Source organism: Haliotis rubra, unplaced genomic scaffold (assembly GCF_003918875.1).
Source record: "Haliotis rubra isolate DU_JTF1 unplaced genomic scaffold, ASM391887v1 Scf96, whole genome shotgun sequence".
Lineage (NCBI taxonomy): Eukaryota > Metazoa > Mollusca > Gastropoda > Lepetellida > Haliotidae > Haliotis > Haliotis rubra.
In genome coordinates, this window is record NW_025767701.1 from 634,082 (window position 1) to 706,170 (window position 72,089).

General features: G+C 43.8%; 1 protein-coding gene across 7 annotated transcripts; it reads right to left on the reverse strand.

Annotated features, from left to right (window-relative positions):
- Nucleotides 1-1,603: 1,603 nt before the first annotated feature.
- LOC124265050 (uncharacterized threonine-rich GPI-anchored glycoprotein PJ4664.02-like) lies at nt 1,604-58,536 on the reverse strand. Of its 7 annotated transcripts, none has more exons than XM_046699843.1 (12): nt 58,073-58,536; nt 19,365-19,480; nt 17,374-17,432; nt 16,312-16,439; nt 13,993-15,758; nt 12,391-13,953; nt 11,501-11,568; nt 11,093-11,244; nt 10,424-10,569; nt 9,197-9,388; nt 2,486-4,116; nt 1,604-2,357 (listed from the first exon to the last, which is right to left on the reverse strand). In XM_046699843.1, the coding sequence occupies exons 1-11, from the start codon at nt 58,173-58,175 to the stop codon at nt 3,994-3,996; spliced, it is 4,416 nt and encodes a 1,471-aa protein (XP_046555799.1). In that variant the 5' UTR covers nt 58,176-58,536; the 3' UTR covers nt 1,604-2,357; nt 2,486-3,993. The 7 variants fall into 7 exon arrangements, with proteins under 7 accessions (XP_046555799.1, XP_046555800.1, XP_046555801.1 ...); XM_046699844.1 differs by having other exon boundaries at nt 12,391-13,167; nt 13,210-15,758; XM_046699845.1 differs by having other exon boundaries at nt 12,391-13,061; nt 13,104-15,758.
- Nucleotides 58,537-72,089: the final 13,553 nt, after the last annotated feature.

The window sequence follows — 72,089 nt, forward strand, 5'->3', positions numbered from 1 at the left end:
ATGTTTGATGTGGTGCCCATGTGATGCCTGATTGCATAGAACCTGAGGTGTGTTGATGCTGAGAGGAAGCCGAATAAAGGTTTTGAGGAAGACATGTGACATCATGTTGTCAGTCGTACATGATATCAAGAATTGACAAACAATAGTTTTTCTCGCTGATGAATAAAATGACCTGTTATGACCATTATATCCTACTCCTGTAACCCATGCTTCTAAGAGGCGACTAACGGGATCGGGTGTTCAGGCTCGCTGAAAAATAGTACCACCAAAAACACCCTCAAAAACAACAAACAAAGCCCTGAAAGATTTGCAGATGCGACCTAAAAATCAGTGATGACACCCGGTGTTCGTGCATTTCCTGCTCCACCCACGACGTGCATCTATATAGAACAAATACGACACAGTGGCACTTAGTGGTTAAAACTCCATGCGACCCGTGGCGGTCCGGGTTAGAATTGATCTTTAGTATCCCATGCTTGTCGTAAGAGGCGACTAACGGGATTGGGTGGTCAGGCTCGCTGGCTTGATTGAAACATGTCATCGGTTCCAAATTGCACAGATCGATGCTCATGCTGTTGATCACTGGATTGTCTGATCCAGACTCGATTATTTACAGACCGCCGCCATATAGGTGGAGTGCGGCTTAAAACTAAACTCACTCACTGTAAAAGATCAACCTTTATTACGATTATTGTACACAAGTCCAGGTAACACGCTGAATATGGATATTCAGCTGTTTCTTTGCTCATCATTTTACAAATCCGAATACGAAGTACCTGAACAAGCAATGATGTTCATAATACAGGATGGTAACAAGTCGATGGAACTTTGTTTGAATCAATGACATTTGATAAAATATTAATGAGATACAGTTCTGGTAACTGAATACAATTGAAACATTTTATGGTATTAGAAAGATATTATCTTTCATAATGTTTGCAGAATGATATGTTTTAAAACATGTTAAATTTTCCTTTCAATATCGGATGCTATTCCATGTTAGTGACGTTTTAGTTGATATGGGATGTTTTATGTCTCTTCGATTAATATATTATTGACGGAAATGTCACATTTCAGTGAGTATTTGAGTGAGTGAGTGAGTGAGTTCAGTTTTACGCCGCACTAAGGAATATTTAAACTATATGGCGGCGGTCTGTAAATAATCGAGTCTGGACCAGACAATCCAGTGATCAACAGCATGAGCATCGATCTGTGCAATTGGGAACCGATGACCTGTGTCAACCAAGTCAGCGACCCTGACCACTCGATCCCGTTAGTCGCCTCTTACGACAAGCATGGGTTGCTGAAGGTACATTCTAACCCGAACCTTCACGGGTTACTCATTTGGGATACGATGACCTGTGTCAACCAAGTCAGCGACCCTGACCACTCGATCCCGTTAGTCACCTCTTACGACAAGCATGGGTTGCTGAAGGTACATTCTAACCCGAACCTTCACGGGTAACAGACATTCCACGCGTCTTGCCATGTACAACTTATGTGAAACACTTGTCCTTGTTGTCAATCAACCCTAGAAATAACTCACCTTTTGCTGTTGAAGTGGTAAGTTATCACCAATGTCAATCATGAAGAAGTGAACGAATTCATCTATATTGGCATTTATTAAATGTATTTTTACATTAAACATATATGTATATATGCAAATATGAAAATGGAAATATGAGCAGAAAATACTGTTTAAAAACTTCATTTATATATACATGGTTATTTACACTTAAATCAACTGTTGTATATATACATATTGAATGGCGTCATCGTCAAAGGCAACAGTGCTAATGGGTTATCTCCCTTCCGGAAGAAGGCACATCTGGACCTTGGTACTTCCAGCAAATAAGGACACCTATCAATCGGCGATGATTGATGTGGGGATATTTGATTTGAAATAACGATCAACCAAAGACTGTACATTTAAAAAGATTGACATATTTCAACAATAATGCTAAACAGTGTTCATCTTTGGAAACTTGAGGAGTGGAGTGAGCAATGTTGTTTTACCAATAATCTACCTCAGATAGAATGACTGAGACTGCATTTGCTCCAGTTGCATTGAATAACAGGTACACTGATCCCGGCGACATTTGCCTGGCCTGGATGTACCCCGGATGTGTTCCGAGTGTACCACGGGTCACCCCGGATACAATTGACCTTGACTGGTTGACCTTGAGTGCATGAATTGATACATTGACCTCCGAGGCATTGGTCAGGAGAACATCTAATCTAAGATTCATTGACCGAGGGTGTATTGATGTCGGATTCATTGACCGAGGGTGTATTGATGTCGGTTTCATTAACCAGAGTGTATTGGCCTCGGATGCATTGGACACAGACGCATTGACCTTGGGGATGCATTGGACACAGATGCATTAACCTTGGGGATGCATTGGACACAGATGCATTAACCTTGGGGATGCATTGGACACAGACGCATTGACCTTGGGGATGCATTGGACACAGATGCATTGACCTTGGGGATGCATTGGACACAGATGCATTAACCTTGGGGATGCATTGGACACAGATGCATTAACCTTGAGAACAATGAAATCAGATGCATTGACCACGGAAAAATTGAAAGCAAAATGCATTGATCGAGGGTGTTATGACCATGGGTGCATAGACATACATTACATTAACTCCGGATGTTAGTACACGCCAGAACAACGCAAATATATAAACATATTCAAGAGGACCTTCAGAGTTTAATTAATGTGCAATAAATACGATATCGTAATATCAAGTCTTGTCAATTTACACACTATATGCTTCAGAGAGGTCAGTGAGTATTAGTGGTATGGGGGAAGGGTGATTGCTGTAGAGGTCCAATCATTGCATAGATTTACTGTGATCACAGGGAAACACATGACGTCAGCAGGATATAATGATCATGCGCTGGATATACAGGAAGCTACAGGGTTTTAGCGCATCTTGACGTAAGGATCTTGCCAAATGTTCAAATAGAACAGTAACCTACGAAGTTGCGATTCCCTACTCCAGGGTCCAACGTTGACGTAATTTTGTCAGCGTCGGTTAAAAGTAAAAGAGGTAGTGTAGTTTGTTAATAGTTTGTGGTTAATGATAATAGGCACTACATGTTTGTATCATATATTTGTTACACCAATATCACTCATTTGAGACATTATTATAATACCAAGTTATCTCCCCTTGAAAGGCTTTAATACTCCGTTAATGAGACACGAGACATATATATATATTGTGCTATACAGTTCAATGCACAATTAAATATTACCGGACATTAGGGTCGGTGACAAAGGTCATGTATATGAGCATATATCACAGAATGTGAAAATTAGAGACAATTACGAAATCAGGAGGGGATTGAACGACTGGAGGAATGGGGTGAAGGGAAAGGGGGTTGGTTGGGTGGACCCCAGACCTAATAGCCTGGGTCTGCGTATAGGCGGCGTATCCAAGCCATCAGATCTCTTCGTCCTATATCTACTCTATCTCGTCATTTCTGATTACATTACTCTAATCAATGTCTCTACAATGTACAAAACAGTCACCTACATCTCATCCACACACATATTGCATAGCGGCATCACTCGAGATCTTCCAACAGAGTTATCTCCCCGTAGTGCCAGGAATGTTCATGACGTAAATATCTGTGACCTTGAACTTCTTATCACCTGTATGATTATTCCTTCATTAATGGAAGCATCAAAACTCTTTCATCTCGTCATGACTATTGTAACCATCTTGAAGCAGCTCACGACCACACAACTGTTAGTCCCAGAAAATCAGGAAGTTACTTTGGTATTCTTTTGACGTCAGGATCCAGGGACGTCATTTCTTTATCTGCAGGAAAGTATCTAATGACGTTAAAACCTGGATACGCCTGACTTTGTCATGGAATGGCAGTATACGGTAAAAGATGTGACGTCATCACATTTTGTTCGTAACGTAATTATGACGTCATTTAATTGTTCCTACACATCACCAAGTATGACGTCATTAAAGTCTCGTCTCCCACGCTTCCTGGTCCTCGTTGTAGAGTGTCATGATGTTGTCATGGTAGAATACCACTGCATTGTTGGTGAACCCAGCACGTTCACTTCCGGGACGACCATTTCGCAACTGTAACATATACCACGTACAATGAAAAGCGAAATTACAATCATCTCACCTACAGCAATGACCGTGTTTTCCACAGCTTCTAGAAATGAAAATGAACATCAATGTTTCGTTCAACACGACTATTTTACCCAGGAAACCAGTTGAGATAAAAATATAAACTAATGGTTAAACGAGTTTAATGACTATAGTCTGTTTGCGGTGTAAACGTACCGATGAATTCCACTTTAAACAAAATGTAAATCAAATAAAGTGAAATTAAGATTGCGAATCCTCATAATTTTACCATGCCATTTCAATATTTAAATCTCAGATATTTATTTAACTTAGGATAAAAGTTGTTTAACAGACGATCATAATTTCAAATCGGTATTATTGGTTTGTATTACAAGGGGTATGCACATTAAATGAAACACCGAGAACAAGGAGGGTTGGTCTAAGTTAACACTCATCACGTACCGCACGTGCATTTGTTTCACTGTTCCAACTACTGCGCTTACCCCCTTGTAATATACAAACCAATATAAGCGATTTGAAACAATGATCGTTTGTTAAACAACTTTTTTCCTAAGTTGAATAAAAATCTAATATTTAATTTTTAAATTGGCAAGGTAGAAATATGAGGATTCGCAATCTGAATTTCACTGTATTCGATTTACATTTTTGTTTAAAGTGAAATTCAACGGTACGTTTTCACTGCAAACAGACTATAAGGTCTCATAACGTTTTTATACATGCCATATACATGAGAATAGAACAGGCTGTAGGTAATTATAACAGCTGTACACAATACAACAACGCATTTAATTAAATATAAATATAACAGAGATATGTATAATGGAAGTGGAGAATCCATTTTATTTAGATATAAAGAGATACCTCATCTCCAGATAGGAGCTCGAGATAAAAGTCTCTGTTTTCTCTGATACAGATTTCACTGGGTACGGAATGCTCACTGCAAGGTATAATAGCGGTCTACTTGTACAAACGGTCTATCACCCTTTATGTTTAACACTTCTGTTTAGGTACCCCCCACGGTATATGTAGAACTATGTAGCTATACTATAGCAAGTACAACCATACTACGAGTATTGCTGGGTACTACTGTTGGCCATGCATCTCTCGTAATGGAGCACTGAAGAATAAGCCGTTGGTATGAAGAATAACTGTACGATACAACACTACTCCACTGAGGAAAGGACGAGGTAGGATAGCAAGACAATGAACAGTGTACAGACAATATATAAATGGTTGAGTGAGTGAGTGAGTTTGGTTTTACGCCGCACTCAGCAATATTCCATCTATATGGCGGCGGTCGGTAATTTATAGAGTCTGGACCAGACAATCCAGTGAGCAACAGCATGGACATCCATCTACGTAATGTGGGATACTATGATAGGTAAAATAAGTGAGTGAGTTTAGTTTTACGCTGCACTAAGCAATATTCCAGCTATAAGGCGGCGGTTTGTAAATAATCGAATCTGGACCAGACAATCCAGTCAGCAACAAAACAAAATGAGCATCGATCTACGCAATTGGGATACGATGACATTACACTGTCATGTGTGAACCAAGGCAACGAGCCTGACTGACTGACTGACTGAGTTTGGTTTTAAGCCGCTTTTAGCAATATTCCAGCAACATCACGGCGGGCAACGAGCCTGCCCACCAAATACCGTTATTCGCCTCTTACGACAAGCATGGGTTACTGAGGATCAGTTCTCAACAGGATCTTCACTGGTATAAAATGGTTGATACCATACTGACGTTTTACATTACATTGTAAGGACAGACGGAAGAGAAGAATCCCTCCACATTTACTCATTGACATCGCATAAAATCCCGAGAGGCTTACTGCGATTACCTGATTTTTAAAATGATATTATGTTATATTAATTACGTGTCATTCCAGGGATGACGGTTGTCATTAAAGTGGTTAATCAACAAGTTAGGTTTGGTAGTATTGAACTCATTAGAAAACGACGGTCGCTGCCTGTCTGTTACGTCATTATTTTGATTTCTTCAGAAACCATTTTAGAGGCGAGTTAAGCGGGTTAGATGTCAAAGTGTGATATCACCTGAAAAACAACCAGAGTTTGTCAACAACACCTAGCCAGGTTCCGTCTATCGTTACCGCTGTCTGCACCGACTGTTGGCTTTGCATTTTAAACTGTGATTGGTCGACTGGTGCGAGGTGATACTGTTTTACGTCTTTTCTAAACAAATCCCCGAAAACGCCCAGTCACGTGACAGAACGGGGCGCCATAACGTGGTCGAAATATTTTATCCACAAGGGGATTCGAACCTCGGTTTGCAGGCTGGCGATCTAACCCTTTGACCTCAAATATATCACCTGACATCTCGCAGACGGATCCCAGCTAAATACGTGCGGACAACTGACACAGCTTAACTGTTGATAGACTGGAAGGTATGATCCCCCATGTATTGAATATGTATCACATTTACTGCTATCATCACAGTCGGAGCATATTGCCTTGCGGAACGGACATCAGGAACCAGTTTAATGCAAAATTCATAACTTGTGCATCTAACTACCAATACAAATCACGTGATTACAACGACGGGTTAGTGAAGGGTGTTTGTTCTTCGTCTGATTCAGGCAGTCTGGCATTTGACACACAGGATACTTGCTTTTAAAGTGGGATGTTAATAGAATAGGCAAAAGAAATGCTGAAAATAAGCAAGTAAAATTCAGAATAAAAGTTTAGTTCCTTTCAGTGTCATAACGCCTGACGTACGTAACGACGCCCACTTTGAGCAACGTCATGTGCGACGTGACGTATTGCGTGAATCAGCGAAGGGGAGTTAGTGCTACGACATACACCAGGTTCGACTACGATACTTACACCATCAAGTCTTGCACACCACTTACTCAAAGTGATGTGGTTCGTTGCTAAACAAATAAGGAATGTGACGTCATGCATTGTATACAATGAAAGGGAGGTAACTGTACCAGAACAGACCAGGTGGCTTTGGGAAGCGGTGAAGGCATTTGGGAGATCGAAACAGAATGTCGATTTCGAATTTCATTGAAGGATTTTTTCGTTTCTCTGCTTTCCAGAATAATGATTAATGAACATTTAGATTTCTACATATACTGAAGGTCAAAAGAAAATATGCACCCATGTCCTATCGTGGCTACCCATGGAGTAAACAACGGTTATTCGATGATGAAATATATAAACGATAGTTTTGGACCACAAGTCCAACGTTTCGACAATTATTTTCAGCCTTGAAATGCTTTGAAAATCTTTGTGAATTTTCAAGAAAGTACCTTTTACTTTTTTGCCAAATCCATTTTCAAAGAAAATACTGTCGGTTTTCCGACAGCATTGTATCAACTGTATTGTGATGTAGTGATCACCACGTGTAGGTCTCATATAATCAGTCTCACATTGTTTTGTCAAACAGTATCTATAATATCATTCCCTTCCTGCACTGCCTGGTCTGATCATATGTATGTCTCCACTAATATCCCATGCTTGAAGTCAAGCGTGAACATCCGGGAAAGATGGTTGGAATGTATGCGAGTGAGTGTTGTTTTACGCCGTATTTCAGCCATATCACCGAGGAGGACAAACCGAGTTTGTATTTCACCCTGAGAAACAAACCCGGGTCGTTGATGTGGTGAGCAAAGGCTTAACCACTTTCCCCCGGCACTCCTCCTTGAGGTTCACATTTCCAACCATCTTGTTCCACGAAATGACAAAGCATGAAGTGCCCGTCACAACTGCAAACGCACAAACAGGAAAATAACCTCGCTATCTTGTCGGATCGCCATGCATCTAGCGCTGTACTACAAGCATCTGTGCGCAGGATTGAGGGCGGGAGGGAGATGTGAAACACAGGTGGCTGACTGTGCGAGGATAATAATTCCGGCTATCACCTCGAACAGGTAAACCCGGGGATGATAGTGTGAGCACCGACCCACGTGTTACTGTTGTTTTCCACCGCAGTCAACAATATTTCAGATGTTTGATGGTGGCTTGTATCTATCCGAGTGGTTGACAACTGGTGGTTGACAAGCAACGCTTATTTGGCCGGCGCACGATGATGGTTACACTGTAACCATCCGATCCTCATTTCAGTCAAATGTCACGCTGTGTTGCTGGGCTGCTTTTCCCATCGAAACCAAGGGGAATCCCGATAACGGAATCCCATACAACAATACGCAAATCCCTCCAAATTCGAAGGATACAGCAATCAACCCGAGGAATACCCAAGGGAGTCAACCCGCCAGTATAATACAAACCCAAGTCAAACCTGAGACATCCCCATACCAGACAATTACCAATCAAAACAAAATATCAAATGATAGAGGCCATTTTGACCACCTAATACCCGGTGAACTCGGCAGGGTGGTAGGGTGGCATGGCAGCGTTGTAGAAGACATCAGACACATTTGGGTTTGAATCTAACACGCGTTAGCTACGTCAATAAACACAAGTACAGCATCCATCATGTTGATATCAATATCTACAACATTCATCACACACTCTCTACCCTTTGTTGCCGAGCAACATTCGACATTGACACGGACATCTACTGCAAGACATGTTCAGAATCGTCTACACATAATCCACGCATTCCAAAGGCGTGTAACTCTAAAGAACTAATTGGGCGCTTTAGAAGTCTGCGCCACCGATGCCATAAGGCAAACAGAACGTGCACTAATGACGGAACATCTAGACACAATCTACATCTACATCCAGTCAACCCCCATTACACCCACTACTGAGAAAAATCAGTCAAGGTTAATCAAGAAAAAAACACTCTCGCAAGTTACCCAGAAACCCATCAACTTCCCTGTTGACTTTTTGTCGTCTGGCATTGCCAAGCAATACGTTATTCTCCAAACTGACTGCGTCACACATGTGGACTTCACCTCTACCCTCATCCAAAACATTATCCATGGGTATAGATAATCATCTCCAAATAGACCCTACCATATTCCAGCTTACCATCCAATCACATTACACACATCCCTATCCATCGTGCATGCCCCCAATCCCCTCCTCATCTCATCACATCCCTCTCCCCGTGTTCAGAGTAACCAGCTCACCTGATCTCTAGGTAGTGTGTCGGTCATGTCGTATCTGACGGGCGCGTCTTTTCCGTTTTCGTTGCTCTCGGGAACCGCCATTTTGTTGTCGTAGGCGTATTCGTGAGGAGAGTCAGCCCAGGTGCGCCTGTAGCCGATGTCGTCGGGATCTTCCTCCATCCTGTACTTCTGCCGTGTGTGACGGCGGGAACACTGAAGGAAACACAATTTTGGTAACTCCAGTGTAAAACTCAAAAGGCGTACCAAGGGCGGCGGGTTAAGTATTATCGTAGTAGGAGTAGGACTGCACGGTATTACCGATGTACCTGTATATCACAATAAGCATTTCAAACGATACGCATTACAATATTCTTCTGACACCCGGTATTTTTGGTAAAGACCATATATGGAGTTTTGTGATCATCTTTGTAGTTTAAATTAAAATCTACAGACTTTCATTCAGAACAAATGTTTTCCTTCGTTATTCAATGATAGAGAGGCATATTGTATTGTGTAATACTATATACATTGTATAAAACAGAACACAGAATCCCTGACTATGCAACCTAATTTTGTGATTGCAGTTATCAGAACCACAACATGTTGCTTAAGAACTTATAATTAGTGTCACTCACTGTCAAACACTTAAGTTCCCAATATATCGCGGTATGTATCGCAATACGAATACCCAAATCGCAATATATTGCAATACAATTTATTTGGCAATAGGTATAAGTATTTTCTAAGTGTTGTATTCGTGGTTGGACGTAAAGACATATGATATTTATTGGCAGGAAAATGGCAATATTACGCTTCCATGGAAGTCATCTAAAATGGAGTGAGTGAGTGAGTTTAGTTTTATTCCTCACTCAGCAATATTCAAGCTATATGGCGGCGGTCTGTAAATAATCGAGACCAGACAATCCAGTGATCAATAGCATGAGCATCGATCTGCGCAATTGGGAACCGATGACATGTGTCAACCAAGTCAGCGAGCCTGACCACCCGATCCCGTTAGTCGTCTCTTACGACAAGCATGGGTTACTTAAGGAACATTTTAACCCGGACCTTCAACGGGTTTAAATCTTCTGATAACATCGTGCAGGATACATCACAGTGATATGTGTTGAAAGTAGTTCGACCTTGGGAACCTTATTTGGTATTATGCAATACGGTGTAAAGTTTTTTTTATATCAGTAACAGTGTTCAGTCTGAAAAAGAAAGAGATGGCAGGTGTCCCCAACTGACCAGGACGCAGATCATGAAGATGAGGAAGATGAGGAGGATGGAGCCGCACACGATGACGGCGATAGCCCAGTTGGGGAATTCGTCTTGGGGGACAGGTGTTGGAGCAGGTGTCGTTGTCGTTGGTGGCGCCGTTGTCCTCGGTACCACTGCAAGGATTGACGTTAGAGAATGAACGAAGGCAAGACAAACCATGCCATGACTGACATGAGGTGAGGTGAGGGAGTGAGTTTAGTTATACGCCGCACTCAGCGGTAGTCTGTAAATAATCGAGTCTGGACCAGACAATCCAATTCCAACAGCATGAGCATCGATCTACGCATTTGGGAAACGATGACATGTGTCAACCAAGTCAGCGAGCCTGACTACCCGATCCCGTTAGTCGCCTCTTACGACAAGCATAGTCGCCTTTTGTGGCAAGCATGGGTTGCTGAAGACCTATTCTACCCCGGATCTTCAAGGGTCGACTGACAAAAGAGAATTAAGAGAAGATAGTGACGAATCGGGTATTGCAAGTATGATAACACAGACAATATTAAACATTTGACCATCCAGGATGAAGATCCAGGATCATGATACATGATTCAAACATGTCTCCCTTCAGATATTTGTAAAATGACTGTCGAATCTGGTCATTTGTTGTGATGGAGGCGTACATCCAACGTTCCTCACCTTCATGGCTAACGGTAGCGTTGTTGATGGTGTAGTTGCCCAATTTGTTGCCGTCACTGAGTCCGTCTAAGAAAGCTTTTGTTACACTGTCGCCGGTCACGTTGTTGCTGCTGTTGAACTCCGCCGTGTAACTGACGACGATGCTGCCTTGGCTAGAGACATACAAGGTTAAATAACATTGAGAGATTATAGGCATTGAATATGGTTTTACGTCGCTTTCAGCACTTATCTCAGACATTCACCACTTCGGCAAAATCATATATGATGCTTACAAACACGAAATCAAAGGTTTCTTGCGTGTCCAAGGGACGTAACTCTTCACGGCCAATTGCAGCGCTTCATACTATTTGGCACAGTGGTTCGAATCATTTTGTGGACAATATTTTTAGAAATACAAATCTAGATCACCTGAATGTCATGACGGAGATCCCCTGGTACAGTCCCTTCAGACTACTGGTCATGTACAGGCCATCCAGCTGGAACAACAAGGGAAACATGTCTACACACAGAACATGAGAAGCAGGACGTGCTGGAGACTTTCTTCAGGTAACTATTTCTCTTTGTGTTTTTTGTTCCTTTACAACATATTTTTCAAAGGTAATATTGCTGTAGTATATCGAACGTACAATCTAGGAGTGAGTGAGTGAGTCTACAAAGCTTTCAGCAATATTCCAGCTATATGACGGCGGGGGACACCAGAAATGGGCTGTACATGTTTAGATACTTTACGATTTAATCATATTACATATATTTTCACAGCTTCATATCCCATAAATTAACCTGTTTCTAAAGATAAAGACATTTCATAATTTTTAAATGTTATATAAATCCATTGTTTCTGGTACAAAATAGGTTATTATATACAGTGTAATTATAATTACAATATTTCCAAGCTTCCCAGAAGATTTGGTGGCAATGTTTGAAACCCATTTCTACTGTCCCCCGCAGAGATATTGCTGGACTGACTGACTGAGTATGGTTTTACGCCGTTTTCAGCAATATTCCAGCAATATCACGGCGGTGTACACCAGAAATGGGCTTCACAAATTGTACCCATGTGGGGAATCGAACCCGGGCCTTCGGCGTGACGAGCGAACGCTTTAACCACTAGGCTACCCCACCACCCCAGATATTGCTGGAATATTAAAAAGCGGCATCAAGATAAACTCACTCACTCATTTCGTGGTCAATACCTTATGCCAAAGAGAGCAGTCACAGATTCGACAGCATAAGTGTGCGCGTCTCCTGTCATATCATGGTGGGTTTAAAGCGCTTTGCTATTGTGCTGTTTGACTTACCTTTTGTTGGAGATCCTGCTTCAGGTTCAGGTACTGAGGGGAGGACATGTTCAGAAGTTCCTCGGTGAAGTTGCGACCCTCAACGATGGAGAACGTGCCTTCCACATCCATTACCGGTGCTGCTGTGGTTGTTGGAGCAGTCGTGGTAGTAGGTGTCACCATTGTAGAGGATGTCATCACCTCTGTTGTTGATGGAGAAATGGACGAAGTGGAGCTGGTTGGTGCCAACACAGGACTTGAAGAGGACATTGATGAGGAGGACATTGATGATGGAAGCGGTTCAGCTGAAGATGTCATACTGGCGGTTGTAGTCATAGCAACAGGCAAGCTTGAAATCTCCACTGAAGGCAAGGGTAATAGCGTCGATGAAGATGGTGGAGTAGAGGACATCGAATCAACCATTGAACTCGTCATCATGGGTGGTGCGCTACTGGATTCAACCATTGAACTTGTAACGACACCTATTACACTGCTTGATTCAGCCATTGAACTTGTAACGGCAACAGGTGCGCTGCTTGATTCAACCATCGAACTTGTAACGGCAACAGGTGCGCTGCTGGATTCAACCATTGATTTTGTAACGACAACAGGTGCACTGCTTGATTCAACCATCGAACTTGTAACGGCAACAGGTGCACTGCTTGATTCAATCATTGAACTGGTAGCGACACCTAGTACACTGCTTGATTCAACCATTGAACTTGTAACAACACCTAGTACACTACTTGATTCAACCATTGATTTTGTAATGACAATAGGTGCGCTGCTTGATTCAACCATTGAACTTGTGACAGCAACTGGTGTACTGCTTGATTCAACCATTGAACTTGTAACAGCAACTGGTGCACTGCTGGATTCAACCATCGAACTTGTAACGACAACAGTTGGACCGCCTGACTCCATCACGGGACTGGTCGATTCGATTGCGTAGGATGCAATATACGTTGTTACACTCAGTGAGTCCACTGAAGACGATGCTTCCAAAGGTGTCTTGGCTAAGGATGGGTGCATGCTGGACATTTCACTAGACATTCCTGACGCTGCAGGCACACTCGTGGAGGAGAACTCGGGAACAAACACCCCAGACGTAGGCGTTGATGAGGACGTTGCTGCGACGGTGCTGGTGGCAGGCGGGACGACCACGACAGAGGATGACGAGTCCGTGGGTGGGATGCTGGGTACAGCGCTGAAGGATGAGGAATCCGTGGGCAACAGAACTGACTCAGATGACGACGACATCATTGTCTGCGACTGCATTACTTTTGTGGAGACTGGCAGGGCTGACGTTGGAGGCTGTATTTCCATAGATGTCGTTTCTATAGCAACAGGAGTCGACGAGGACATTGGGAGTGAAGACGCCTGGGCAACCTGACCTGTTGTGATGGGAGGGGTAATGATGACAGGAACGGATGACGTCACAGAAGACATGATGCTTGAGTGTGTAGGCATCGTAGGCATGGCTGTTGCTGAGCTGACCATGTCTGTCGCCATTTGTGTGTAACCGATGTTCTCCGACATAGATTGCGTAGACACTTGAACTAATTCTGATGCTGATGATGAAGGATATGTTAATGAAGACGGAAGGAAATCCAAGACCGGTGTAGACACAAACGTGGAGGTAGTCACGTGGGGCTGTACATAGTCGCCGGAACTTGAGGTCGCTGAGGCACTGTAGGACGATTCAGTTGCCATGACGTAGGACGATTGTTCCATAGTTTGAGATGTTGCCATATGGTCTGCAGATGACGGTTGGACAACAATAATTCCACCGTCCGTTGACATACCAGAAGATGTTTCCATAAGCCCGGCTGACGTACTAGCAGATGACGTTGCCATGACTTGACTTGTGGCCATCACAGACCCAGATAACTGTTGCGTGGCTGCAAGGGTGGAATCGGACATCATGACAGCTGACGATGATTCCATGGAGGAATATGCCTCGCTGGGATATCCAGCCACAGCAGATGTTGTGACCATCTGCGACATGTCCTTACTACTTGCTACCGGCTTCAACTCTTCACTCGATGACACTGACGACAAAACGGAGCTGGACACAGAAGATGACATTTGTGCCACAACTGACACACTGCTGGTCGACACAACAGACATTTTCTCTGAACCTCCTGGCGTCACGGCTAAACGTGATGAAGACATGGGTGTCTCCGTCGTAGATGTTTCTAATGGCCGTGTTGCGTCAACTTGCGGTAGTGCTGGTGTTGCTGAAAACTGACTAGATTCAACAGACATTGTTGCTACTGCCTTTACTGTAGACGATTCCATGGTTGGCGATGTGGAAGGAGCCTGTGCTGAGGACTGGGGAGATGAGGTCACTGCTGAAGGAACGACCACAACAACGGGTGTACTTGAGTCAGGTAGAGGTGTTGAGGGTGGTGTGATTTCACTGGACGATGTTGCAATGGCAGCAGGTGACGAGGACGAAAGTGAAGCTGAGCTTGTAGGTACAACTTGACTAGAAGACTCCTGCAATGCTGATGCTGATATTGCGTGACTAGACGTTTCAACACCGGGCGCTGGTCTGGACACTGGTGTTGCAGACTGTGCAGAACTGGACTCCAAAAGAGAAGACGAAGATGAAGACACTATCATGGACGAAGACATGGACGTGGTCTGCATGTCCACAACACTGGATTGACTTGTTGAAAGCATAATATCACTCGATGTCACTTGTTGGTTTGAACCTTGCACTGATGAAGACTGGACATCGACAAACCCAGCTTCTAAAGATGTTACCACCACTGCTTGGGATGATGATGGTGCGAGTGCTTGTTCAGATGTTGACTCCAGCTGCATCACAGATGATGACGCTTCTGCCATGGAACTTGATTGATCAGCCTGACTAGAGGTTCCGAGGGCACCTGCATCTGAGACACGTGATGATGCGGCTGCATCAGGTACAACACTTGAGGAGGGGAGCACTGGGGAAGCAGAGCTGGAGGCTGCTGCTGCTGCTGTTGCTGCTGCAGACAAGGTTGAGGTGGACATCAGGTACTCGGACGAGGACACTTTATCTCCAGTCATCGATGAGGAGACTGGTCCTTGGGCCTGCAAAGATGAAGTTGATGTTGACTCAGTTGACGATGAAGAAATAGCTTGGTATGAGCTTGATGAGCTTGCTGAGCTCGATGTTGTCATCTCAGACTGTTGCATTGAGGACGAGACTTGAGTGAGAGTTACATTAGTCACTTCGCTGATCATTGTAGTCGTTATCTGCGATGTAGACGTTGACTCCACGACGACTTCCTGAGACGAAGAGGGCATAATGGAGGAAGACGACATTGCTGACGTTGATTCTAACAGTACAGTCATGGTCGCTGACGTCGTCGAAATCTGGCTTGACGTGAGTGCAACTGAAGGAAATGGACAAAATACATTCATATGAAACTGCTATTGATAGGTTTCGAGTGCAAATATCAGTAGGAGTCTGCGATGTGGAAATATAGTGTTGTTAGCTCTAAATGTGACCAATCGAATACATACTTCACAAATTTAGAAAAATACCACAATCTTTGGCAGTTTATGTTGGATAGTCCACAGTCACACATGCCGAAATGGGTATTCTTCGAACATCCAAAGGTTTATATCCAACCCTTATATCGAGATAATGGAATTTGAGTTAACCAAATCTCACTCAGTACCAAAAGAATCAACACAGAGAGACCGAGGTAAGGCTCCGTGCAATTAGTATTCGTGGTGGGTTGGGTTGGGATTTTTAATTTGAATAATTTCTGCAACACAATACTTGAAAAATATTATCATATGCTTCTCCTGCCGTGATATTATTGGAATATTGCTAAAAGCGGCATAAAACCATACTCATTCACTCACTATTGCCATATGCCATAGTTATATATAAATACTTCTTATAATTTGGCAGCAGTTGAATACGTTTAAACTACTTACTTCTGATAGTGGCTGTCATGTTACACATGGAATGGCTACCAGGGTTCAAGGCCGTCTGAAGGTCGCCAAGGCTAGTTCCTGGCAGATGTATGGTTACATCGACGTCAATGCCATTCGGTAGTCCTTGGCTGAAACAAAATGTGACATTTTAAATTTATAGAAACGACAAACAGTGTGTCGGTTTTACCTACTTCTTAGATCCACTGCTCAACACCTCCACTGGTACTCACTAACATCATCATCATCAAACCCATTTCAGGAACTGGTACGGTGTTAAATGAACACTAGCTGTTCATCATCATCATCATCATCTCAGGCCTAAGAATACTTAGAAATTGCTGGTGTGCCCCCGCGTACACGATCGCTGTACCTAATTGTGCTAGGGCTACTAAAAAGGCTCTTCGACAACCATACAACTTCAAAACAAAAATCTTTGACATGAAATGGAATACGATGCACATTCTGAAAACATATTTATTCCTGGAACTGGTAACTTCCAGGGTGCGGTTGTACAAAGCGATCTTAGCACAAAGGTGATCGTAGCTTCCATACCTTAACATAGACTTACGATAGCCTTAGCACTAAGGTTGTTTTGTACAACGGCACCCAGGTTTGTAAGTTTGGTGTTTGGCTTAACTACATAGCACTGTATTATCTACGCTGGTAGAGCCAACTATTGGCGAACTTTGACTTCCTGACTCGGGGATAACGACGTCTCTCCTTCTTCACGGTTTGGGGCGGTGGTGTAGCCTGGTGGTTATGGCGTTCGCTCGTCACGCCGAAGACCCGGTTCGATTCCCCACATGGGTACAATGTATTAAGCCCATTTCTGGTGCCCCCGCCGTGATATTGCTGGAATGCTGCTAAAAGAGGCGTAAAATCCAACTCACTCACTCACTACTATTGCTGAATGAAGATGGAGATGGTAGACATGTAAGACATACGTTTGGTTGATTCCGCATGATGGGAACATAATGTAGAAATAGGAAAAGTGAATGAGTGTATCTTTGTTAAGTGACTCACTCACTCACTCACTCACTCTTCACGGTTTCCCCCACCTACCTGATCTGTGTCACAGCAACCCTCTCCACCTGCAGCGTCTCGTTCAGGTAACATGATAGCTGAAACAAAACAGACGTATTTCAAGTGAAACCAAACAGACAACAAGGATAGGATCCATTATGGATCTATTGTAATATATGTTCAGTCAAATATATGTATGAGTGAGCTTAGTTTTATGCCGCTTTTCGCAATATTCCAGCATTTTCACCGCTGGTGACACCAGAAATGGGCTTCACACATTATCTTACCTCACACATAAATGTCGCTTTCTGATTGGCTGAGCGCTCTTCTATTATTTTCATTGTACCCCGCTTACAAGAGAGTAACATTTCAATGTACCCCGCTGTCAATGGCAACTCATTTGGTACTTCGTGGTAGTAATTCTTTATCTCGAATTACATTGAATCACGTATGATGTACGGAAATTACCGATGTTTTGCGAATGCAAATCGAAGGAAGGGAGACCTTAATCTGTTTTTCTTAGATAAAATAAAAGCTAAATACGTTGTTCACTGGTCCCTCGGGGCCCATGGGTTGATGTACCCTCGATGTTTGTTTATATTCCTTGAGCCCCTATCGTGACCAGTCGAGAACTTATATTGTACCCATGCGGAAAATCGAACCCTGGTCGTTGGCGTGACGAGCAAGCGCTTTAACCACGAGGCTACCCCACCGCTCCAGTCAGACATGAACCATGTTTAGAGCGTCTGAATGTCACAGAATTGATGTAGGTGTCGGGAATGTACATTTAACAATATTCAGGTGGAAATTCTAAAGATAAGAATGGGATAATTGGAAAATGCCATTCACGATGATCAGACTTGCTGTGTTGTGGGTTTTTTTTGACAACACCATGACAATACCATGAGTTTTAGTTGAAACAAGCGGCGTTAAAACTGTGACATTTGTTCATATATGCGATAGTCTGAATTGCTTCCATAAATGTGGCTTAAACATCGGGTTTGTTCTGACAAGACTAAGTATTGATCGAAATAAATATTTCATTCAACTGGAATCCATCGAGTTTGCAGAAGGATGCGTTTTGTTTCGAATTTGGAATCAGCAAATATTACGAAGAACTTGTGAAAAAAAGCACCGGGAAGCAGTGACTATACCAGGAACGTTTAATTACAGCTCAAGTAGAGTCCTTTTATCACTCTCGTGTAACCACACTCTTTTATAACACGTGTTTTGCCTCATATGTTTAACAAAACTGTTTTTATCACACACGTCTCATACACTCGATTAAATTCTTTGTTTGACTATTCATGAATCATGAATTAATGAATTAATGTCTGGAAATTTAACAATTTCCTCATCGGTAAACAATGGTGTAACATGCTCAGTTATTTCTGTTCAACAGGAAGTATCACCTGACATTGCTTGCTTATTCCGTGAGTTGGGCAGGAAAACATTTTGTCTTCTCACGACTTTAAAGGAGGACCAAGCCCCAGAATGACAAAAAGACGCAACCGTTTAAATGTAGAAAAACATAAAACAAATCCATTCAAAATCTCAATCCTAACCAAACATTCCGACATTCACTAACTTGTGTTTTGTTTAGTTTCGACTTTCTTGCCGCATCGCGTTGGCAAAGTTGAAGTATGACAGCTCTTAGTCTTGCATCTAACTTGCCAGTCAGTGTGAGTGAGTTGGGTTCAATGCTGATTTGAAAAATATTTTGGTTATCTCACGATGAGGTGAAATGCGTTATGACGCATGGCGTTTCACAGACAATCCAGTGATCAACAGCATGAGCATCGATCTGCGCAATTGGGAACCGATGACATGCCTCAACAAGTCAGCGAGCCTGACCACCCGTTAGTAGCCTCTTACGACAAGCATGGGTTACTGAAGATCAATTCTAACCCAGATCTCACGGATATCTTGTGTAATAAGCATGTGAAGAAAGAGCAACAAGATGGAAGTTGAAGATAAAACACATTTTTGTGAAAATCTGGGTATTAATCAACAGTCAACCATAATCTTACTTGTTTTGTTATGTCTGTGGCTGCTATAGAGAACGCCTGGTTTGTGATATCTGCATACTCTGGATTCCACGGGTAGTCCTCCACGTTTATCACCACCCGCGCCTCATAACGGCTCTCTGAAACACACAGAACATCAACCGTCAATATGGGTGGGTGAGGAAAGATTTACTCTGTGGGGTAGCCTAGTGGTTAAAGCGTTCGCTCATCACATCGAAGACCTGGGTTCGAATCCCCACATGGATACAATGTCTTAAGCCTGTTTCTTAAGGCAGCGTAAAACTAAACTCACTCACTACTCTGATGTCAGCAATATCCGAGCAATCTAACGGCATAGGCATTGGAAATGAGGTTCACACATTGTACCCAAGTGGGGAATCAAACCCAAGTTTTCGGCGTGACGAGAGAAGGCTTTAATATCTTGTCTACCCCACCGCTCAAAAGTGTGTTTGTATATGAATTAATATGGATTTACGTCCAGTCTGAGCTGCTTTTCGCAGTGATGCGATGTGCTTTAAAAAACAAAATTCAAAATGGTATTAAATTGCGGGACGAATTCCAGCACGCCCCGACTGATGTTAAATCAGAATCAGAGAATATATATTTTACTGAGAAAGTGTTATTCCAAATATAACGTGTTATAGAGAAATAAAACTATTTTTACACAGACACACACACTCACTGACATGCTCACGCATGCTCGCATACACGCACGCACGTACACACGTATGTACGTACGTATAGATGTGTGCGTGCATGTACCTGAAACAAAAACAAGACTTAAGTTTGTCTCCTACGGTTAATTTTCAAGCGGCCGAGAGACACCCCACTACGTGTCATCAAGGAAGGTTTACTGATATTCTCCGTGCCATATACATCAATATACGACATGGGGCTTGTTGTTTATTGCTATCTGAGAACACAATTTATGTCTGTAACGGTACAAGTCAAGCTGACCCGAATGAGTCTTTATGTGGTATTGACGTGTCCATGTTATCAGTGCGGGGCGTGCACGAGTGTGTGTTGGCGAGACTTATCTAGAGGAATGTCTGCTGAGGAGGGACGAGGACGTCATTACCTCGTATGTTATCTCAACAGTCACGAACCCTCCACAAAAGTCGATATTGTTACGCACGGCAATAAATAATTTTCACAGCTGACTGTTTATCTAATATGGTCTCCATGTTGTTATATCGAGTGTAGTTTTGGGGTGATTGCAATGTTTGTTTAGAGTTAATGGTGTTTGCCTGTTCTGGTATGATGGTAGGACGATATAATAATAATAATAATAATGTCACTTATAAAGCGCAAATGTCCACACACTTATGAATGCTCAATGCGCTGAAAAGAATTGAGTAAAAGAGTCAGACATAGGCACTTTGAAACAGGTGAGTTTTAACTTTTGACTTGAAGGTTGAGAGACTGCAGCGCCGAGAAGACGCATTGTGGGGATCGGGTGGTCTTGTGGTCGGGTGATCGGGTGGCCTGTTTATTTTTAACATTCAACAACATTCTCTCACTCATTTATTCACATGTTATTTAAAAAGTTATTTTTTATTTCTAACCGCTAACAAAACTCGACTGAGTGGTATTTTATGCCGCGTTCAGTTGCACGCCATGATCTTAGGCTGTGAATGAGTGAGTTCAGTTCGGCGTGACGTTTCAACCACTAGGCTACCCCGCCGCCCCTTTTTTATGGCAGGGACATGGGCAAGTATATTGTTTATTATAGTTTACCATTTTAGGGTAGAGAACCGGGACCTATTGCTACGTGGGCGAACCCCTGAACCACTTTAGAAGAACTTCGAATTTCCTTAGAATATTTTACCATTTATCTGGCAATTTCGCGTCACTCAACAGTATTTCAGGACATTTTACACAGCCATCCCCGTTTCACGCCTGTTCGTGTAGACAATGGAGTATTAATAGTTGTCAGGTAATTCTTACCGGAAGTGATAGAAATGTTAACGCCAGAAGCGTTTCACTTGTATTGACTTCGAGTGTGGACAAAACGATAAATAGGAGATTTATTATCAATCCCAGAAGCTTGCTTAATCGATGTTGTCATGGAAACTGATAAACAACATGGAGACAATAGGGGTTCGGGTTGGGGGGCCTCTTAAATGACGAGGTAGGTGGTGTTGGGGAGCGGAGAAATCGCTGTCCTGTTATTTCAGCTCCTACGACAGTCCACGCACAGACGTTGTTGTCGTTGAAATCAAAGAGCTAGCTGCTGTGCAGGTGACCGTGGTATTCAAGTAAAATACGATCGATACTTCGCCATGTCAGAGGAGCCCTGATTCGTGATCCTTTGATTTTGTCATTTACTCATCCAGGGACTACACTGGGTCACGTACATACGTGTACGGTAATTGACTTGATTCATTGAATTCAATACTAGATTGTGATACGGGCAACAAACACTAGAATGTAACTGATGGGTAGGAGATGTCAGATCGTGATGAGGTGAGGTGAAATTGGGTTTACCGTCGTGCTTGAGAATATTTCGCTCATATGACAACGTGCATGCGTGTGTATGTGTATGTGCAGACTGAAGCTGGTTTTATAGTGCTAGCCCACTGTGATACCATGCCGCAGTGAAGCATGAATACCCCACTCAGACACATCATACTGACTCCGAGCCGACCAGTCCTTGTTATACCCATTAATGCCGAGCGCCAGGCAGGGACCAACAAGTACCGTATTTTACCGTGTTTTGGTATGACGCGGTCGGGGATCGAACCAGCGACCTTCCGCCCTCCGGGCGGACGCTCTAACCACTACACCACGGAGGCGGTTCAGATCGTGATGAAATATTAACGAGTGTCTATCCATAAAGTGTTCCCCCTTCATCTCACCAGCTTCTAAATGCCACTTAATGAAGTAAACGCCACTTAGAAGAAAATAAATGTCGGGTTCAGCTCATTTGGTTAAGGGGTCGATATGTTATTGTAAATAAAAGCGACAAAACCCTTTCCACATTCATAAGAAATATCTGCCAAAAGCAGATTTTCGACTGTGGCTATATTGTGAGCAGATATTTGTTTCAGCAGTATGTATGATGTTGTTTGTAAACAAATCGGTTCTGAACCAGACAATCCAGTGATTGTCACCATGCAATACGATGACAGAGCATGTGTTAATGAATCATTATGAAATAGTGAAGATACCAGGTGTTTGCGAAAAGGTGAGCGTATCCTGCCCCACCGGTGGCACCCGTCATAAACATATGCCAAGTCTAGTCATTTTGTTCACCTGAAATAATTCGTGAACGTATGGTATAAGTCAAAATAGGGAATTGCATCGGACGTCATTTTTGTCACTGATGCATCAAATGTAGAAATATCCTCCACATGTGATGGTATTCTGTGCGTGTGTCAGCGTGCGCGCGTGCATGCATGTAGTGTGTGCGTGTGCGTATGAATGCTTGTTTTTATGGATTATTTACGGATTGGATTTGAAAATGTTTGAAATCAATATTTTTTCTTCAGATATCGTAATATCGTTGAAAGATCTGTTTTTACATATTTAGGCTCATAGCTATAAATTTGTAAGAATCCGGTTCGGCAACTACACATGAAAATAATTATCTCCACAAAATCCCAGAATATCTAACGATCGATTTCTTAACGCATTAACTACTAATGTGTACTCGCTACTGGATCAAGTGCCAAGAAAGGCGTTGAGAGAAGTACAGGTATATCACCACTGCATTAACTGATTTGCAATCTGAATGTGACCACTCGACATATCGTACACGTTCAATGTAATGGCAATACCTTGTCATTCATGCTATGTTGATGGTGTTATTGTGATCGTCAATAGGCGTGTTGTATAGTCGAATATGATCGCTATTCGGTAAGGCGACATATCTCGCCTACAGCACTGTGAAGTGAACATGTCGACAATACTGTTATCCAGATATGGTTCGATAACCGATCAGGTGATTAGCTGATGGAATTGTACTAATAATACATGAAACATTGTTACTTTAGCGCATTGTGAACAATAAAACCCACGGATCGATTAAGTCTCTGAAATATGTTCAGCCAATTCTCAAAGCCTACGGCATTTAGATTTCCAGTATCATTAAGTCACTGTGCAATAGCACGCAGATCACTCTGGTAATGGAGAAGGACATGGACATGTTTCGTCGTACTCGCTTTGTTGAATCCGAAGTGGAAACTAAATCTATGAATCGTAAGTGTTCATCAAATAATCATGAATCTAGCTCTGGGGTAAATCATTGCTTAATTGTCACATGCATCAAACAAAAAAAACTGTTTATGTAAACTGTGTTGGTGGCGGACACGCCATGTTTAACCTTTCCCCGAACACCTGGTGCCATCACTAATTTTCAATGATTCATTCATATCTCCATTTTGTCTTTTGTGCACTATGGAATCTGTGTCGGATAATTGACACTGGTTCTTTGGCGTTAGCTTTTACATTTCATCAAACACCAGGTTTTAGAGTGAATTATTTCAACTTTAGCCGTTTTCGTTGTATTTGTTTGGATTGAGGTAAAGTTAAAAAAGACTATGTTACTCTAGCCATGAAAGTGTACTTTTTTAATAGAGCCGAGCCACACTATATAAGGTATTGTTCTCTGGGGCAACGGGTTTGTCACGCATCAAGACCGGGTTCGATCCCCTGTTAGGATAGTGTCTTTCTCGGTGTTGCCATAAGAAGATTACTAGAAGCGAAAAAACCCGAATTCACTCACGAGCTCATGGGACCCTGCTTTCATATGACCCATGTTCCCGTCACCTTACTAAGTTGCTATGGTCGATTTTACATTTTAAAACACACACACGTACACGCACACAAACACAGAGAGAGAGAGAGAGAGAGAGAGAGAGAGAGAGAGAGAGAGAGAGAGAGAGAGAGAGAGAGAGAGAGAGAGAGAGAGAGAGAGAGAGAGAGAGAGAGAGAGAGAGAGAGAGAGAGACACACAGGCAGAGAGACAGACGCACACACGCACAGAAAAAGAAGAAAATCAAATAAAAAATTCACACGAAAAATGAACAAAACGGGTGACAGCTTAGTCAGCATAATCAACGTACTAACTAAGGCATCCCTGCCGTGTCACAGACAGGCACGAGGAAGGATATGGGTGCGTCACATCCCGGACAACAAAGGAACATTGATAGCGTTCATCAAAGTGAAATATGTCCAACTACGGGCATCCATACTTTGATGAACGTCGACCGCCACCAAGGGTATCTTTGAACCATGACAGTAAGAATTCCCTTTCTCTTACTTGACATTTTTGATAGACAATTTGCATGAAGTTGTCAGATGAGATGGAACCTAAGAGTTTGATTTTTACTAAGAGACGGAAACGAAATTGTGATGCATTTATGAGTGGCACTTGGGACAATAAATCACATATCTTGTATGGCATATTGGTCTTTGATGACTCATGACGGTTTCGGAGAGACACACAAGGAACTAGTGGGAAAGTACAGGGAGAGTGATGAATATGGTTTTACGCCGTTTTAACAATATTCCAGAAACATCAGGCTGGGGACACCAGAAATGGGCTTCACACATTGTACCCATGTGGAGAATCGCGAACCCGGGCCTACGGCGTGACGAGCGAACGCTTCAACCACTAGACTACCCCACCGCCCCTCCCCCAAGTAGGAAGTGATGTAGCTGTCTCACCTTTTACCGAAAAGATAAAAATGTTCCGGTAAAACCGAGGAAAAGGAGCATTGGTGCAGACAGATCATAACATAATCTTGGATCCGAACCCACGACCAGCGTATCCGTCATATAGACAGATGTTTTAGTGTCGCCTCCTACAAGTATGACATGTATAAGGTATTTGTATATGGAACTCGTAACACGATTTTGGCAATTTACCTCAGATTTTGTCCCGAGATTCCCTTTCTTTCACGTATTACCCTAAGTTCTGAAATCAAATTTGTATTTCCTGATGTCAAATTAAAGTAAATTCTATCCATTAAAATATGATTTCTCTGAATTAATTTCATGTAAAATAAAAGAATGCATATTCATGAGTTGAACCCATGCCACTGAGATCTGAGACACACGAGTGTGGGTTCGTTACGGCTTTCCGTGTATTTCCGGCATTTGATTAATCAGCCTCCCCCCCCCAGGGCTGTACCCCCGGGCTCTGTACCTGTGTTCAGCCAGGTGTGAAAGACGTGTGTCTGAGTCACGGTTGACTGAGGACGTCTCACTTAAGTACAGTGGTAGGGGTCGTTCAAGTGTATCGCAAGTCCCAGACGCTCTTACAAACCGGAGATACAAGATTCCCACGAAACCATGTGAGGATTCGATCCAGCCATGCATGAATGTCTGCATTCCCACCAATATCATTATCCAACATCAAGCTGACACTCCTTGGTATGACTACTGTCCAAAGAGTGAGTGAGTGACTTTAGTATTACGCCGCAGTCAGCAATATTCCAGCTATATGGCGTCGGTCAGTCTGTAAATAATCTGATCTGGACCAGACAATCCGGTGATCAACAGCATGAGCATCGATCTGCGCAATTGGGAACCGGTGACATGTGTCAACCAAGTCAGCCAGCCTGACCACCCGATCCCGTTAGTCGTGTCTTACGACAAGCATGGGTTACTGAAGATCAATATTCTAACCCGGATCTTCACGGGTCACTGTCCAAAGAGACCTTATTAATATATCCATCGCTCCGTGAAAATATGTCCAACTTATTGCTACTCCACTTATAAACACACCTTCACACACATGAATTGACAGTTGACATGTTTTTTTCTCCGTTTCATAATTGGTTTCAAATGAGGTGTTCGTCTTCAGCTTCAGCGTCGGCATGGCCACGACACCACGGCTACTGTGATGAGTTAGTGAGTCAGTGAACAGTATTCCAGATATATGACGTTGTGTCTGTTTAATATGGGAGGAAATACCGTTATGATTCGGGTCTCAGCCGTTTACAATATGACTGTTACATAAAACCAACAGGCAGGGTATGGTGCTTACAAATCCAGAAACACAATCATGACAATTATGATTCGAACCTAGAATCGCAGGTTCCTGGCGTGTCCAAGGGACGCAACTCTGTAAGCAAATGGCGCCGCCTCAAACGATTTGACCACCGAAAATTAATGATTGATTTGTATTTATACATTTAAGTTTTTTTCTTCTTTCTTCAATTATCTTGCTTATGTTTTGTTTTGCTTTCAGTCACTTTTGGATAAAGTAGATGGAAAACCAGTCTACGAAGATGGCTGAAATACGTCATCGTCCTGCCAGGCAGGGCATGCTGGGTAATATAATTATATCAGAAGATTTCAGTAAGTCAGAGCACGGAGTCAGGCCAGGAATTAGGTCACAGATGAAAGTAGCATCTCGTAAAACACATAAAAAGACATGCGGCGAGCCCAACTGAGATACATGGGATTATCTGCCCTGTCACAGGCCTTTGATCCGAGTCACGTGATCGGATATAGGTGGGGACACATTTCCATTACCAGGTACATATAACACGCTGACTTCCAATAGTGGAGGGCGGTTCCTCTGGGACACATGTAGAAGCTCGTTGGGGTAATGACATAGACCCTCATTTGTGTAATGTCATTGTAGCAGGTAGAACATTCTAAGGGGTAGACAGAAAGAACATTCTCAGTGGTAGGCAGAAAGTTCATTCCTGGAGAGTCAAACAGAACATTCTCAGGGGTAGACAGAAAGATCAGACTCAAATGTAGACAGGTAGAACATTCTCACTGGTGGTAGGCAGAAGAGATCATTCTCTGGAGAGTCAACTGGTAGCCATGTAGAACATTCTCAGGGGTAGACAGAGAGATCAGACTCAAATGTAGACAGGTAGGACATTCTTACTGGTAGCCATGTAGAACATTCTCAGGGGTAGACAGGTAGAACTTACCTGAGAAGCCAGAGTCTCATCAGTTACAAGAAGGCGCGTCAGTTCCGTGTGTGCGTGTGCGTGTGCGTGTGCGTGTGTGTGTGTGTGTGTGTGTGTCCCACAGCTAACATGAATACGAGCTTTTGTTGTTAGACGCCGAACTCAGAAATATTTCTGCTCCATGCATATAATCGCATCTTCAAAACAAAGTCTAGTGACTGATATTATGAGCTTGCATCATGACGTCAGATTACCCGGAGCGTTATCACCAAAATCACCACGATGACCACACGACCCAATACGTCTGCTCTTGCGAATATCCCAAGTTAACCACATCAAGACAATTACATCCGATCTGGAAGAATGTTCAGTGAGTGGTATGGGCGTGCATCCATTCCGTCAACGCGTTTAACGCTATCGGCCAAATCACTTGACTGACTACTCGATTCATTGGCCGCCTTCCACGACAACCAAGGATTGCCTTAGACCAGACATTCCAACGGACCAAAACAAACCCAATAAGGCTAAAATATAAATTGTTAGGCCACCAGACCCATAGTGTCACCTATTACGACCCGTACAGGTCAGGTGATCAGTTTGAATCCAGTATCCCTACACGGAGATAACTCTGTAAACAGGGCCCTAATTTTCGAAACGTTCGTAGCCCTACGAACTTCTTAAGCCTATTCTTAACACATTGGCTACGATCAAAGTTAAGAATTCTTAGGGCTATGAACGTTTCGAAAATACGGACCCCGCATTATTTCATTAGCTCGTAAGAGCACTACCTCAATGGCCTCCAGTCTCTGTGCCACATATATATCGTTCCGTTCCAATTCCCGGCATATCTAAAGTCGACATCTTCACACAGCCTGACGGCCCGGGGCCACACAGTGTTGTTAGCAGATAACGGGGTACATAATGACATTGATATCGGGTACGACCTCCACCCTGAATACATGTGTCAGCCATAGAGCGCCGAGCGGCGGATTGAGATAATCACTTGTGTCCTGACAATGTCACAGACCAGAAACATGTACAATTGCCCTTCTATGTCGGCCAAGACTCGCTGAGTTGAATGAAGTGGACCGTGATTGAACACTCTGTAGTGGTAGAAGTCAAGTTAATAATACTGAGTGAGTTTAGTTTTACGCCGCCTTTAGAAATACTCCTGCAATATCACGGCGGGGGACACCAGAAATGAGCTTCACACATTGTACCCACGTGGGGAATCGAACCCGGGCATTCGGCTTTACGAGCGAATGCTTTAAACACTAGGCTACCCATTGCCCCAAAATAATAAAAACAGATAATCAAATGAGAGAGTTTGGCTTGGTTCTGGGCCAAGGACTACAGCCGGGAAGGGAGGTGCACTGGATATTGATTTCACGTTTTCTACCCCTGGAACTAAACTCGGAAACTTAGTGTCAAGAGTTAACACTTGATCCACTTGTCTTCCTCCAGGGAAGCATCTTGAATAGATGCAGTTTAATATTTCGCACATTTCTCGAGGGAATCAATCTATATAACTGTAATGGGTGAGCGCCTTTCAATAATATTCAAGCAATATCACGGCTGGCACACCAGCCATCAATGGGCTTCACACATTGTGCCCATGTGGGGAATCGAACCTCGACTTCGGCGTGACCAGGCAACGCTCTAACCACCGGGCTACCCCACCGCCCTTTATTTGTAGAGCAAATACGTAGGTTCAAAGTGTCAGTCTGCGTATAAAAAGGTTATCTGATTGGATTGATTATGAATGTGACAAGAACATCATAACAAATACCAAACATCAAAACGAGTTTATCTAATTCCACATTTCGAGGTAATAAACAGAATAATATCATAATTTATTTCTCGTTGGCATGTGTGTAGTATATATAATGATATACATTGCAACACTGTATCTAGTCATGTGACCTATCCTGTAATAAATATCGTTATTATATTCATGCGATATTTGCCGGCTGTTAACACGGAGATAACAACCTGTAAGGCGCCTGCCATTGTCATGACAACTAGAGCGTAGTGGGAGTATCATTATTGCACTTGTGTGAGTACAAGGGTATAATTTCTACTGACGACAGACAACACAACAATAGGCGGCTGTAAACCAGGGTCCAGGTATAGCCTGGGTGGGTCCAAGGGAACAAAGGGCACTGCTGCATCAGCAAGAACCTGGCTAGCTATTCTCGAAACGTTCGTAACCCTACGAACTTCTTAAACCCATTCTTAACACATTGGCTACGATCAAAGTTAAGAATTCTTAGGGCTACGAACGTTTCGAGAATAAGGGCCCTGGGCCCCAAGATGTTCATAATGCAGACATGTAATAAAATTCGCTAACATGAAACATCAGGCTAGCTATTCTCGAAACGTCCGTAGCCCTAAGAATTCTTAACTTTGATCGTAGCCAATGTGTTAAGAATGGGCTTAAGAAGTTCGTAGGGCTACAAACGCTTCGAGAATAGCTAGCCTGATGTTTTATGTTAGCGAATGTTATGACATCTTACTATGATCACAAGCTGACGATTGAGTATTGATATATGGCGCTCTAAGCAAAATTCCAGCAATATCACGGAAGGGGCACCATCAATGGGATTCACACATTGTTCCCATGTGGGGAATCGAACCCGGGTCTTCGGCGTGGCGAGCGAACGCTTTAACCACTATGCTACCCCACCACCCCCACAAGATGACAGCGTGTCATTCTGCGTCTGACCCTTTCTACGCCTCTCAATTAGCCGCCAGAATTCGATTATTCATACTGAAAATTTCGTTAGCGTGACACCGTCAAATCCGTGCTTCAACGTAAACTGTCTACGAAAGGTGGACTTTATTCAAATAGCGTGTCACTTACTCACTCACTCCACAACAAGTTTGATATAGTGTCTTTAATACACCTGGTCCACATCACGTGTAAGTCTCTTCACAGCGTGACATGGGTAAGCATGACTACCGAACTGAAAATCCTATTAATTCCACGAAAACTGTCTACGTAAGGTGGACTTTATTCAAATAGCGTTCATGCAGTCACTCACTCGACAAAAATAGTTTGATATAATGTCTTTAATACACCACATCATGTGTACGTCTCTTCACAGCGTGACATGGGTGACCATGGCAACTGAACTGAAATTCCTATTATTTTTTCTCCCATCTCGTTATTCCCATAACTACCATGGCCGACCAGGTATCCAGGCACTCCGCCTACATCATTACAGTTTAATACCACTGCTATTATCCCGGGAGCACTCCCAACTTTCTCATGCTCTGTCCAGTCCCATTACTACAGACACAGCCTGGGGGGACGTACCTGCATTGTCCCCTTCCCTAATCCGCACCTGTTTGGCTGATTTCACACACCTGAGGGATTAGGACATGCAAATGTAGAAATACCTTTGTCATGACCACGTGGGCCATTGTTTCTGAGTCAAGGTACACCGAAATGTAGTAAAATAAATATTCCAAGCTGATGTCCAGCTTGGATTACAGGTGTGAGTTTGATGATCCGTCAGCAATAGTCAACCCAGGCTTAACTTGTCGTGGTGTCGATGCGAAAAAACATTCGATCCCATCTTTGACTAAGCCGTATTTTTATACAGAAAACTATATGTAGTCTTTATTTAAATAACAGTGCAACGAACATGAACAAGATTCTTGACCTTAGGTGACAGTGACATTTGTGGAGTGAATCCCCTATAGACACGTGTAGTACATGGTATCAATGATGTATGGACTATGAATGGAGTATGAATGGAGTATACACTACGGAGATCCCATCCCTACCCGCCTACAAGCATACAAAGCATCTCTAGCGTTGCTGTAGTCGAGACAAGACAATAGCGGAATATTCACAGAAGGTCCAGAGGTCATACATATTCATTAGCGTGTACCAGCCGCCGATTGGTTGTCATGGGTCACGTGGTTTATCAAGGGAGTTCACTGATACATTTTAGATGATCCATTTACGTGGGGGGTCAGTGTTCCAATCAAAGCAAATAATGCCCATTTCTACTTCTGCTACCACCACTACTACTACTACCACTACTACTACGACGACTACTACGATTATTACTATTACTACCACCACCACAACTATTACTACTACAACTTAAGGTGCTGCTGTTACTACTACTACTACAATTTATGCTGTTGCTACTAATACTACTACCACTACTACTTCTACTACGTCTACGTCTACGTCTAATGTCAATAATAATAATAATGATAACAGTACTAGTTGACTGGCTGATTTGTTGTTTAGCACCGCACTCAGCAATATTACCGTTATATGGCGGTCTGTAAATAGTCGAGTCTGGACCAGACAATCAAGTGATCAACAGCATGAGCGTTGATCTAAGCAATTGGGTGAGTGAGTTTAGTTTTATGCCGCACTCAGCAATATCCCAGCTATATGGCGGCGGTCTGTAAATAATCGAGTCTGGACCGGACAATCCAGTGATCAACAGCATGAGCATCGATCTGCGCAATTGGGAACCGGTGACATGTGTCAACCAAGTCAGCGAAACTGACCACCCGATCCCGTTAGTCACCTCTTACGACAAGCATAGTCGCCTTTTATGGCAAGCACATGGGCTGCTGAAGACCTATTCTAATCAATTTGCATACGATGACATGTGTCAACCAAGTCAGCGATCCCCTTAGTCGCCTCTTAAAACAGGCATGGGTTGCTGAAGACCAATCCTAACCCGGCTCTTCACGGTTCTAACAAAACTATGATGATGATGACGATGGCGACGACGACGACGACGACGACGATGATGATGATAGATGATGATGATGATGATGATGAGATTGATGACTTAACAAATTCCTTAACAGCAGATTAAAAAAAAAGAAAAAAAGACATCTGTCCATAAATCATTTCTCGAACGACAGCAGGAGAAATGCTGTCATCATCAAAGGTATTACTGATCGGTTTTCCTTCCTACCATGATGCAGTAGCGTAGATTGTAAATACCTGCCACATATCCAACATACCTGTCGCCGACTACCATTCAGACAGTCAGTCAGTCAGTCTTTCAGTTGAGTTCCTACACATAACACCTCCCAGGGTTAATGTATATACACTGGCGGAGTAGAGGGTATTACTTACCGGCCCGATAGCCCGAGCCCTAGATTCCCATCATTATAAAGACATGTGTTTCATCGACATTATAAGGGACACAATAGATGTCTATAAAAGGGTGTTTTAAAGAAATAAAAATATCATTGCCCCATTGAGTCCTGTAGTTCTATTATACATTGTTACCAAGCGTGAGTTATACAGGGTAATAACTGTCCGGTATTGTATTGTCGTGAGGGGAGAATCTCATACTCAGCCCGGCGTTGATATTAAGCAGGTTGATATTGTCGTATATCGCACGGTTAAATCTGACAGCGAGACAGCGCACCCGATGACCACGCCTGGCTAAACTGGTCTCCGTCTGACACAGTGACCTTGTCACGCCAAGGTCGAGTGGCAGGAAAAAGGTCAGGTGAACACGCTGTTGAGAGTGTCAATGGTTATGATGGCGATGATTCAGGTTGAGCTGTCTTGTCACAGGTAACCTGTCATGTTCTGCTCTGTGATACAGAGGACGGTGATTGACAAGAGCTCGAGGCAAGCTTTAAAAGGCACACCGGTTCCAGGTGATTGACAGACAACAAGCATACTTGACTTAATAAGGGGATTTATGAGTATGTCTCAGATTTAGGTGAATGAGTTTAGGTTAAGTGGGCGATGCTATTACCCCGTATTTGCAATATATGAACAATATTCATCGGAAATCGGACATTATTACGTCCAGCAATACGTCAATTGTGACATCACCCGCGCGAGTATGACGTGGCGTTTATATGACATCACAATGACAGAAATTGTATACGAAATACTGAGTGGTCAAGAATACAATGAGCGAGTGAGTTTTAGTAATATTCCAGCAAAATCACTGCAGGGGACACCATAAATGGGCTTCACACATTGTACCCATTTGAGGAATCGAACCCGGCGTGACGAGCGAACGCTTTAACCACAGGGCTACCCCACAGCCCCTCAAGAATACAAGACGACAATGCAGTTGACCGACCTTTAGTTGAATAAGAGTAAAATACAGTGATATACAATGTCGTATATTGTCAAAAAACACCACGTTTACTGTTGAAAAAAGTGTTATTTCCATACCATTAAATATCTCACGGTAGAGAACGTTTATACTAAATGTGTGTGATTGAGTTTGGATTTTTCATCAGACATATTCGTTCATTTAATAAACGGCTGATAATATTTACAATACTATTTTGCGATATATTGTAGTGTAGTCACCGGCAGTCAGTATGGTATTAGGACAGTTCACTGCCAATTATAACAAGATTTTCTCTTGAACCAAATCACTCTCCTCCGGGATCTCAAGCCCAGGATTCAGCCGGTCGGGGCGAGTCGCGTTCCCCTACTCGTGATGAGCAAACACTTTTCCGTATAATCGGTGTACTCAGCAGTATAATCTTCAATGACTTCTCGTCGTGTACATAGACTGGTGACAGATCAGCCGCTTGATGTTTACATATAGGGGTGTACATTGTGATAGGCTACTGTTTGAGCACATATAGGGTGACAGCTCCTTGCACTGAAAACATAGTGGAACTACTACTGACGGGTGGAAGGGAGTAAGTGAGTGAGAGGGTGAGTGGTTGAGTGAGTGAGTGAGAGGGTGAGTCAGTAAATAGTGTGAGTGAGTGAGCGAGCAAGTAGTGTGAGTGAGCGAGTGAGTGAAAGCTTACGAAATATTCCGACTTAGGACACCCTAATATAGGCTTCACACATTGCAACCATGTGGGGGACAAACTGGGGCCTTCAGCGTGAAATATTGGGGATGGGGGTCCGGGCGGTATGCATTGGGAGGGAGCTACAATTTGGGGGAAAGTATTAACATTTCTTCAACATGTACGATACGTGTCGTGTTCACAAAGGACATACGAATGGCCGGGTGTCCAGGCGATGTACTGCAACGTGTTTTCCCATGACTAACAGTTATCTCGTGTCGATCGAACATCATCCACGGCGAAGAGGAAAACATCTCATCACAAAACCATATCCGCTTTCGAAAGGACTAAAATTAGCACCGTTATCGTGTATCTGACCTAAAATAAAATCATGTTTATAACATGTTAAATGTCACTACTCAGTTGTCATGACAACGTTATCGGAGAGAGCAGAACCCGTGTGCACTAAAGGGGTACACAGTGACCGCTCACGGCGTGTTGAGACGCCCACATATTTCGTTTGGTTTGATTGTTGTTTAGCGCTACACTCAGCAAGATTTCAGCTATATGTCGGGGGATTGTAAGTAATCGAGTCTGGGCCAGACAATCCAGTGAGCAACAGCATGAGCATCGATCTACGTAACTGGGATACGCTGTCAGCGAGTCTGACCACCCGATCCCTTTAGTCGCCTCTTACAACAAGTCTGGTTTGTTGAAGACCAATTCTAACCCGGATCTTCACGGGTAAAGCGCCCGCAGACAGACTAGTACATCTCTATTGCTGCTTGTTAATGATGATGGACGGTTTTAATAAAGTAGATGTTTTTGTGACATTTTAATACATGTCACGGGTTCGTTCTCTCAGTCCACACGCTCTGAGTTTTTATCTATTGAACCTAGCGAGACACGCCAAAACAAAAAAATGGAGGTTTACGTTATCAATATTTGGGCGGATTCGAAAACAATTTTAAAAACTGCAAATATATCACAACAAGTTAGACTTATCTGCAACCCTGTCATGGTGTGTAATCGACACACACAGACAGATCCCAGTCGCCCCAGGCTGTCCCAGCCAAAGAATATCGATACGTAGTGTGATAGATATGCCGTGTCAACCCCTGGTTATTCAAGAATACATGAAGGAGTTATGTCAGCACGATCAGACAGCATTATATCGACGCCTTGTAAATAATTAACTGTGATCAAAGAACGGTTTTTGTCAACAGTTATTCCAGACAGCTTGACGTGGCTGGTATATTGAAGCAGGCTGGACACAAAGAATCGATTGTGGAATGTAATAATACTGTCGATGACGGCGTATATGCCGAAGGTGTATAGTTAGTTGAGACTGGACCGGACAATCCAGTGATTGATGCTGCGAACATCCACCAGTGGTGTGGTACCAAGACAGAAAGTCAACTACGTCATGGAGTCGCCAAGGTTTGGACACCTCATCAGACAACTCCAACCCGGAACTGCGGGATAACCGACTCCATCAACATTAAAACATCAACCTGGAGCTGAACTATTGGAGACTGACCTGGGACATGAACGACATTCAGTTTGCAGAACAACGCGTGAGTGAGCTGCTTCATCATCTTTTCCACAGCGAGTAGAGTACTTTAGAAGATAAGGACTAGAATACAACAACCTGAGCTTGTCGTGTGAGGCGACTAACGAGATCGGATCTGGTTGATGTGCGTTGTATCTGAGATGGATGCTCATGAAGTCAATCACTAGACTGTCTTTTCCAGACTCAAGTATCCAGCTGGAATATTGCTTATTACCACGTTACACGACAACCAAAACCTGCTCGAAGACATACTGACAGCGTAGGATTCGAACCAGGATTTCAAGATGAGGACCCATGGATTTACCCACAGTTCCGAGGTACCATTATCTGGCTCCGATATAAAAACATGTACCTCTCCACGAGCCATCAAAACCACCCAATCACCAAGGAGTCGCGTCATACAGTTCAGCTGTCAGTTAACCAGTGACATCTGGTGTAAGTACTGGAGACAGGCTCCTTATAAGGACATTTCAATTACCCAACTCCTGTCACGGGGATTTTAAATCTGGTCTGGTAATATACATTCCGGGCTGACTCACCACCCGAGTCAAGGCATTATGTAATATAAACTCCACGTGTCACCAAATAATGAAATTTGGCCAGTCGGCAAATGTTTAGGTTATACCAGGGAGAATAGAAGACGGCAGTAGATTCTCCCTGGTTATACTGAGAATTTAACGAATTTAAAATCGTTGTATCTCCTTTATCATTTTACAACTCGCTGTTGATGGTGAAATAATCCTTAGCTTTTTTCAAACATTTTATTAGCAGTTATGTATATTAACTTGTCAAAAAAATTAAAATTCGAAATGCTTGAAAACGGTATAAGCATCTATACCGAAACGTCTCTATTGTACAAGAAAGAAGTTGATCATCCATAAACACTTGTCATTCCTATTACTTACAACTTCTAGAATTCTTCTCAACAGGATTTAATAATATTTAATATTGATGTTGTGTAACGGTGGGTGGTGGCACAATGGAGCTAAAAGGATAACTTCCATGGAGTAACTTGCCCCACACCCTCCTCCCCATCTCCCCCTCCCCCAACGTTAGAAGACTTGACAAGTGGGGTAATCCTTTGCTATAGAGTAAGTATAACATCAATACAACCTGTACACGGTATTGTGTGTGGCCTGCCGTTCAATACACACCGTGGACGGGATTCGTTTCAGTAGAGGGTCACATCGCAACGCTTATTGAATTAATTCATTGGGATTAGACACGAAATCGACAGGGGGGTCGGATAGAGAGTGGAAACTTGGGACAGCAGATATGAGATCTAGAGTGACACGGGTGTGTTGGAGGGGTGTGTTGGAGGGGTGTGTGTGTGTTGGAGGGGTGTGTTGGAGGGGTGTGTGTGTGTGGAGGGGTGTGTTGGAGGGGTGTGTGTGTGTTGGAGGGGTGTGTTGGAGGGGTGTGGGAAAGGATGGGAAGGGAACCTTTTGGTGGGGTAGGGGTGAGGAAAAAAGATCGCAGGGTAACGGGTAGGTGGTAGAGTTGGGGTGGCCGGAGGGGTAGAGGTAACGGTTAGGAGGTAGTTTTGGGGTGGCAGGAGGGGCAGAGGTAACGGGTAGGCGGTAGTGTTAATGTCGGGGTGGCAGTAGGTGGTAAGGGTGACGGGTAGGCGATAGTGTTAATGTCGGGGCGGCAGGAGGTGGTATGGGTGACGGGTAGGAGGTAGTGTGAAGGTCGGGGTGGCGGGAGGTGGTAGGGGTGACGGGTAGGCGGTAGTGTTAATGTCGGGGTGGCAGGAGGTGATATGGGTGACGGGTAGGAGGTAGTATTGGGGTGGCAGGAACGGTAAGGGACAAAGGTTAAGTGGTAGTGTTACTGTCAAGGTGACTGGAGATGGAATGGATAGATACGATGGTCGAGAAGAGAGTAATGGTTACGAGCTGGTGCACCCTGTGACGTTGGATGAAATAAAGATCCGATCATGTTCCGTTATACAAAGGGGTCACTACGCCTTAAGCGGTTTACCCTCAGTAAGTCGAAAGTCAAGATACCAACAACCACAGACAACACTCCTCATCACATACCTAAACACAATCATATGGGAGCGGTCACGTTGTGCTCGTACTGACAAACATGTACATTAATCTGGCCACAGTTATGTATTGCAACATGATGATTCAGCGTTGGATTAGCGAGGCAGCAGTTTTAGGCATTTCACAGGGAGGATCACGAGAACTGAACCTATGTGGGGAATCGAACCCTAATCCTCGTCGCGACGAGTGAACGCTCTAGCCACAAGCCTACCCTTCTGCCTCCCAGCGTTAATAATACGAAAGATGAGGGTTATCAGGGTACTGATGGTGCCTAAACTTTGACTAGCCCAGGTTGATTCTCCCGACACAATTGCTACCTACTTACCTCTTCCCCTTCTTATCAAACCCTTCAATACCACATGCAGCCCAAAGTACCTTATCAGTACTCAATGTCGGCCTGCATAAGTTTTACCACAAGTTTAAACCATCCGGAGAAAAAAGATAGGCAAGGTTTGATAGCTTTCTTTTAAACGGTTACAAGCAATTCCAGTAACACCCTGTTTCCGAAAGATAAATACAGGCCCATAAACTGACGATTTAGCCTATTTCTTTACAATAATGTAACAAATGAATTTTACGTAAGCGTGAATCACGGTGAAAGCCTGTGGTCCAGTGCCAGTGAGTATGTTTATATTCCAGCAACATTAATTTGGGGGACACCAGAAATAGGTTTTACACATTGTACCCAAATAGGGATTTGAACCCGTTCTTTGGTGTGTGGTTCAACTAGTGAGAAAAGAGCAATTACGTTTATTTTAGATGAGAACCGATAAGAAATGTTTGCTTATAAGTCCTGGGCATGTCGTACACTATCTCAATGACGTCATTCGCATGGTTTTATATTCTTCCGCTGCTGGGGGCGGTGGGGTAGCCTAGTGGTTAAAGCGTTCGATCGTCACGCCGAAGACACGGGTTCGATTCCCCCACATGGGTACAATGTGTGACGCCCATTTCTGGTGTCCCCCGCCGTGATATTGCTGTAACATTGCTAAAAGCGGCGTAAAACCCAACTCTCACTCACTCTCACTCACTCTCACTCACTCACTCACTCACTCACTCACTCACTCACTCACTCACTCACTCACACTCACTCCTCACTCACTCTCACTCACCACTCACTCACTCCTCTCACTCACTCACTCACTCACTCACTCACTCTCACTCTCACTCTCACTCTCACTCACTCTCACTCTCACTCTCACTCTCACTCACACTCACACTCACACTCACACTCACACTCACACTCACACACTCACTCACTCACTCACTCACTCACTCACTCACTCACTCACCCGCTGCTGAGTATTAGGGAAATGTCTACCGAATCTTGTGTAACTTCCTACGTCGTGCCATGAAGTGTTGCGTGCAGACCGAATCCCGTGTCGCAACCGAATCTATCGTCACATGACCTGTCGCGTGCTTTATAATGTAGTACCGTTATAAACCGCTAACAGCAAAGGCCCGGATGTAATCGGTTGGAAACTAACATGTAGGGCTTCCTTCAGGACGTAAGTCGGTGCATGTGGTTTCAAACCATTCTTCATTCTCGAAACAAAAACTTCATTGTTCTGGTGTATGTTATTTATACCCGACATCCGGGTATGTCAACTGAGGTAGCCCACGCCACTATGTCACAGTGAATGTTTATCTACACTCCTTGTAACATACATACATCTAGGGAGAATTGAATAGCTACGGCACACAGCGCCACGGGGCACAGGCATAACTTCACCGACGTGGCAGAATGTATTACGGGAGCTGAAGTAGCTATTTGAGTCATATGGAAAATATGCGGCTTGGTGATAACGTCTACTATTTTCAAAAGATGAATATGTCTCAATGTCAGCAATTAATCCACATTTACCTAATAACAGCCAGTGGATGACTCACTATGAGAGAGTGCGGGGATTTGGTAATGAGTGAGTGAGTGAGTTTACGCCGCTTGTAGCAATATTGCAGCAACATTACAGCGGGAAACACTAGAAATGTCTATCACACATTGTAACCATTGGGAGTGAGTGAGTGAGTTGGGTTTTAGCAATATTCCAGCAATATCACGGAGGGGGGACACCAGAAATTGGCTTCACACATTGTACCCATGTTGGGAATTGAACCCGGGTCTTAGGCGTGACGAGCGAACGCTTTAACCACCAGGCTACCCCACCGCCACTGTAGCCATAGGGGACCCCGTCGTGATATTGCTGGAATATTGCTAAAAGAGGCGAACGGCTAAACCCAATCACTCTTCGGTGAAATACATGAACACGTGGGTGCAGCTGACAAATCTAGAAACATGATCGGGACAAACCGGGGTTCGAACCCACAATCACAGGATCCTGGTGTACCTATACTCATGGACGCAAATAAGGGAACACATGAAAGTACAATTGTTCCTTTATTCTTTCCCAGGTTTCTTCACAAGGATGTATTGCACTGTGGGTGAAATTCTGAGAATAAATAAAGGAACACTTTCTGTACTTTCATCTGTTCCCTTATTCGTTTCGTTCCAGAAATAAGTTAATTTTAAATATTATATATCATAGAATAGTATATCTACCAAGGTTTATTATTTAATAATCACTTTAATACCTACGAACAATCAAACAAACAGGGCGCACAGCCGGTGCAGTTCACTGGTGGTGGGTTCGAATCCCATAATCGCCCATGCTACTGTTGAATTATAAGCACTATACCCGCGCGTCTTGCGTTTGACAACAGCGATAAGCATGACACAGGGTCTATTGACTCAAGCCTACTTCGTAGTACTAGGAACAGAACCACAGTGACGTGGTGTTTGCCCCGTTATGTCGTTAACGTCGCTGTTCCTTCTAGTTATGTCTACAAATATTGTCCAAGAAAGATCGTTGTGGGCCAACATATGGACCAGTGCCGGAACAACGTCTTAATTAGTTCACAGGGCAGATCCTAATTACTCAGGCCACTGTGTAATTACTGACCTTGTTGTCTGACCTTGAGAGGCCGTCTACGCGTCCGTCGGAGCGGTGACCTAGACCCAGTCAATATTTACAACAAGAGCTCTTCACACCTTACTCTGGACAGGTGAAATTAGCCGTGTGTCCACACATCAGGATGTCTCCAGCAAGGTTTCAACGGAACGAAGGGAAGAGTGAGTGAGTATTCTTACGCCGCTTTTAGCAATATTCCAGCATTATCCCGACGGGGGACACCAGAAATGGACTTCACAAATTGTACCCACGTAGGGAATCGAACCCGGGTCTTCGGTGTGACTTGCGAACACTTTAACCACTAGGCGACCCCACCGCCCCTGGGAAAGGGAAGAGTTGGCAGTAGCAGACAAGGCAGCAGGGGATAGCTAGGGTACTAGTAATATGGGGGTGTGGGGCAGAGGTGAAGACAGGTTTAAGTATGGCGGTGCAAAGACGGCGTTGGTTTTTCGGCGGTGGGGATGGGGTGAGAACAAAGGAGGGAGGCTGAGGGTGGTACAAACGTTTGTTTCTGGGGGTGGGGAGGGGTGTGTGATGGCTTGCGGGTAATGGATAAAACGTGTGTGTCTGAAAATTGGGGACTGGGGTGTGGCATAACGACATGAGAATATCATTGTGTGGTCGACCTTGGAAATCATGTACTTCAAATCAAATGGGACAAGTGTCGTACTATTACGACGGCGGCTGTGAGACTCGAGTGTATACATGTATCCGTGTTTATGGGGAATGGGTATGGTTAACCTCCATGGGAATGCCTGGAGTGTTTTGTCAGATAAGACGCGAAGGAATATATTATGCCTTCAATATTCAGCCTATGAAGATCCGGGTTGGTCTCGGTCCTCAGTGACCCATACTTGTCGTAAGGCAGCAAATGTATTTCTGTTTTGTATGCCGAGTCGGAGTGGAGCTTCAGAGAAGGCAGAAGAATCAAAAGCAATGTATTTAGTACAAAGCGGCAACAGCAAGTAACAAGCGAAGATATACGAACAAGCTCAAACCGTGTCTCCTTCACGAGCCATCCGGTTAGGGGTATGTGTTACGTGAGGTGAGGTGGGGCGTGCTGTGTTGAGGTGAGTTGTTTTCAGAGGTCAGGGGTGTTAGGGGAGGTAAGGGGTGTTGAGAAACGGGAAGGGGTGTTGACGTGAGGGGTGTTGAGATCAGGTGTGTTGAGAAGGGGGGGGGGGTGTTGAGGGGTGGCGAGTAGAAAAGTGAGTGATTGAGTTTAGTTTTACGCCGCACTCAGCAATATTCCAGCTATATGGCGGCTGTCTATAAATAATCGAGTCTGGACCTGACAATCCAGTGATCAACAGCATGAGCATCGATCTGCGCAATTGGGAACCGATGCCATGTGTCAACATAATCAGCGAGCCTGACCACCCGATCCCGCATAGTCGCCTTTTGCAAGCATGGGTTGCTGAAGATCTATTCTATCCCGGATCTTCACGGGTCGGTGAGTAGAAAAGAACGTCACGTTCAAGATTACTGTCCTGATAGAGAGACGCTTGCTCACGTCAACGGTGAGTGTGATTGCTTGTACGCTAAGACCATGATGCAGTTTAACACAGATACCCTACTCTGACACAGCTTACTGATTCAAATCCGACCAGTCTTCGTTTATCCCCCTCGTGACAAGCGCAGGAACGGTGAAAACAATTACCATCTTTTGACCGCTTCTAGTAAGACGCTGCCGAGGGTCGAACCAGTGACCGTCCGGCCTCCGAACAGACGCCTGTGCTGTACACCCTTTAATGCTCCGTGGTGGTAGTGGTTAGTGCGTTCGCCCTGAGAGTGGAAGGTCGCGGGTTCGATCCCCAACCGCGTCAAGCCAAAAGACGTTAAAATATGGTACTTGTTGGTCCCTGCCTGGCGCTCGGCATTAATGGGTACAACGAGGACTGGTCGGCTCGGAGTCAGTATAATGTGTCTGAGTAGGGTATTCATGCTTCACTGCGGCATGGTATCTCAGTGGGCTAGCACTATAAAACCAGCTTCTGTCTGGGCTAGTACAAGCAGCCGCACATACACATACACACGCATGCACGTCGTCATATGAGTGCAATATTCTCAAGCACGACTTAAAACCAAATTTCACCTCACCCCTTTAATGCTGAACGTAGTTTGTGTAACAACCTTTACAATCTTCTAGCATCTTTTCGTTGTGATGCGCACTGGCGCAGATTATACAGTTTAACACAAATATTTCATCAGTGTTTCTTGTCCCCACTGAAAACATGGTATCCACAGCTCCCATATTTAACGTGCATTATGCTACAGTCTTCTCCAGGATCAAACAACCATCTCCGTCACGCAATCCACTCACTGTGTGGATTAAACACCTTCATCATATTGATAATATCTAACAATGTTTAAACATGCTTCTCGTGCCCCGTGCTAGCTGTGCTAACCAATATTCAATTGTGCTCAGGGCGTGGTATGATTCCGGAATGGTTGAAATGTAGATGGTGTATATTTGTCATATCGTCCCGACATAACAACGTCTAGAAAGCGCGCCGCCATGGTCAATACGTTCGCCTGCATTGCGACCCACCGTCACAAGCCCCAGTGCGTGTTTTCTGGCCAAACAGAGGACAAAGGGCTTTTCTTAATTATATCAGCATCGTTTAAACATTAAGCGCTATTATGCCAACAAGCGGTTGCAATGTCGCAAACAGCAACGCAGAGGCCAAATATGCAGCAAATATTGATGCCGAAAAGCGTTCTGAAGGTCGATTGACAGGTTGTGTTGATAGTCTCTAACTTGTGCCAAAAACCGTCCACGATGTCGTGAGTACAGGGATTTTGTCATGTCTTGGCGAAAATTAAACTGTTACGTGTAATATTTGTTGGAAAGATTTGAGACAGTGGGCAATGTCTCACCTTTGAGATAAATTATTGACACAAGTAATTGCCTTGTCTGACGCCGCTACGGTACTCCCGCTGCTGTTGCCTGTTTGGAGCGACTTGTAATACACTAAGATATTCTCCATCCTTACTCAAAAACCAAAAAAACCCGTGAAGGTCCGGATTCGAATGAACCTTCAGTAACCCATGCTTGTCGTAAGAGGCGACTAACGGAATAGGGTGGTCAGGCTCGCTGGCTTGGTTGACACATGTCATCGGTTCCCAGTTGCGCAGACCGATGCTCATGCTGTTGATCCCTGGATTGTCTGGTCCAGACTCGATTATTTACAGACCGCCACCATATAGCTGGAATATTGCTGAGTGTGGCGTAAAACTAAACTCACTCACTCACCAAACCATAAAAACAGCATGTGTTAACTAAAGTAGAAGTGTGTTTGTTTGTTCTTCAACACCGCGCTCGGTAATATTCCTGTCATAAATGGGCTCCATGCTAAGAATCGAGTCTGCACCAGACAATCCAGTGATTGGTATTGTGAGGGTGTTGGGAGTATAAAGAAAAAAACTAATCCCGGTGAATCTGGGGTTGTAGAATGTTACCGATTGGTCAATTTTAGGTCATAATATTTCATGCAATAGTGGCCATAGTCCAACACTATCCGATACAGCGCTTTTCACATATGTGCCATTTCGGCATATCAGTTCATCATATACTGAGAGAAACAAATAAAGGAACACGTGAAAATACAAGTGTTCCTTTAATATTTTCTTGTTTTCATCACCAGCTTTGTAAAGCGCTGAGGGAGGAAATCTGGGAATAAATAAAGGAACACTGCCATGAAGTGGTGTTCCCCTAATTGTTTCCTTCAGTATATGTTGTCATTTCGTTAATACATTGACATGATTGGCGATGTAGATATGATATACTCCCAGTGTTGGTGTAAAGTGTGACCTACACAGCTCATGGTGGTAGATATGTACACGGACCGGCACGAATCCCATAATTTACCGTTATCATTTGAATTGACGGCCAACCGGTTTGTGTCAACACAGAATAGCCTCCTCCAATCACCCGCTGCGTTTGCCGTCCTCAGCTGAAAATCCGCTTTTGTTCAGTGACTTGGTTTGGTTTTACCCCTGCTTTTTAGCAATATTGCAGTAATATCACGGCGGGGGACATCAGAAACGGGCTTTACAAATAGTACCTACGTGGGGAATCGAACCTGGGTTTTTGGCCTGACGAGCGAACGCTTTAACCACTGTGCTACCCCACTGCTCCCTGAGATATATGATACACAATGTCCCGTGTGTCAAATGAACACAGCCAATACTAAAATGTATCTACGTGTCAGGGAACCTCCAGCCGAAGTGTTCATTCATAGGTAATCAATGGTGAACGTTTTGATATATGTATTACTATCCCTGACACAAACCATTTCAAACGTCAACTGATAAATATTAATGTTTCTATACAGACATCCCACTCAACAGCAATACATGCTGTTTTACTGTTGAGATGACACCTGGAAGATAATGTCAACACCTGCTGTTTGTAGTATACGATTTAGAATCTGTTTAACTACACATCGCATTAGAACAGGCAAATAAAGCTGGAAATGGTTGCTTCATGACGATGTTGTCCCTAGCAACGGGGCCGTTTCTACAGCGAGGAGATATTACGTAACGTAGCGTACGGCCGTGAAATCTGTTGGAGACCAGGTTTCAGGTTTACTCTGGTAAATAATTACACTTAGACTCCGTGTGATGTATTATAGAAGCACGCCAGTAGAAGAAGCAGTGATGTTGCTATGGCTACCGTTAAATAGAAAATATGTTACACGACGTGGAGTCTTCTCATATCGTCGTAAATCCCCAGCGTCTCAACATATTCCTGGACGGTGGGGTAACCTGGTGGGGGTAACCTGGTGGGGGTAACAAAGTGGGATAACCTAGTGGGGTAACCTGGTGGGGTAACAAAGTGGGGTATCCTGGTGGGTAACAAAGTGGGATAACCTAGTGGGGTAACATGGTAGGGTAACAAAGTGGGGTATCCTGGTGGGGTAACCTGGTGGTTAAAACGTTTGCTTATGCCAAGGGGTTCGATGCCCCAGATGGGTACAATATGTGAAGCCCATTTCTGGTGTCCCACGCCGTGATATTGCTGGAATTTCGCTAAAAGAATCGTAAAACCAGCTCACTCATTCATTCCATCTTTCTTCGTGACATGCCGAAATCTCTCCCCCCTTATCCTCATCCCGGGGAGGCGGGTCAGCCCCAGCGGTTAAAGCGTCCGCACGTCTCGCTGAAGATATGGGTTCTATTCCCCACATGGTTACAATGTCTGAAGCCCATTTCTGAAGCCAATTTCTGGTGCCCCCCGCGGCGTAAAACCATTCACTCACTCACTCACTCATTCACTCATCCACCCCAATCTCATCCCTACCCCAATTTCTATCTCTCCTCCAAACCATCGCCTCTTCATAGCCCCACTCGATGACGATATATTGCTGGTTGTGCCACAGTCCTACAGTTTGTAAAGTCAGTTATCTCGGAACATTAAACAATGATGGAATTCCAGGTTCCCAGTGACTTGTAGATTATTCATATGTCTCTGTGACCTGCGCAATGATAACGTCTAATGCGGCGAGAGACTGTTTTAGCCCATTCGTCACAGCCGTCATGGCAACCGAAAAACATACGTGAACCAAGATATACTCGAAGGATAAATGCCTGTTTCTCTGTCTTTCTGAAAGCACATTTTTTTGCGCCACACATGTAACAGTTAAAAATATGTTATACAGGTATAAGAGCAGTGGATCTTCATCACCAGGGTACAGTGAAATGACGGCGTGATGGACACGCCTTAACACTTGAGCGAGTGTTGTTTTACGCCGCACTCCAGCTATATGGCGGCGGTCTGTAAATAATCAAGTCTGGACCAGACAATCCAGTGATCAACAGCATGAGCATCGACCTGCGCAAATGGGAACCGATGACATGTGTCAACCAAGTCAGCGAGCCCGATCCTGAGTGAGTGAGTGAGTATGTGAGTGAGTGAGTATGTGAGTGAGTGAGTATGTGAGTGAGTGAGTATGTGAGTGAGTGAGAATCGTCCGACGTCCTTAGGAACATAATGTCACTTACTAATTGCGAGCCTGATCCCGAGTGAGTGAGTGAGTTTGCGAGTGAGTGAGAATCGTTCGACGTCCTTTGGAACATAATGTCACTAATTGCGAGCCCGATCCCGAGTGAGTGAGTGAGTATGTGAGTGAGTGAGGAAGGAAGTCAGTGAGTGAGTGAGAATCGTCCGACGTCCTTGGGAACATAATGTCACTTACTATTTCTCATAGCATCTTACAGAAAGCATAAGATACTGGTTACATTCTCTATATGTGTGTCAGTGTGTCAGTGAGTGAGTGAGTCAGTGAGTGAGTCAGTGAGTGAGTCTGTGAGTGAGTGAGTGAGCTACTGGTTACATTCTCTATATGTGTGTCAGTGCCACTCCGCCGCAAATGTTTCATTTACCTACATGCACTGATTCATGACATCTCATGTGACAATGTAGGCTGACTTTCTCACGCTAAACCACGATATCTTCAGGAATTTAAATAACCATAATGCTAGTTATTTAATGTGAAAAATATAAGAAGAGCCATAAAGTGTGGGATTTAAGGAGATCAGATTTAAATGGGTCGAGTGAACAAAAGTGAATATTTGAAAGGAATATGTTAACAACAAACACCATCTCTACCGGTGGGCGTGTCTACTTGACACATATTTGTAACGTTAGCTGGACGAAGGCACCTGTTGTACAAAGCAATACAGACCGGCATACACTACCCCATACCTGTAAAATGTGAGTTTAAAAAGTTCACGTCCAGATCCACCACACGCTCGTAGCGCTACAACATTCGTAAGCCTATGATAAACTATAGAGTTACGACAGGTCGTAACGTTACGAACGCTTTGTGGATCGGTACCCAGATACCTAACTTCAGTGACAGAGATAAGTGACGTCATTTGATTATGACGTCATGGTAACAAAATCCCCACCGTCAACGTCCCACGGTGCACCGGACGATTCTACTTAAGCGGATGATTGCATTGTGGGAACAAGCAGACTGTGTGTACATATTCTCAACCACTCGGTGTCGTCCATTCTTAGGGCGTGGTCATCTCACTTAACAAACATGCACTCATTCCCTTTTCCTATTTCTACATTATGTTCCAATCATGCGGAATCAACCAAACGTATGTCTTACATGTTTCTCATCTCCATCTTCATTCAGCAATAGTGGTGAGTGAGTGAGTTGGATTTTACGCCGCTTTTAGCAGTATTCCAGCAATATCACGGCGGGGGACACCAGAAATGGGCTTCACTCACTGTACCCATATGGGGAATCGAACCCGGGTCTTCGGCGTGACGAGATAATTTTTATAAACCTGTCAGTGAAAGGCGTTAGAAACAACTAGAATACCACAGATATGAATGTAAATCTAGCATCTAAATCTAGCATGTAAATCTAGCATCTAGCATGTAAATCTAGAAAAAAAAATCTAGTGTGAGTTTAATTTGACGTCATTTTAGCAATATTCCAGCAATATCACGGCAGGGCACACTAAAAGATGGCTTCACACAATTGTACCCATGTGGGGAATCGAACCCGGATGTTCGGCGTGACGAGCGAACGCTTTTACCGCAAGGCTAATCCACCTACCTCGCCATACCGTGGGACTTACAGTTAGAACACAGAAAAAAGACTAAAACCAGAGACTTGCTCTCCGACCGATAAAGTTCAACGTATTGACGCCTCAGTGAATAAGTCATTGTAAACTAGGATACTTTGAAGGGGGACACCGTGCCCTACCCTGAATACCTGTGTGTAAGTTGGTGTAGGCAGGATAGTTTGTACACACACCCCACTGCATAGTGACAAGGAACACAATGAATGGAATGATCTCATACAGACGCAATAACGTTCAATAACGCATAGTTGACTGCAGGCGACTATATCAGCCCGCCCGATAAGTGGGTGGATTATACAGCCACAAATATTTAGGTTATGCGCAGATCTGGATCTAACACACGCACTGTGACGTCACGCTTTGTGATTTCTTCTGAAATGCTCAAGCAGGAAATAAAACTGCTTTTAAATATGACTGCACCTGTTCAAATGTTCACGAATGAGTAAGTCGGTGCTCAGGCTGAATGGCGAACGGTGACAGATTGAAAACGCGTTGTTACATGTCACGTGATTGATGGCGGTTTTGCGGTGTGGCTTGTGATTTGACACGATTCAGTATTTTATTTTTTATATTGTAAATATGCTCAATGGGCGGCTTCGTGTAAGGATACATGTTTCGGGATAATGGTTCAATATGGCGAGGTGGTTATGATAGTATCTGCACACATGAACGTGAGTTCTGGGACGTTAAACATAACTGTGAAATAAAATTAGATCTGGATTGTTAGCAGTGCCCTATAAATCAGAGGTGATTAAAAATTTCAATATCGTGTTATGTCGGCGATATGCAAACACGTGTAAACGTTTATCGCGTACAAACAGTGTCTCCTTCCAACATGCACGTATGTCGACCGTATGCATGGACGATAGACCAACAATATAAGTAGGACAGCCCAACCATACGTGACTGACAGGCGAATGATACACGTCAGATAGACCAATAATACAGGTCAGACAGACCAAGACAGACCAATAATACATGTCAGACAGACCAATAATACACGTCAGATAGACCAATAATATAAGTAGGACAGCCCAACCATTGGTGACTGACAGGCGAATGATACACGTCAGATAGACCAATAATACAGGTCAGACAGACCAATAATACACGTCAGACAGACCAATAATACACGTCAGACAGACCAATGATAGACGTCAGATAGACCAACAATATAAGTAGGACAGCCCAACCATACGTGTCTGACAGGCGAATGATACACGTCAGATAGACCAATAATACACGTCAGACAGACCAATAATACACGTCAGACAGACCAATAATATAAGTAGGACAGCCCAACCATACGTGACTGACAGGCGAATGATACACGTCAGACAGACCAATAATACACGTCAGACAGACCAAGACAAACCAATAATACACGTCAGACAGACCAATAATACATGTCAGATAGACCAATAATACACGTCAGACAGATCAATAATACACGCAGACAGATCAATAATACACGTCAGAGTCAGACAGACCAATAATACACGCAGACAGATCAATGATACACGCGAAAAGATCAATAATACACGTCAGACAGACCAATAATACATGTGAGACAGACCAATAATACACGCAGACAGATCAATAATACACGCAGACAGATCAATAATACACGCAGACAGACTACGATACATGTCAGACAGATCAATAATACACGCACACTTCAATAATACACGCAGACAGATCAATAATACACGTCAGACAGACCAATAATACATGTCAGACAGACCAATAATACACGTCAGACAGATCAATAATACACGTCAGACAGATCAATAATACACGCACACTTCAATAATACACGCAGACAGACCAATAATACACGCAGACAGACCAATAATACACGCAGACAGATCAATAATACACGCAGACAGACTACGATACACACCGGAGAGACCAACTATTAATTCAGACAGACTAAGGAAACTCCCTGGCCAGACTAAAGAAACACTTGAAAGAGTCCTGGGATTTAATTCAGACTAGTCAACAATACCCCTCAGATAGACCAAAGATACCCCTCAGATAGACCAAAGATACCCCTTAGACAGACCAACGATACCCCTCAGACAGAACAACGATACCCCCAGACAGAACAACGATACCCTCAGACAGACCAACGATACCCCTCAGACAGACCAACGATACCCTCAGACAGACCAACGATACCCCTCAGACAGACCAAAGATACCCCTCAGACAGACCAAAGATACACCTCAGACAGAACAACGATACCCTCAGACAGAACAACGATACCCCTCAGACAGACCAACGATACCCTCAGACAGACCAAAGATACCCCTCAGACAGACCAAAGATACCCTCAGACAGACCAAAGATACCCCTCAGACAGACCAAAGATACAACCTCAGACAGACCAACGATACCCCTCAGACAGACCAAAGATACACCTCAGACAGAACAACGATACCCCTCAGACAGACCAACGATACCCCTCAGACAGAAGAGGAATACATACCGATACCCTCAGACAGACCAACGATACCCTCAGACAGACCCCCTCAGACAGACCAACGATACCCCTCAGACAGACAGACCAACGATACCCTCAGACAGACCAAAGATACCCTCAGACAGACCAAAGATAGAGGTGGATGGGGTGAGGGAGTAGAAAGAGGGTTGGGGTGATGGGGTAAAGGAGGGCTAGGGTGGGGGGGTAGAGGAGGATGGGGTGGGGGTAGAGGAGGGATGGGGCCAGAGGAGGGATGGGTGGGGATAGAGGAGGATAGGATGGGGGTAAAGGAGGGATGGGGCCAGAGGAGGGTTGGAGGTGGGGATATAGGGTGAAGGGGTAGAGGGTTGGATCTGGGGATAGAGGAGGATGGGGTGGGGGGGGTAGAGGAGGGATGGGGCTAGAGGAGCGTTGGGGTGAGGGGGTAGTGGAGGGGTGGAATGGGGACAGAGGAGAATGGGGTGGGGCAGAGGAGGACGGGATTAGGGGATTAAAAGAGGGATGGGGTGGGATAGACGATGGTTGGGGTGAGGGGTGAGGAGGGATGGGATGAGGGGTAGAGGAGGGCTTGGGTGAGGGGGTAGAGGAGGGGTGGGGATAGAGGAGGATGGGGAAGGGATAGAGGAGGACGGGTTAGGGATTAGAAGAGGGATGGGGTTGGGATAGAGGAGGGTTCTTGTGAGGGCGTAGAGGAGGGTTGGGGTGAGGGGTAGAGGAGAGATGGGGAGAGGATTAGGGGGGGGGGATAGGGTTCTGTGCAGCACATACAATGCGTCTTCATTGTGATGGAAGGCGCTAGAGCCGTGGAGTGGATGGGTCCAGAATGGTGTTCAGTCATGTCTTCATGAGAGGGTAAGGGGTGGCGGTAGTGGTGTTGTGTGTGTTCAGTGAAGATGAAAGATGAACACTCGGTTCAGACGTCACTGTTTTATTAATTCATGCACATACACCCAACATCTGACAACAGCAGGTGGATCATAGCACGCGGAGAGACACAACCATGGACCCCCAGTGTACTACACGTTCATAATTTCCATCATGAAGAACAACGAGTCTGCAATCACTCAAGCGAATACCGTCAAATTAAAAATCGAATTAAAAAGGATATATGTTCACGAATGATGTACCCAACGTGTCACTACATACACAGGTCGAGGTCTCACTATAGTAAAAGTGTTCCTCTGAAAACGGTAATGACGGCACAGACTTTAGAAGGTGGGCGACACGCCGAAACTGGCACATCTCATCATCATTCATTGCATTATAGCAATATTACGGCCATTACCTCCCATTTTTAGTTTCTTCAAGACTGTAAAAGAATTAGTATTCTTCTTTTGAATAACGTGTGTGCTGAGTCAGTAACATCGAGATGGAACAGGTTACCGCTTAATTGCAATTTTTCTTTGTCATCTGACCAGTATATACAATACCCCGTGGTGAGATAAACGTAGCTGACGGTTTACCCTCGCATTGAAGACGTGTGGCCGACACGCCCTCGATCTTAGATGTGGACCTGACTGTAGCCATGGTGTCACTGAAGACAAAGTTCCGATTGTAGTCTTGATACAACCAAAGTCGTGGACTTGAGTGCGTGAACGAGTTTAGTTTTATGCCACATTCTGCAATATTCCAGCTATATGGCTGCAGTCTGGAAATAATCGAGTCTGGATCAGACAATCCAGTGATCAACATCATCAACATCGATCTACGCAATTGGGATATAATGACAGCGAGCCTTGTGTCATACAGGTCGGCATGGGTTACTGAAGATCAATTTTAACCCGGATCGTAACGGGTACATTGCAGTCATGATGCCAATGAAGACGCATATCTGATCTTAACCTTGATCTGTCTTAAAGTCGTGGATCAGATTGTAGCCTTTATCTCATTGAAGCTGAAGACACAATTGTAGCCTCGATATCGCATACACGGGTCATTCTCGATGGTAGACTAAACACTTTGGTCATAGGGCCTCACTGTCTCTGATGACGTTAGCCAAACTGTACACTTGATACTTGACGTGGATCACGTGGTAGCCTCATAGCAACAGATATTGGTCTCTTTCATTACAAAAATGTGTACATGCAGTTGCCCTTCAACTATACATTGTACACACTTTTATAATCCACACAAGTAATACTTCGAACTATGGTGCCGATAATCAATAAACGAAGACCATTTTCAAACCATGAATTATTAATCAAATCAAATATCGATCTGCGCTCCGTTATGACTTTTGGCAGACGTCCCGCCGTTTTGATGACAATTCCGTGACCGACCATGAACCAGAAACGTGGCAATTTCACCTTCATTACTGGCACACATACATGCAGTTAGGGCAGGTCGCATGTTCTGTTGTGTCGTCGCACGGCCGCGACGTTGCCCCTGTACGTCGTGATTACTGAACCGAGAATGCCTTACTTAAAGATACATGCGAATCGTAACCTTGTGTTAAGGGTTTTACAAAGCGGAGGGTAGCTTACATTCAGGTGTCATAAATACATGTGCGCGGGACAGAATAATGTACATGTGTAATAGCCTTGAACCTGACCTTGGTCTGAATGGAATGGTTCTGTATAGATCTCCTGCGCAACCAGAGGTAGGTAGGGGGTGAAGATTGGCGTTGAGGTGGGGCTTGAGTGGGGGTGAACCCCGGGGTGCTGGAATCACATAGGTCTGGATATAAGGTTTACATTTTAACAACCCGTGAAGATGCCGGTTTAGAATTGGATCCATGCTTGTCGTAAGTGGTGACTAACGGGATCGGCTGGTCAGGCTCGCTGTATCGGGTGGTCACATGTCATCGTATCTCAACTGCGCAGATCGAAGTGGAATTGTTCTTCAAACATTGTTCCCCATGTGGCCAGTCAAGACCGAGCCTTCAGCGTGACGAGCGGACGCTGTTAGTGAGTGAGAGTGTGAGTTCAGTTTTACGCCGCTTTTACTAATATTCCATCAATATCAAGGCGGTGGACACCAGAAAATGGGCTTCATACATTGTACCCATGTGAAATTGAAGCCGGGTATTTGGCCTGACAAGGGGGAACGCTATAACCATGCTTGTCGTAAGCGGCCGACTAACAGGATCGGAATGGTCAGCTCGCTGCCGTAAGAGGCGACTAACGGGATCGGGTGGTCAGGCTCGCTGCCTGGGTTGACACATGTCATCGCATCCCAATTGCGTAGATCGATGTTCATTCTGTTGATCCCTGGATTGCCTGGTCCAGATCTGATTATTTACAGAACGCCGCCATACAGCTGGAATATTGCCGAGTGCGGCGTAAAACTCAACTCACTCACTCAGCGGACGCTTTAACCACTAGGCTACCCCATCAACCATTCGAGGTTAGAAAAACGGTCTGTATATCATCCAAATTGTTATTGGCTTTCGGTTATTAAATCAGTAATTGCAATGTCAGTTTATCGTAACAATAATCGTCCCCATCTCATTGGCGTGGACGCGTGTCGGGCAGGTGATGATATATTCCTCGCCCACAGAAGCCGCCTGAAGCAGCTTCTCTCACAACCGAAGCATTCGCCGCTTAATTGAGTCAGTTGTCAGATCCACCGACACACGGCTAGGGTCAACACGGTGAGGGCTCTCTGCAAGCCTGTGTCAACTGACAATGGGCTGTTTGAGATAATCACTGTCTGTGTGAAGAATACACTTACATCACCAGGTAAACACCAGCGTTCACTTGGGAGCAGCTGCATGGACGACAGGTAAATGCCTCAATGCCCTCGGGATGCTATAATACTCTTGTACTGAGAACGCCGCCCTTTGTCACCCCGTAGCACCGCTTCTAATACCCATGGCACCGCTTCTACCACCCACGACACCGCTTGTGCCACCCACAACAACCCTGCTATCAACCAAAACACCCGAATACACCATGACAATCTCAGCGCCCACCATGCAACTTACGACTGCGTATCCCCATAACACAAGAACATACCACGACTAGACGTTGTACGACTGCGATCGTAAGGTGATCGTAACTCCCATACCTTAACATAGACTTACGACTGGCGTAGCGCTAAGGTGATCGTAACTCCCATACCTTAACATAGACTTACGACTGGCGTATAGGTGATCTTAACTCCCATACCTTAACATAGACTTACGACTGGCGTAGCGCTAAGGTGATCGTAACTCCCATACCTTAACATAGACTTACGACTGGCGTAGCGCTAAGGTGATCGTAACTCCCATACCTTAACATAGACTTACGACTGGCGTAGCGCTAAGGTGATCGTAACTCCCATACCTTAACATAGACTTACGACTGGCGTAGCGCTTTGTTTGCTTCGTACAACGACACCCAGATCTCTAAGAACACCACCTCTACCACACAACAATGCAGTCCTACTCAAAACCGAACAGTCCAGTCATAACAAACATCACCCCTACCTCCAGAAAGCGTCCCGCATAACCAAACTCAGTCAGTCAGTCAGTCAGTCAAAGAGGTGGACAGAGTATTTCGTGTTTCATCGCCATGGATATGATGTCACGAGGGTGCAGAATTATGACGGGGTGGGGTTTGGGGTGGGGATTTGAGGAGGGCGTTAGGAGTGTCGCAGTTTCACATATAATTCTCAAAGTGAGTGAGTTTAGTTTTACGCCGCCTTTAGCTATATTCCGGTAATAACACGGCGGGGGACACCAGAAATGGGCTCCACACATTCTACCCATGTAGGGAATCGAATCAAGGATTTGAAGTAACGAGCGAACGCTTAAACCACTTGGCTATCCCGCCTCCCCTTATATAATTCTCTAAAACGTTAATAGTCTCCATTACGCCAGGACGGCTGTAAAGGCAGCGTAGTCGATGTGGGAACCCATTGGGCTTCATGATCCCTGCAGGCGGTGGGGTAGCCTAGTGGTTAAAGGGTTCGCTAGTCACGCCGAAGACCCGGGTTCGATTCCCCACATGGGTAGAATGTGTGAAGTCTATCTCTGGTGTCCTCCTCCTTGATATTGTTGGATATTTCTGAAAGCGGCGTAAATCCATACTCACTCACTCACTCATTATCCTTTGGGTTATCTGCGACACACTAACCCTCATATCCATGTGTCATGGTAACATGGACATGTATGTGTCTCAGAAGTCTGTCAGAAGTCTGTCTCGCTTCAATCCTCGCCATTTCGCTACTTTCAAGATACAGTGATGTTACAGTGATGTTACAGTGAAGTTACCGTCATACACATCCTCTGCACATCTCGCGCCTCCATTAACCATCACCAAACACGCGCAGGAAGCCGCCCAAATATTTCACGACAAGGTGTGTCGCTGCCGCGGTCACCTTCATGACAGTGACGATGCTTCGTGTTTAAGGACCGGAATGCACAGGCCATTAATCCCCTTATCTGCCAGCCCAACAACTAGGTGTGTGCCCTGTCTCTACTGTCTCCCGGCATCTCGCAACATCGGCAACATCATCGCGTCAGTATGTCCGTGTGTCAGCGGCTGCAGTCGGGGCGTGTCGCCCATATGACTTAGATCGATAAACTAATAAGTACTACCAACTGCTGTTTGAGGTTTTTATATATATATTACATGTCGATTACAGATTGTTTCCAATGCCAGTTTGAGAGAGTTTAGTTTTACGCCGCTTTTGGCAATATTCCACCAGTATCACGGCAGGGGACGCGGGCTTCACACATTGTACCCATGTGAGGAATCGAACCCGGGTCTTCGGCGTGACGAGCGAACTCTTTAACCGCCAGGCAACCTCACCGCCCCGAACATTAAGAGTGATATTAAACATATGATGTATAAAATTGCATCATGTCGTGCTAGGATCATCAACCGATCTATTTATGATCTATAATGAACATGAAGCAGCTATCAAGATGTCACTCTCTGTAATGTAAGATACCTGACGGAAGAGCTATCAATCTAGTACATCGCCCGGTAGTAGCCGCGGCCGTGCAGCCCAGGTGCCCCGCCCTGGGTCAGCCGACAGGGGGCGCTCCCGAGCAGGTTCACGAGGGATGGTGGAGACAATAACAGTGACAGTGGTCTGCTTGCAAGGTGTTATAAAATGGTGAGGGGGGAGGAAACGGCGGGATTTCGTATTACTCCCTCACTCTCCCCCGCAATAAAACACATCAATTAATTAAATAAAATACAATTTAACATAAAAAGTCCACAACGGCAAAAACTACCCCTCCCCTAAATTCAATAGACCATGCCTTAGTGCATGTACGAATACAGCGCGTTATTAACGAGTCCCAGTTCACCTCCATTCAGTTCAGTACTTTTCATTACGAATATTATACATGATAGTTTACAAAACCAGATCATAATTGATACGCTTCGCTATATGATGATGATACGCAGAGGTTGTGTTATGTCTGACAAAACAGAGCGATATGAACGTGTATTGACAGGCCAACAAGAGAGCATGAGTCCACGTTCACCTCCAATCAGTTCAGCAGTTTCCATAACAAATATTATACATAATAGTATACAACGCCACATAATGACTAATACACTATACTTTATGATACTGATAAAACAAAATGATGAATTTACGACACTCTCGACCACCCCATACGCAGAATATGGCACATGTCGTGAAGCTGAGGTTGTGTGTCATGTAAACCCTTTGGTGTAACTGATTAAATGATACGAACCACAGTACACCATGGTTATTCCGAACTCAAAGGGAACACTTGTATTCGTTATAACCGTAGTTCGTTATACTGATGTAAGTCAGCGTGGGGGCAGTGTAACCGTGTTTTACATTGCATATAAACCCTACAGTGGCTGTAAACAGATCAATGGCAATTCTTTCAGCCATTCTTGGAACTAGCTTGTATCTTCAGATCATATGTCGTAGATACACAATGTTCCTACTGAACGATATTGTGTCATACGGAAATACAAGGAACAGAGAAAAACGGATAAACATTGTTATACAGATAATGCATTGTATTCATTTCAAAGGTCCGTGCAGTGATATATACACCTTCCTCCCGTCGGGTGGTTGAACAAGTCGCGGGCGAGGTTGGTGATGGTTTAACAGTCAGTACTATATATAACGTAAACTCCCCTCAGATACATGAGCTCGTGTTTGGCTATATATTATACAGCTATGTGACATACGCTCTCGTCCGGATCCACACGTGATTGAAATACAGGAAATAACGGACACACGCTTACTAGTGACGACAATGTATTCACATGTTAACAGGGAATACGACGTACAAATAATGAAATATATCAGTTATTAGTTCATGACATCCCACCTCAACATTCAGACTCGGTGCCCCCTGGGAGTGACCGATTCTGATGGGGTGGGGTTACGTGGGTCGGGATTTTATGTTTTATCCCTTCCTCTTATCTGACATTGAACACGGATGTAGTAGTATCTTACCTTGACTAGCTGTTCCAGTCACACACACGGCGAATATCAGTCCCACGGAAAACCAAGTTCTCATACGGGTGTCTGTAAGACAGGTGTCCGCTACTGACCACATGATGGATGTCCAAGAGTCACACACAATACTAGCACGTCAGTGACCACTGGGCATTCTATAATAATCCTGTATATATATCCTTCTGCGAGACGCCGGCACGTGGTAGGTGTAATACCTGTCAGAGAGTAGCGTTATGTCGTTGATTACAGGTGAAAGAGGCCGGACAGGTAGAGAGCGTGTTGACCATGTGCTGTGTGACAGTGACCGGTGTGTGGTGGACTGTCTCGTACGTCTCGGAGGCTCACTGACACACCTAACTTGTAGGACGACTCTGTCGCGCGGACATGAATACCTGGCGCAGTCTATTGCACACCCGAGGGGAGTCGGAGTATGTGTACAAGCCTGTGTGACTAGCTCCCTGTCTCAAGACCGTTCACGGCAAGGAGACACAGAAACGATCGATCCACGGGGCTGTAGCACAAACGTTTTATATTGAGTCAGTCAAGCTACCTTGACGGCGTGGCCCGTATCCTATGACCCCGATCTTTAATGGGCTCGTCCGGGCAGGTAGGGAACTGTCCCGGCTTCGCAAGTCTCATTCAAGAATGGGGAGTGACACATGTCCATTGACAAACCCAAGCCGCGAGTTTCAACCCGGCATCACTGTTATTGTTATCTTTTCAGTTTACCTGGCACAGGTGAACGATCACACCTCCACACATCAAAACTGTGGGGGTGCGATGGTAGGGGGCGGGGAACCCAGGGTAGAGGACAATCAGGTTTAATTGATTGATCCAGGTGTTAAGGAATGGAGGCCCGGGGTGGACAAGGGTCAGAACTGGGACTGAAATATTAGTAAATAAACCTGTTTCGGTGACAATCTCTGATAGACCGTCCAAGTGTACGTGTTCAATATAGCGCTTATACCCAGGCTGTGATTTCCCACCGAGATAAAGGAGTCGTGTTACCTGAAACAAATCGCCGATTGTTAACCAGGAAATATAAGTCAATTTGAGATTTTACGGGTGTAGTATTCAGAATTTAAGTCAAGCATGCATGGCCCTGACGCATTTTGAGGTGGCGTGACGTCAGGCGTCGTGTTGGCTTCGCGTCAGGGTTGTTTGTTTATAATGTCACTCTATCCCGTGGATCCCCGAACTCAGAGCCTGTCAAACACTGGCTCAAAAATCTGAAGGAGATGGTTAATGTTGGCTTAATTGCAAAATCCTTCCACTCGATGGCCAAAAACGATTTTTTTTCACCTCGAATGTCAACACCAACACGTCAACACTTCCTGTCCTCCCCAACCCCCTCGTCATGAAAAGGGGGTGGGGTTTAGGGAAGAATAAAGTTTGAGGGAGTTTCCAGGGGATGTGAGGGGTTGAAGCATACAGAGTGTGGAGGGATGTGTGTGTTGAGTGGGTGGGACCTCTAGACAGAACGTGGGATAGGGGTTGTGATTGAGGGATGAGGTGGGGTCGGGCAGGGTAGCCTATGGAAGGATATCGAACGGTGGTGCAACGTTAAAACTGCAACTGTGTTCGTTTATTTGCAGCAGGACAAATTTGCAGGCATACAGAAGTGCAATCATTTTTTGTGTGATTAATATAAAGTCCGCGTTAAGCACGTCGGCAAATATTTATATTTTCCTCATTAAGTGTTATTCATGGCATCGTATTTTTATACTATTGATTTGTGTTCTGACATAGAACCACGAACGTTAAGATAAGATAAGATGAAACTTTATTATCCCGGAGGAAATTCTTTTTTTTACTAATAACGCCTTAAAAATGAATATATACAAATTTCACAAATATATACACAATAATAATATGCACAAAATGAATGCTGATGATAATAGAATGCTGACGATAATTAACCACGTATGTAAAGAGGCTAAGTTAGTATGTATCGCATGTATGATGTCTATTCCAAAACATTTGTTGCATGATGTAGTGTGATACCCTCAGCAAACTTTACGAGGAACGTGGGGAGAGGATTGAAGCCCAATGTCCTAACGCCCTGCTTCGATTTAGTGAATGGGTTTAGCTTTACGCCGCTTTTGGCAATATTCCAGCAATATCACAGCGGGGGACACCAGAAATGGAGTTAACACATTGTACCCATGTGGGGACTCGAACATGGGTCTTAAGCGTGCCGAGCAGACGCTTTATTAGGCTACCCCACAACCCTGCTTCGACGGAGTCAATTAGCAGGTTGACCCGTGTTGGACATGCACACACGACCTTGATTCCAAATTGTCACTGTGGACAAGGTCACTGTGAGCTGTAACTCCAGGAAACACGAGGAAACACATGGAGTTTCAGGTCTGTATTTGTTGGTTCATAAATGTCATTGTCTAACGCATCTAACCTCATTACAGATGTAGACTGGGGATTCACACACGATAACAAGCCTAATACTTTCTTGTGGACAAGTTCACAGATAGCTATTGTTATAAAACACTCGGAAACAAGTGGAGTTTCAGCTCTGTACAAGTCGGTTCATTAATTTCATTGTCTCCCGCATCTAAACGCATCACAGATGTAGATCGGGGACATGCACACCCGATACCAAGTCTAATACTTTATTGTGGAGAGGTTCACCATAATCCGTAAAGTCCTTAAACACGTGGAGTTTCTTCTCTGTATATTACGGTTCATTAATTTCATTGTCTCTCGCGTTTAACCGTATCACAGATGTAGATCGGGGACATCTCCGGTCACACGAGAAACGCCTTATGTAATACCGCCTACAATAAACCCTAAACATTGATATAGATGCCATCTTTTTGTAGATACAGCCTGATATAACCTGAAGTAGCCTCATGCCCCTTCGGCTTTAATTAGGGAGGTTTTGTACCCTGGGGCCCTCGTGTACAACAATACAGCCCCGTCTGTCCACTTCATGTGCAGCCACTGGGGACATGAAGTACACCAATACTAACACCCTTGCCCGTACCCCCCCTCCCCCACAGCCTCACATCCCCTTAGGTGAACTTGATTTTTTTTTACATATTGTACATGTAGATACCTCAGAAACCGGTCTTAAGATCCTCACAAATCAGATGATATGATGTGAGCATGTTTAATTAATTGTCGCTGTAACGTCATGCTTGAGGATGTATTTTGAGGTTTTATTGGGTGCATGGGAACCGGTATTATTGAGGTTCAGCAGCGGTGCTTTACGTGCCCCGAAGGCTGCCAGAAGACTCAAAGGCTTAAACGGGAGTCCCTCGCAGCAGATCACTTACACAGACAAGCAGCTTTTAATTCATAGCTGTAGTAACTGTGCTGTCCGTCACACTAGTGTGTATCAATACAAGTATAAAATGTAAACAACACATGTATGTATGTATGTATGTATGTATGTATGTATGTATGTATGTATGTATGTATGTATGTATGTATGTATGTATGTATGTATGTATGTATGTATGTATGTATGTATGTATGTATGTGTGTGTGTGTGTGTGTGTGTGTGTGTGTATGTATGTATGTATGTGGATGTATGTATGTATGTATGTGTGTGTGTGTGTGTGTGTGGATGGATGGATGGATGGATGTGATGTATGTGCGTGCGTGCGTGCGTGCGTGCATGCATGCATGCATGCATGTATGTATGTATGTATGTATGTATGTATGTATGTATGTATGTATGCGTGTGCGTGCGTGCGCGCGCGCGTGTGTGGATATGAGAGTCACTGATCGAGTGTTTGGATGCATGTGCGTGTATGTATGTGTGTTATTCACTTTTATTCTACCCGATGTGTTAAACTACCGTTTTACTACTTTCCAGTAAGACCCGCTCATGTGGACAAGTCACATACATAGTCACGTGTTGTCTCACACGTGCTCACACAAGTCAGAAATAGACGTAGAATGATATGAAACACATGCAGAAGTTCTGCAGTAGACGCGCAGTCTTCCTCAGAACCGACAAGTGACAATGGCGCTATTAGCCCTCTCTCTTCGATCAGTACAGACATTCAGTACTTTCAAATCCAGATTAAAAACTCATTTGTTCAGCATTGCATACGGAGTTCAGCAGCGATCTTGAGCAGTCTTCTCAAGACTGGATACTAGCGCTATATAAATGTATATCAATGTAATGTAATGTAATGTAATTAACTCACAGGATTAACACATTGTTGACGAGATGTCGGGTTGCCATGATAACCGTTGTTGTTAGACGATTGACACTTGTGTGTAATAACGAAGCATTTGTGAGTTCAGTTTTCTTACGACTAAACCTGTTTACCAGGTGGGGCGGTGGGGTAGCCTCGTGGTTAAAGCGTTGGCTCGTCACGCCGAAGACCCGGGTTCGAATCCCCACATGGGTACAATGTGTGAAGCCCATTTCTGGTGTCCCCCGCCGTGATGTTGCTGGAATATTGCTAAAAGCGACGTAAAACCAAACTCAGTCAGTCAGTTTACCAGGCATGGGAGGTGAGCTAGAGTTCAAAGTCGCATTGGATTTTATGCCACGAGCACAGCGTCGTACATGCATGCATGTGTTATGTGTTTTTTAATGTGCGTGTCTGTGCGTGCGTTTGCGCGTGCGTGTGGCTGCTTGTATTAGCCCGGACTAAAGTCGGTGTTATAGTGACATCCCACTCAGGAAACTATGTCCAACACCGATATCCCTGTCATACGGCCTGGAGTCGGCAAACCAGGGCTCCGGTTCACAAAGCTATCGTACCGTTAAGTATGCCATAGTTAATACACTTCAACAAGGAATAACTCTTGTCTATATCAACATGGGATTACACTTTCTTTGTGTGCTGGCGATTAGGTGCCTGACTCTTTGGGTGGGGGTTCGAATCCCGGATGGGACTCAACCCAACAAAAGTACTAGAATCTGTACTTTACAAAGAAAGTGTAATCCCAGATATAACGTGTTACATTTGACCACTTTCTAAACGGCATTGTGTATTTCATATCTTGTCTATATCGCTTTCGGAGTCAACGTCAACCACGTCACCGGGCCTGATCCGACCAGCTGATCATAGTTAGTCATGGAACTTTGTGAACGGACTTTCCGTGTGTAGCTGGTGAGATTTAACTTGCCCTCTGTCTGTAGCAGGTGACTCTTCTGTGCTTGCAGGTAGTGCGGGTCTATCGTAACCCGAATTTCAGTATGGATGCAGATCGATGCATCGGTCACAATATCCTGCAACTGTACACTGAACCGCCCCCTTTGGTTCGTGATACCCACGTCTATGTTCGTGAGTAAACTGTTAGCTAGAGAATCTAAAAAATATACTTTGACACGATTATTTATATGTCTGCAGCGGAAGCCTGGAGAAGACGATGTCGTTAATCTGCCAGACACACATGAGTCAGCTAGGCTTCAGAGGGAGCGTGTGTATGTGTGTGTTTGAGTGTGTATGTACGTTCCTGTGTGTTTTTGAGAGAACTTATGTATGTTTGAGTGTGTGTATGTACGTTCGTGTGTGTTTGAATGTGTGTGTAGGTTCGTGTGTGTGTTTGTATGTGTGTACATCCGTGTGAGTGTTTTTGAGTGAGCCTGTATAATTGAGTGGGTGTATATGTGTGTTTGAGGGTGTGTGAATGTTCGTGTGAGTGTTTTTGAGAGAGTGAATCCATATCGGAGAGAGTGTGTATGTGTGTGCTTGGGTGTGTATGTACGTTCGTGTGAGTGTTTTTGAAAGAGAGTGTGTGTTTGAGTGTGTGTGTACGTTCGTGTGAGTGTTTTTGAGAGAGAGAGAGCGTATGAGAGAGTGTGTGTATGTGTGTGTTTGTGTGTGTGTGTGTACGTTCGTGTTTTTTTTTGAGAGAGAGTGTATAAGAGAGCGCGTGCACGTGAACGCTCGTTTGTCGTGCGTGTTTGTTTGCGAGTTTGTGTGTGTAAGCCTTGTTGTGAGTGTGTCTGTATATGTGTACATGTGCACGCTCGCGTGAGTGAGTGTGTGAGCCAATGTCTGTATGAGTGAGTGTGTGTGAGTTTGTGTGTATGTGCACTCGCGTGTGAGGGTTTGTCTAAACGAGTGAGTGCCTGAGTGAGATACGAAACACATAAATTCGGACCACTATGCTGTCGTATTACTAGCCTACTTGTTAAAGCGTTCGCTCCTCAAACTGGAATTCCGCGTTAAAATCCCGGCTTGAGCAAATCGTGTGAGACATATTTCTCGTGTGATGTTACCTTAATATTTCTGAAGACGGCTGTAACCCATACTTTACCATTCACTTTTTGAACTGTATTTGGACAGGTGACTTCCTGAAGGGCGAATGAACATATATTTAATAACGGAATGACAGAACATTGCTACACAATTTCCTTTCAGACTTACTTATCCCTAAATTAACGCATTTCCAATATAAAGCTACTCAGCGATTATTGAACGCCAGTTTGGTGTTTGCATAACGTTCAATTACTTGATTGGCATTTTAGAAGTTGATGAATAATGAAAAAGGTATCATACAACTTCTTTATTATATTATGATGCGACGTTTCGATTCATATACTATTGCTTGACAACGCTATAAGAATCTATACCGAAACGATTCGTGGGGGCTGAAAAGCATACGTGTGTAATACTAGATGATGAAAACTGTTTCAAAATCTCTGGAATGATATGAACTGTCCTGATGGAAATAAATTGAGAACATAGAGACACGCTAAAAGAGACAAAATACCAGAAAAATATCTATTCATTCCCATGTCCAGGTATAAAAGAAAGCTTCTATCAAGACTGAGATGTGGTACTCTACCGCTCAAATTTGAAACAGGGCGATATATACGGCCTATCACACGACTTGAAGCCAGACGCTGTCCCTTCTGTGTAGACACTATAGAAGATGAAACTCACTTCCTCATTGACTGGCCAATGTACAATGACATCAGATGTGAACTTGTTAGAAATTGTTGTTAAGACTTTAATTCTACAAATCTCTCATCAACAGATAAATTTATTTCAACAATGATGTGTAAATACCATTATAATTTAGCAGATGTTATTTCGAAAATGTTTGCAAGAAAACAATCCAACTCATTTAGCCTCTCTTAATAAGCATTATAAGTAATATAATAACCATTTTATGTCAATCTTTACATCATTGTATTTTATTTATTTTCCATTTTAGCATCATATTTGTACTTTATGTCATGTGTTTGTTATGTTGTAGTATGAATAGTTTTGAAATTATCATATCAACAGGATGAACGTGTTTGAATGCTTCACAACAAATATGATATTCATACGGTAAACGTGTATATTTTTATAAATTATATTATATTGTTATATTTCCTGCTACGTTTCAAAATACTCTCTTAACCTGCTATGGTGGCCAGTGCATCTTACCGAAGAATGCATTGCAATTCTATAAATGTATTGGGTGAGAATATAACAAACACTTTCTCCCTCTCTCTGAGAGAAACAGGGGCAGATGGAGAGAACGTGAAAGGGGAAAGTGGAGTGACGAGGTAGAAAAGAGAGAGAGGGAGGAGAGGGAGAGAGAGAGAGAGAGAGAGAGAGAGAGAGAGAGAGAGAGAGAGAGAGAGAGAGAGAGAGAGAGAGAGAGAGTAACACCGCTCATGAACATGCACTCTTGAACACTTGTGACAGATGACGGCAAGAGTTTAAGTGTATATTTGTGACAGAAAGAGTGTGAGGGAGTTTTTCAATAGAGATAGAGAATAAACACAGGCGTGTAAGGGGCGGTGGGGTAGCCTTGTGGTTAGGGCGTTAGCTCGTCACCCCGAAGACCCGGGTTCCATTCCCCCATTGGGCACCTTGTGTGCAGCCCATTTCTGATCTCCCCCGCCTAATATTGCTGGAATACTGCTAAAACCGGGGTAAAACTGTAAAACTGTAAAACTCACTCATTCCCTCACCCACAGGCATATAGCCTTGCTCATGTATGTGATTACGGCTGCAAAATTACTAATTTTGTCACGTAGGCAGACGTGAGTCATGTAATGCCTATTTCTCACAAACAACGCAAATTCCTGTCCCACCATCGTGAATTATGTTTTGTTACTCAATGGGTTGTAAACAAAGAGCTATACATGCCCTCCGACTGTTGTTTCTCACATTAATCTAACAGACGGTGAGAACAAAACGGTGGTGGTGGCCCTTTGCGTAGAGCTCAGGTCACAAACAAGCTGAAGTTAAGCAACGTTGGGCGCGGAGAGTCCTTGGATGGGTAACCGATTTTGGCAGCTTGGTTCCTGAGAGTCTCCAGGACATCAGTCCTGCCCCACAACAGAGCACATGTGATACATGTGGTCTCACCTTAGGCAAATGAGTTTGTTCATAATTGCCTCTGTTCACCCAGCAGAACATGGGTACCCGGTGGGATAAAGTCATGTGACTATAACTTTCTAGCGCCTAACACTAATAATATGATAGCGCTTTGAGCATGCACACGTGTGTGGAAACAGGCGCTTTACAAATGACCATTAATATGATTAATAAGACACTCTCCCAAGATCTAGGACGGACTGCACGATACACAACTGGGAGGATCATACACTATTGCATGACACTACATATGTTTATGTCGTGATACATATACGGTGATTTTAAGACAGTTATTCAACTGTTAATTGGTGATTATACAAATGTGATAACTCTCAGCTGATAACAAGTTGAGGCAATTAATGTTGCAACATACTTGATTAATTATACCGTATTTCCTATGTTACAAACATGATGCCCTATACTAGCCAGTCTCTAATTATCACCGGGTCAAACGCTCTGATTATTAAATATAAGTCAGATGCCGTTGAGACGCCCGGTATTGAATACCGTAATATTTAGGCGATTAATGATGCCAATTTAGTGTACCTAGACGCTTTGCATGAGTGTGGAATTTGTAAGAAGTTAAACATTAACACTGGCATATGTCAATGATCATAGATAGATCATCTTGACCTCTTCAAAATATGGGAAGAGTGTAACATATTACAACAATAATAGAAGTTGAATATACATGGATTCTGTACACAGTTAATTGTGGGAATAATTTAAAGTGGCAGAAAATGATAAAATTAGACACTAATAGCATAAGTTTCTCCCATTCTGTCATATTTAAATTACCAAATGTTGTACAAGATCCCCCAAGCAAATCAACAATTATTACATCGCCATCATTTCTCCCAAATTCAACAAAATCAGAGACAGATATGACATCACATATCTCTTCAAACATTTCATTTCTCACATCACTGAGAACTGTAAAAGACATAATACATGTTTGGCAATATCAAAAGAAGCTAGCATTCCACATATACACTCTCTGGGTTCAATCTTTATACAGCAAGTATGAATAATATGAGAGATTTTGTAAAACAATATGCTTATTACTCTAAGCTAGTTCCCACAGTCTGGATTACAAGGCTCTCGGATAAGACAATATCTAGAGAGATCCTCTCTGTCTGCAGTCTGGTGACACAACAAACTATCATAAGAATCACAGAATCTGCTTTAAGAATAGCATTAACCATACAATTACTATTAAAAACACCATAATACCGTCACACAGCGTTAGACGTTACCATGGCGCAGGTCACAGTGACATATGAATAATCTACAAGTCACTGAAAACCTAGAATTCCAACATTGCTATTTGTTCTGTGAGTTTTACTCCGTTTAGCAATAGCCCTGCAATATCACGGCGAGGGACGCCAGAAATGAGTGAGTGAGTTTAGTTTTACGCCGCTCTCAGCAATAATCCAGCTATATGGCGGCGGTCTGTAAATAATCGAGTCTGGACCAGATAATCCAGGGATCAACAGTATGAGCATCGATCTATGCACTTGGGATACGATGACATGTGGCATTGTGTCAACCAAGTCAGCCAGCCTGACCACCCGATCCCGTTAGTCGCCTCTTACGACAAGCATGGGATACTGAAGATCAATTCTAGCCTGGATCTTCACGGGTATCACCAGAAATGGGCTTCACACATCGTACCCACATGGTGATAGACAGAGGAGGTAGTTCAAAGTATTACTGTTACATTTTTTCATGTTTTATGTTCATGTGTGCTAATGTTCTCTGCTATGTTCGGTAGCTGTTCATAACAACAGAACCCTATAGCTGCACTGGAAAGTTTCTTTTCAAACCATAGTGGCATGAAAATATAGTTGACTGTAAATACGATTACTTGTTTGTCTGTTCCGTAAACGCCTCGCACGGAAAAGTTCCAGCTACATTGCGGCGGTCTGTACAAAAATCGATTCTGGACTAGGCAATCCAGTGACCAACAGCATGAGCATCGATCTCTGCAACAGGGATACGATGACATGTGTCAACCACATCAGCGAGCCTGACCACCAGATCCCGTTAATCGCCACTTACGACAATTCTAACCCAGATCCATAATGGTATAAAGTCGTATGAAAAGTGATTTTATAACTGTACATCTATATAACGTCTTAGTTTTAATACCTCAGACGTGTACACACCATTAAGTTGATTTGGAGTTCTGACCTGTTGGTTATCAGAAACAAATAAAGCAATATTTGATAAGAATAATTACAAAGTAAAGTTGGTAATGTCATTTGTTCAAATAGAGTTAAGGTATTGCATTCTATGCTTATGCGTATTTTGTGTAACGGCTTTAAAATATATGACACCATATAAAGTTTAACTATTAAATCTGTAAATAGTTGATTTTGTAATCTATACTACCCATTAAACGTTTAGACTCACTAGTGTAAATGTAGTCACTTACTTCAGTCAACTGTTCTAAACTAGATTTTGCAAAATATTCCATACTGTTTAAAGTTACTGTTTACACATGAACTGATGTATTGTAAAACAAATTAGTAATGTTGAAAAGATTATTGTCATAAGTTCAATAAATGATCAAACTCAGTGAAAATTAGCGAATTCTTAACAAAACGTTACACCAAAACGCAGCTGTTGATATGCACGATATTTGCAATTCATCTGCATAAGGTTTGCAGATGGTTCCCCTCAGTTAATGGAGAAATTCATTTTCGATGTAACCATATATATATATATATATATGAGTCCAGATATTTCTTCTTGTCAAATCTCCTTTATATCTGCACAAGATCTTTCGCCTTTCAACGGCTCTTCAGGTGTACAATGAAAGCTGAGTGTCGTCATAGGCGACACATAACGGTAATAACTATGTCGTCATCATGCACACCGTCATAACATGTAGTGAGTGCTTTAAGTGAGTCTAAACTTTTGATGGGTAGTATAGTTTAAAAGTTAGCAGATCAATATCTTTTAATCCGCATGGGGCAATTTAAACGTCGCATTTCTGCTTCCAATACATGTTAATATCCGTACATCCAGATGAAGCTGAGTTACACGACATTCCACGGGTGCACTGAGGGACTGTGGACACAGACTTGGCTAGCGAACACTGCTGTGTTGCTGTTTAATTGTGAGTCGAGCTGAGCTGGAAAAGTTAAAAAGTTATGTTTCCACTGGCGATGTTAGCCGATAGAAGCAACGACTGACTAAGAAACGGGGTGCTGCGGAGTGAGTTGTACTGAAGGAGGCTCTAGGCACTGATATCTGACATGCATCACGACGTCAGTTGCCAAGGGTATGTTTAGTTACGAGGGGGCGGACATACCGCAGCTTTTGTCTATATACGCGCAAACGCATGCACACATAAATACTCACATACGTGCATGTATAGCTAGGACGGTTAATTACTTTGTGGTCAAATACGTTCAATCCATCAGCACACTCATGTATACATCTTACTATTGTCAATGGCTTTGTCAAAAACGTTTCTGTTGTCGACATAACACCTGCTACCTACACGTCACCACTCCATCAGTCACTCATTCACGACATCACCGACAAAGATGACTGAGATTACACACGGAGCCGCATGTGACAACCAGCGTGTTGACATCAACGTGACACGACTTCCGCTTGTTACGGAGCCAAAGGTCATTGTCATGACATGCGTCAAGGCCGCGGTGACGAACAAGACATTAGTGATGTAACCATGACGGCCGACTGAGGAGGCAGGTAATGCTGCATCAGAGATAAATGATGGCGGTCCAGTGGAGATTGATGTCCCACGCATCAGGCTCGTCTCCACAAACAGAAAAGTTGTAGTACATGGCTATTTACTCAAAGCTCGACAGTAAGATCAACGGTACAACATGAGTTTTACATTTAAAATATTCGTTTTAATGAACGTCTGAATTGCTCCAACCGTTTTCACAATTTCTGTCTGTCAACAAGAAGACTCATCTCGCAGTCCCATTCTCACAATAAACTAATTTTATTATCCTCAGTTTTCTATAGTGGACACAGCGTCCGCCCTGAGACGGATTTTGGAGGCTTCGATATACGTCTGATTTTGTGCAACAGATTACTGTTTTTTACGATTTCTGAGTGTCAATAAGATGACTCACCTCCCAGCCCTGTTAGTTTACTACCGCTCAATGTTCCCGTGCGGAGACGGAATCGTGGAGGTTCGAATGAATGAGTGGGTTTAGTTTTACGCCGCTTTTAACAATATTCAAGCAATACCACGGCAGGGGACACTAGAAATGAGCCCATGTGGGGAATAGAGCCCGGACCTTCGGCGGACGCCTACCCATTAGGCCACCCACTGTCCCCTGGGAGGTTCGATCCCTGGGCCTAGATTTTCGAAGCTCTCTTAGCGCTAAGATAGTCGTAAGTGCCATACATTAACATTAACTTACGACTATCTTAGCGCTAAGAGAGCTTCGAAAATCTAGGCCCTGGTCGCGTCCTGCCAAATATTTCTAAAGATGAGAAATGTTTACCTGCCGCTTGGCATTGAGGGTGTAAAACAAGGACTGGTCGGCTCAGTAAGTCTGTCTGAGGCTGAATACAAGCAGCAGGTGGCTGCACATGAGAGCAATAATCTTTGACGTGAAACACCGATTCACCTCACCTCACATTACCTCCTCCCCCTCTTCTCATTGCACCAGGTGACTAATGAATAATCAACTCATGTGGAAATAATATGCCATTATATTTGCTTCGAGTCATGTTTAAAGTAAGCTTCATAATTACTGCATATGTATAATGGAGACTGATCAATCAACTCTAGTCATGACAATATCTCTTTGAACACGAAAAGTACGGCTAATTAAATACCAGTGTATGTATGAGTTGGTAGACTTAATGGATCGTGAATCATGTTAAATAGGTATTAAAGTTTTGAAGGTAAAGATATCCTAATAGGTGAGTTGATGGGATCCCTTGACGATGATGTATTTGTCAAGTTTTAGGACAGGACAACACGTGGTGGATATCCCCAAATCGAATGTTCTTTCAATTGTCGTAAGAGCGGACACATTCTTCAAAACATACAACACCAGTTTAAGGCATGTAGATGACCACATTCCTTTGTTCAATGTTTCCATGACCGGGTTCCGGACATTATATCATAAAACTGGTGTTGAACCTTACACACTCCCACTTTTTCATCATACGTTTGCGGGCGGTGGGGTAGCCTCAGCGGTTAAAGCGTTGGCTCGTCACGCCGAAGACCCTGGTTCGAATCCCCACATGGGTATAATATGTTAAGCCCATTTCTGGTGTCCCCCGCCGTGACGTTGCTGGAATATTGCTGAAAGCGACGTAAAACCAAAGTCAGTCAGTCAGTCATACGTTTGCCTTTAAACCTATATTGTATAACGTCGATGCGACGTAAAATATCAACTCACTCACTCCCTACCCCATCTCACTCACTCACTCATCCCAAACCCCTCTCTCTCACTCACTCCACTCACTCATTCACCCCCAAATCCTCTCACTCACTCACTCACTCACCCACCCACCCACCCATCCACAGACACACCCACCCACCCACTCACTCACTCACTCACTCAAGCGCTCACTCAAACACCCATCCACCCACCCACTCACTCACTCACTCACTCACCCGTCCACAGACTCACCCACCCACTCACTCACTCAACCACCCACTCACTCACTCACTCACTCAAGTACTCACTCACTCATTC

Bases quoted from the DNA above. Each gene is read 5' to 3' on its own strand.
- LOC124265050 (XM_046699841.1), bottom strand. From the start codon at position 58,175: ATGTGGTCAGTAGCGGACACCTGTCTTACAGACACCCGTATGAGAACT. The intron at 19,481-58,072 runs GTAAGATACTAC...TGTGTGTTTCAG, and splicing joins GACTGGAACAGCTAGTCAAG to AGAGCCGTTATGAGGCGCGG. The intron at 11,569-12,390 runs GTAAGTCAAACA...TTGTTGTTCCAG, and splicing joins AGCAGGATCTCCAACAAAAG to CTGGATGGCCTGTACATGAC.